The sequence below is a fragment of the Pan troglodytes genome, chromosome 3 (assembly GCF_028858775.2).
Source record: "Pan troglodytes isolate AG18354 chromosome 3, NHGRI_mPanTro3-v2.0_pri, whole genome shotgun sequence".
Taxonomy (NCBI): domain Eukaryota; kingdom Metazoa; phylum Chordata; class Mammalia; order Primates; family Hominidae; genus Pan; species Pan troglodytes.
In genome coordinates, this window is record NC_072401.2 from 38,728,168 (window position 1) to 38,800,256 (window position 72,089).

The 72,089-nt window shown below is 40.9% G+C and overlaps 1 long non-coding RNA gene across 6 annotated transcripts; it reads right to left on the reverse strand.

Annotated features, from left to right (window-relative positions):
- Positions 1-13,634: 13,634 nt before the first annotated feature.
- Positions 13,635-50,781, reverse strand: LOC104006025 (uncharacterized). Of its 6 annotated transcripts, XR_010156285.1 has the most exons (8): positions 50,678-50,769; positions 49,023-49,473; positions 48,775-48,949; positions 48,129-48,366; positions 46,727-46,791; positions 45,508-45,604; positions 26,725-26,845; positions 13,635-14,401 (listed from the first exon to the last, which is right to left on the reverse strand). It is a non-coding gene; the product is annotated as an uncharacterized LOC104006025 (long non-coding RNA). The 6 variants fall into 6 exon arrangements; XR_010156286.1 differs by lacking the exons at positions 13,635-14,401; positions 26,725-26,845 and adding an exon at positions 27,208-27,485; XR_010156284.1 differs by lacking the exons at positions 13,635-14,401; positions 26,725-26,845 and adding an exon at positions 49,564-49,602 and having other exon boundaries at positions 44,601-45,604; positions 50,678-50,781.
- Between the last annotated feature and the right edge of the window lie 21,308 nt (positions 50,782-72,089).

The following is a 72,089-nucleotide window of genomic DNA, read 5'->3' on the forward strand; positions in this document are numbered from 1 at the left end:
CAGTGTGGAAAGGCACTAAACAAGGATGTGAATATCAGGAAGTGGGGATCAGTCATTGGGGCCATCTTGTAGGCTGGCTACCACAGTCTGGAAATCATGTAGTGTAAGACATCTGACTTGGCTTTTCTTTTTCAAGATAGTTTTGGCTGCCCTACATCCCTCCCTCCCTCCCTTCCTTCTTTCCTTCCTTTTTCTTTCTCTCTTTTTCTTTCTTTCCTTCTTTCTCTCTTTTTCTCTCTTTCTTTCTTGTTTCCTTCTCTCTCTCTTTCTCTCTCTCTCCTTTTTTTCTTTCTTTCTCTCTTTTTTCTTTCTTATTTTTCTTTCTTTCTTCTTTTTTTGAAGATGGTTTGGCTCTGACACCTAGGCTGGAGTGCAGTGGTGCTATCACAGCACACTGCAGCATCAAACTCCTGGGCTCAAGCAATCTTCCTGCTTCAGCATCCCAAGTAGCTGGGACTAGAGGTGCACACCTCTATGCCTGACTGCTTTGCATTTTCCTATAAATCTTAGAATTAGCTTGTTAGTGTTTTTTTTAAAAGTCTTGCTGGAATTTTCACTGGGATGGCATGAAGTCTGCCATCAATTTGGGAAAAATTGATATCTATTTTGACAAATAGATGAACATGATGTGTCTCTTTATGTAGCTCTCCCTTAATTTCTTCCAGCAATGTTCTTTAGTTTTGAGTGTAGAGGTACTGTACATTGTTCATTAATTTATTTCTAAGTATTTTATGTTTTCTAATGCAATTTTAATGATATTTTTAAAATATTACTTTCCAAATGTTTGTTGCTAATACATACAAAAATGAAATAGATATTTTAAATACTGGTTTTATACCCTCCAACTTTTCTAAATTTATTTACGAGTTCTAATAGTTATTTTATAGATTCCTAGGACTTAAGCAAGAAAACAAATTAAAGCCAGTCTTCTTCCTTTCCAACATTTATGCCTTTCATTTCTGACATACATTTTCTGTAAAGGTCCCTATAGTAAATATTTTAGGCTTTGAGGGCCTTACAGTGTCTGTTGCAACTACTCAGTTCTGCTGTTGTACCACAAAAGCAGCCACGTGTAAATGAATGGACATGACTGTGTTCCGATAAAATTTTATTTCCAAAGATGAGTGACCAGGCTGGATTTGTCCTATTTCAAAGTTTAAATGTATTAAGGTCGTGAAAGTTAAGGAAAGACCTTGGAATCGTTCCAAATGGAAGAAGACTAAAGAGACTTGACAGTTAAATATAACATGTGATCCTGGGCTGAATTCTTTTGCTATAAAGGCCATTATTGAGACAACTGGCAAGCCCTGAGTGGGCCTGAGGATTAGACGGTAGTGACACATCAATGTTAATTTTCTGACTTTTAGACTGTGTTGTGATTATGTAGGATCATGTAGTTGGCTCTTAGAAAATCACTCTCAGACACTGAAGATGAACATGATGAGGCATTGTGTTGACTGCTCACTCAAAACTCATTTAGGAAGAAAATTCATTGTTCTATTCTTGCAAAACAAAAAAGTATTATTGGGCCATATACTGTAAAGAATAATTATAGATCCATGGCATACAAGTAGAATGAAGCTAGAAACCTGTGAGGATGCCTAAGCCCTCTAATGTGAGATTTGGGTTCTGGTGGAGGGCTAGGGCTTGCCTGTGCTTCTCACCATATAATTTATATGTATTTTACCTTTACAGCCACTCAGTAAAGTAAGATTGCTGTCCTTGCTATATATTACTAGATATCCTGAACTTTTGAGGTGAATTATGAATATTTCCAAATAAGGTCTAATAAATAGCTTCCTGAGTTGGTAGAAAATTGCTTTCATATATATCATTGTGTCCCACAATCCCTGAGAAGTTAAGAATTATTAGCGTACTTTCACAGTTAGAAACACAGGGTTATTAAAGGCAGAGAAACTGCTGCATGGACCCAAACCAGGGCTCTGATGTAAGTCCTGGGCTCTTTCCATGAACCACAATACACCCAGTTTGGGCCTAGTGTGTGTAGCCTTGGATAAGTTCCCTAAAATGATAAAATCTCCAAGAATCAAAAGTGATCTTGAAAGTCATGTGGTCCAACTTTCAATCAGAGAACCCACACCCAGCCGAAGGGCACAGGTTTTAGAGACAGGTCTTGCTGTGTTGCCCAGACTGGTCTGAAACTCCTGGTCTCAAGCAGTCCTCTCGCCTCAGCCTCCCAAAGCGCTTGGATTACAGTTGTGAGCCACTGTGCCCAGCCCTACATTGAATTTTTTGAGGAATTTCCATTCTATTTTCCACAGTGGCTGCAACATTTTACATTCCCACCGGCAATGCACAAGGTAATTGGGAAGAAATTCCCAGTTTCTTCACATCCTTGCCATTGTTTGTTATTCTCTTTTTAAAAAAATAATAGCCATCCTAATGTGGGTCTCATTTTGACTTTTTAATGCCCACTATTATGAGTTGAATTATGTTGCCTGCAAAAAGATAGTTGAAGATACACGGAAGTCCTAACCTGCAGTACCTTAGATTGTGGCCTGGATTGAAAATAGTGTTGCTGCAGATGTATTTAATTAAGATGAAGTCATACTCGAGTAGAGCAGGCCCCTAATCCAACATGACTACTGTCCTTACATGAAGATGGCATCTGAAGACCTCTGTCTACAGGGAGAACATCATGTTACGATAAGGGCAGAGATTGGAGTTATGCAGATGTAAGCCCACGAATGCCAAAGATTGCCGGCAAACTACCAGAAGCTAGCAAGAGGCAAGGAAGGATTCCCCTATAGGTTTCAGAAGGAGCGTAGCCCTGCTTGATTTTTTTATTTGTAGCCTCCAGAAGTATAAGGCAATATATTTCTGTTTTTTGAAGCCATCCAATTTGTAGCAGAGTATTTTATTATGGCAGCCCTGATAAACTAATACATCCACCTTACTTCTGAAGTCCAACTCTCATATCCTCTTCAGTTCCCGAAAAGACCTTTCCTGTTGATTCTCAGAAAGTCTGGTTCTCAGACCTCTCTGTCCTTTCCCTTCCGCCTTCTTCTCCAACTTGTGCTCAACAAATTCATTCACTGAGTATATATTGAGGTCCTACTATATGCCAGGCACTGTTCCAAGAGTTAGTGACATGGTAACATCTTTAAAGACTTTTTTTCTCTTTGTGATCATGAAAAGTTTTGGTTTCTTTTCTTACTATATCATCTAAATTTTTGATACATTTTAGAGACTATCTCATATTTCTGCCATATTTCTACCCTCTTTTCAAAACTCTAAAAGATATCTTCCTCCGGTTTTAGCCTAGGTTTAGAACGTTCTCACATAAAATGGCACTTTTAATTTTATAGTCACATTTCATCAGATGGAAATTACAGCATGTTAGAATTATGGAAATGGGATCTATTATAACTCACATCTTTTTCTCAAACATGATGTGCTATGAATTTGTGCATGCTTTGATTAGTATTCATGTGAACTGGGGTGTGAATGTTTTATAAAATAGACATTATTTCCCTTTTCATCTCTCTTGCTAGCTGCCAACTCAGGGGCAGGTAGTCCCTTGCTGCCAGGTTAAGCCTAAAGGACTGAAAGCTCACCGGCTGATTATCTGTCTCTTGGGTGAAACACAGCGAAGAAATCAAGCTTGGGAGATAGATGGGGGGTTGGGGACAAGGTATAGTAGGAATAGCTTGAGATGAACAGATCTGGGTGATCTGTTCTTCCTGCAGTTTCTCTTGCATGGTTTGAGTTCCTTCTGAAATCACAGAGAAATATTTGAGCAGAAAGATAAGATATCCCATCTGAGAATTGAACTTTCTAAGGAAACATTGAAAAGTTAAATTATTGAGAAGAAACTCTTTGGAATGATTTTGGGACTCATTAAGAACTCCACCTTAGACTGCAGGCCAAGTGGCTTTATTAAGAAATAAGTGCAGCCATGCACAGTGGCTCACGCCTGTAATCCCAGCACTTTGGGAGGCTGAGGCAGATGGATCACGAGGTCAGGAGTTTAAGACCAGCCTGGCCAAGATGGTGAAACCCCATCTCTAATAAATATACAAAAATTAGCTGCGCATGGTGGCAGGCACCTGTAATCCCAGCTACTCGGGAGGCTGAGGCAGGAGAATCGCTTGAACCTGGGAGGTGGAATTGCAGTGAGACGAGACCTCGCCACTGCACTCCAGCCTGGGTGACAGAGTGAGACTCTGTCTAAAAAAAAAACAAAAAGAAAGAAAGAAAGAAAGAAGTGCATCTAGAATTAACTTCAGCCAGAGCCCTTGTCAAAAGTTCTAACAGTACATGGTCAAATCAATAATTTAATAATAACTATTTTCAGTAGGTCAAGACAGTTCAAAGTTAAATATTCTGCAAACAATATCTAACTTTTAATAATATCTTTTTAAAAAAAGAGAGAAAGAGGAAGGATGAAAGGAAGGGAAGAAGGGAGGAAAGAAAGGAGGGAGGAAGAAAAGGAGGGAGAGAGGAAAGAGAGGAAAGATATGATGTAAATGTAAAATGTCCACACTTTAAGGGACGTAATAGGTGCAAAGCAAATAAGATTTGTTCCCTGTAACTAACAGTACTTGTCTCACCTCCATGGTTTCTGAGAAACAAAAGCATTACCAAAGTTGTATATTCTGGGACATGTTTGGATAATAGCAACTTTCCTTGAGATACAACAAAGAATTTACTCTAGAATTAAGAGATGGAGTCAGAATTGTAATATATTTTGGTCACTTTGCTAAGCAGAGTTCAATACGCAGCCACATTGCTGCAGGGTGCTCCTGTCAAAGGAAGCATGAAAGGGACTAGAAGGTTCAGGCCCAGACTGTCCCTAAAGTTCTGAGACCTGAGCTGGGCACAGGGATTCACATTAGGGTAAATCCAAATGTGAAAGAGGAATGTAGGAAGGCCTGGATCTGCTCCTTAGAAACAGTCATTCGATTCCTGTGGGGCTTTTTTTCCTCCCCTAAAAAAAAGACAGACTATAATTCCTGACTATGAGTGTCACATGTGCCTCGTACAAAGTAGGAAATTAACCTATATTCCTTTTCTTACCTCTTCCCTCCTTCACCTTCACGAAGGGGAGAACTGCTCATCCCTCCCACCTAGGAATGAGTGTACCTCTTCCTCCTCCTCAGGGCAGATTTGAGAATGGATGGCAGGAAATGTATCAATGGGTTTTGAGAGCAGACAGAGAGCCTTGACCTTGCATGACCACTTACCATTTGTGAAACCTTGAGCAAAAGATGCAACTTATCTGAGCTCAGTTTTAGCTGCCACGTGACAATTATAGCTCTTTACATTGTTGCAAAGCTTACATGAAATAATACATGAAGTAATTTTAAATGTTGGGCATGTGGTACATGCTCCATAAGGACTGGGTACCATCACGTACTTGGCTCAAAAAATGAGGGCCATTAATATTATTAATTCATTAAAAAATGAATTATTGAGATAAAACCATCTTCATCTATATGGGGTTATGGTCTCATTTTTTAAGACCCTATGTCAACCAGTAAACATGTTATTTTTATATCAGTTGGCAGGTGTCCCCAGGAATACCAATCAGAGCTGTCACTCTGACCTGGCATAGTAGTTCCCTGACAGCTGTGGGAATACTCTGGCAGGAGACTGGGGGAAAGGGTGAGTGGCGTGAACAAAACTTCTGCTTAGAGCAGGGATCTGCAATCACAGCCCATGGAAATTACTAGGCTTACTTTAGCATTCATTCGTTTGTTTAATAAATATGTATTGAGCACCTACAGGCATTGTTTGGGATTTTGAATGGAGCACAGAACAGATTCTTGCCCCCTTGAAGTTTACAATTCAGTTGGAGAAACAGACAATAAGCAAGAAGGGAGCCCAATAAACTTGTAATTACCAATTGTTATGTGTTATGATGGAAAAAAATAGCGTTTTCTGGGAGAATAATAAAAGTGGGAAAATTTAGTTCAGGGACAAGGAAGAGCTCTCTGAGAAAGCGTTCTTTGAGTCTGAAGGAAGAGGAGGATTTAGCCAAGGGCCAAGTGTCCTCCCCATCCCCACTCTGCCTTCTCCCTGCCCTTCTGCCTCCATGTTGTTCCAATGTGGCCTTTCCTCACCCTTCACTGGGCACTGTTCTTGATGCTGGGAACACAGCTGGAGAAACTGGAATTTCTTCCCTGGGGTGGGGGAGATGGGAATGACGATGAGAAGGCAGGAAACAAGTCAGCAATGTTGACAATAGAGTGTGGTGTGTGACAGCGGAGGAGCAGCAGCGGAGGGGCTAAGTTGCAAATGGCCGATGAAGGTGGATGGAGAAAACATTCTGCCAGTAGGGGATAAGGAACAGGATACAAGAGGCGATAGGGTGAGGAGAATGGACCTACAATGATTAGCAATGCCTGTTGGCCAAAACTGAACCACGGTCGTGTCAGATTTGACGGATCTGGTATTTTAAAAATTATGAAGTTCCCATAAAAATAGTGATTTCCAATTTCTCTAGAAAAATCAGAAGACCTGGCACCTCTGAGCCGGCAATCATACATGGCAACAGTGGGCTGGAGTCAAAGAGCAAAAGTTCTCTCCCAAGCTGTCCCATGGGAGAGCCAGTAGCATAGCTGGCTCTTTAAATTAAAATTAAATTTAAAATCCAGTTCCTCCATTACAGTAGCCACACTTCAAGCATTCAGTAGTTACATGTAATTAGTGTCTACCACACTGGACGGCACAGGTCTAGACTACGCCCATCATCACAGAGAGTTCAATAGGACAGCATTGCTGTCAGACCCTGTGGCCCCACTATTCATTGCTTTCTCCTCCTGCTTTCTCTACTCCTTTTTGTGACCTGTCTCATCCTTGAGGCATTTCTTGCAACTACTATAAATACTATAATAGGTTGCCTGAAAAGCTCTATGACTAAATCTTGAGAATGAAACCTGTTTCAACCACAGACTCACTATCTTGAACTTAGTACGTGTGTGTCTGTGTGTGTGTGTTGCAAAGTAAGGAGTGACATATAAAGTTATTAGAATAGAAGAAAAGTGGATTTCAGTTAGAGTCCTTCACTACAGGGAAAAGCTATAGAAAAATAAATCTTATTATTTATAGTCTACAACTATGGGTACCCCATAGGGTGAGCAGAACAGAACCAAGTGGAGCAAATCTAAACTAAAGCAACAAATAACTTTCCAGATAATATCCTGTTAGGATATATGTGGATAGGATAACTTCTAGCTCTGCCCATATATCACATTATACAAGGGAGAACTGATAGTGATTGTGTTTATTTGACCAAAGTCAGTTGAGGCAAATCAGATCTTGGAGAATCATTTGCCATGAATTGCTGGACAATTCTAAATTAATCAGATAAGCACAAATATCTGTACCATTTGTGTAGGTACAATCATTAAATAGTCATCTCTGAGCCCAGTAAAAGATAATACACACACGCACGCGCGCGTGCACACACACACACACACACACACACACACAAAACCTCTTTAACTTATAAGGTCATAACGTAGATTCCAGGAGACCTGAGAGGGAAGCTCAGTACTCTTAGGTATTGCATATTACCAGATTTGGGATCCACGTTGTATTTTAGCACATCTGAAGTGTTGTTTCTTCTAGCTTAGTTAACTTGCCTTGCCTTAAGTTCTTTTGCTGTGTGAATGCATGGAAAATATGAGAGAATCTTGAAAGAATTCTTTTGGCAGTGAAAAAATTTTGTTTTTTAACATGCATTTGTTCATTGCCATCATTATCTACATTTCTCCAGGTTCACATATGAAAATAATTATTCCTCACTTCAGGAAGTCAGCGTTTAAAAAGTCAGTTTGGCTTCAAAGGATTCAGCACCCGTAATAGGGTCAGACTAGTGCGAGAGACAGCTGGCAGGAGCCCAGGCCTGGGGATAGTCAGTGCTTTCCTGGCTGGCTACCTCTTGGAACTTGTGCTAGAGTCCCCTAGAAAGTGTGGCTGTGTCCCATCTGACAAGGGAAGTAAAAATGTCCCTAAGAGCTGGGAATAGGCTCACAAACGGAGAACCAAAGTCCCTGTGTACAACTCTATCAGTCCTTCCTGCAGTCAAGACCAAACGCTCCATGCCTTGGTGTGTTATGGGAGACGATCCGTGGGAGAAAGGGCCCAGGACAGGGGTGGGGACAGCTGCCTTCTTGCCTCAGATGTGTGACCCTAGGCAACTCTTTTAGCCTCTATGAGTTTCTGTTTACTCAGGTGGATGGAGGGCTTCCACTGGATCAGCCTCCCTTCTGACAAGTATAAAAATCTTATGTCCTTTTTACTGGAGCTACATCATGATAACTGTAAAATCAATCTTTATCTTAAAGCATCAGTTATAATCAATGTGGCCAAGCACAGTGGTGCACACCTGTAATCCCAGCACTTTGGGAGGCCAAGGCAGGAGGATTGCTTGAACCTAGTAAGACTCCATTTCTTTATTTAAAAAAAGAAGAAGAAGAAGAAGAATTAGGATCAGTGTTATGTTTCAGTGAATAAAACAGAAGACATTCACATTTGCACACATGGTAGGAGTTAATCTGCTAAAAAAAAAACAAAAAAAGCCCTGTATCAGTGGTTCCCAAATTGTAGTAGGCAAAAGGATACTATGGGAGGCTCATTTAAAATGCAGATTCCTGGGCTTCTCCTCCCAGCCCATGAAGTTGGAACCACCACCACTTCATATCTCCTAGACTCTGAGTTTTGCCTTCAGGATTCTTTGACTTTATCTCAAAAATTCACCTTCATTAACAAAAAGCGTAGAGTCATTTGTTCTTATTGCAATAGCCCCCCTCCTGGTACTCCCGAGACAACCTCCTCACTCCTACTCTCCAAGTCACCTGGAAAATTCTTCCTTAACATTTTAAAAACCTTAAGAATTGTCATTTTTGCCATGTAGTTTAAGTTCTCAGAAGGCAGAAAGAATGCCTAGAGTTGGTTCTATTTAGTAGTGTTTTTCAAGCTGTTTTTGAACATGATACACAGTAAGAAGTACATTTTACATTGCAACTTAGTATGGACATTCTGTAAACACATATCTTTAGAAAAATCTCACAAAACACTGTCTATCCTTACGCTGTGTCATACACTCTGATGTTTTTTTTTCACCTCTATTTTTTAAATTTTCCTATTTCTTTCAACAATGGTCTCAGAGTCCACTAATGAGTCCCAGTCCATAGTTTGAAAACATTGCTATAGAGAGTCCAGCCCATGTTCAACAACCAAGCAATATTGATTGACTACTCCAAATGCTTTTGGTCATTCCCTCTAATAGCCCCCAACTTCCTCCTTCCTCCCCAGTATATACACCCATTAGTAGGAGTAGATTGGACACCAACACAGTGAAATTATTCTCTAATACTCTGGTGGTCTTTGTACTCTCCACTTAAAGAACCTCATTAGACTCAGACTGTTCTTCATGGGAAATGATTTACATTAAAAAAAAAAAAAAGATCAAAAGACTATTTTCCTTGCACAGTATATTACTTCCTGCAATTCATCAAAATTCTTTTCATGGGTAAAGGTCACTTTCTATTTCTGTATGGCATCTGTGTGTGTTTTGTTGAAAAAGGTGTGGCTTTCAAAACATAAATCAGCCCTTACATGTTGATGAAAAAACTCTTGAAATGCTACCAGAGGGAGGTGATGGGAATAACTTGGTGAAAAGAGGTGCAAATGCCATCAGACTTCCCAGAACCATGAACTCAGCCCATCTGACTGCCTAAAACAGAGAAAGATCCAAATAAAATACCTGAGCAGGTTAATAGGACTCATTTCCTATGAGTTGAAGTACTGTTAATATAATACTTTTAAAAAAAACAAAAAGCAATCTGAATCTGACATGAACAGAAACAAAATCAGTGTCGGTCCTGGGAACAAGGAACTGACCCATTAAGGAAGTCTTAAAGTGGGAAATCAGTGCCCCGTTATTTTTTCTAATGTATTCATTGGATCCTGACCCTGATTGTCTAGATTTGAATCCTTGCCCCCACCCCCCAGCCCCACCTACCAGATGTGTGGCTTTGTGCTAGTTACTTACCTCTCCATGCCACCATTTCCTCATCTACAAAATATGAAGAGTTCTAACACCATCCTCAGAAGGTTGCTCTTGTGATTGAATCAGTCAATATTTGGAAATCACTGAGCACTAGTACCTGATACATGATAAGCACAATGTAAGTACTTGTTAAATAAATTGTCTAAGTAAAGATTAAAGCATATCAACACTTCTGTCCTCCAACTTCAGGGCAGGGAAAATAGAAATTAATTTTTTAAATAAGACTGAAGAAGTCACATCACTCACCATCTTGTCTGCTCATGTATACACAGATTTGATACCCTGGGTGACAGTGTTTAAGTGCCCTCCCCCATGAAAAATAGCAAGCCACTAAAAAAGAAAGAGCAAGGGAGAATATCTCCATCCCTAAACTAAGGTGGAAAAGGGAACTGTGTGAAAAACATAAAACAGAGCTGTTGGTGATACCTAAAAACCAGACATGGCTGAGAGACCACCCACTGTCAGCCCAGGAAGAGAGAACCGTGTAAGCCAAAAACCCAACCCCCTGAGCATATCAATGTACTAAACACAATTTGGGGTTAGAACAATCAAAAGCTGCATGGGGAAAAATTGTATTGAAAAAATTCTTTGGATAAAGCCTGCAGAAACAAGTGATTATATATGTAAAAGTTAACTGAAATTAAAAACCAAGAGAAGGGTTCATCTAAGAGCAGTCCTTGTTAATCATTTAGAGAGCTCAGAAATGCATCTTTTGTGAGATGTGTTCTTTAAAAAAATAAAAATGGAAACGAAGGAGGGAATCTGGGCTTATTAAAAAGCACCCTGCAATGCTCTGTTATTATTTCCTAGAAATTTGAATACAGAAGCCTTATGTGGGTATATATGCATGCACATGTGTATGTAAGTATGCCTACATAATATCTTTATATTCAACATATTCATATTCAGTGTATACATCTATATGTTTGTGTGCATATGCATTTTTAAAAATAATTTCTCCTTTTTTTGTTTTTCAAGTGCTTGAGGATGTGATATTAAGAGGGGAAAATGTCAACTGGCACCAACTGGCTATACACATTAAACCAGAAAATAACGCACACCCTAATAAACATAGAAATTATCTATAAATTTGGGCATAAGCTCTAGTCCCTAAAGATAAGTGGTTGAAACAACTGCAAAAAAGGCCTGAGACTGAGATGGGAGGGAGGGCTCTGAGTTTAGGCTGTGAGCATCATGGGTCACAGGGACCCACTTTGATGTGAGTAGCAGCTTTGTGAAAAGAAAGCAGAGAAAATGCAGCCCTTGCTGAGACAGGAACCCCTCGTTTCTCAGGCTGCATTCTGCCATTGTCCCACATGTGTCAGTCCCACTGGTCATGGCAGCAGTGCAGGGCTTGGATTGATGGCCTCAGATGGCCTCTGGACTGTAGAGTTCAGCTCTGCACCCAACGTCAGTTACGAAGAGAAAGGAAGTTTGCTTTTAGGCCCACCGTGGGTTTTGCTTTTTGTTTCTCTACTTCGCCTGCCTTTCTTGCTGGGTCGCTTCAAAATTGCAAATTGCTTACTTACTTCCAACTTCTCTTCTGTCAATGTCTCTTTTCATTTTTGTAATTTCTCTGTTTTTAAAGATTCCCCACTTTGATCTGGCACGGTGGCTCACGCCTCTAATCCCAGCACTTTGGGAGGCTGAGGCGGGTGGATCATCTGAGGTCGGGAGTTTGAGACTGCCTGACTAACATGGAGAAACCCTGTCTCTACTAAAAATACAAAATTAGCCGGGCACAGTGGCGCATGCCTGTAATCCCAGCTACTCGGAAGGATGAGGCAGGAGAAGCACTTGAACCTGGGAGGCGGAGATTGCGCCATTGCACTCCAGCCTGGGCAACAAGAGTGAAACTCTTGGTCCCAATGAAGCCCACCAGCATGCACCTGCAAATGTGGCCGAAACAGCATTAATGATAAATTTATAATAAGAGTGTGGCAGTGGGGAGCACCCACATCAGAATCACAGGACCCAGGCCCTAGTCCTAGCGCAGTCACTAGTAATTCATCTTGGACATGTTTTTATCAAGGAAACAATGGATTGATGGAAAAACTAACTGATTCACACCCTGTAGGAATGCCATAGTGGTTACCACAAGGGACTTTAAACCTGACAGAATGGGATTCACATTCTGGCTCATTCAGTCACTACCTGAGTGACCTTGTAAGTTACTTAACCTTTACAAACATCAGTTTCCTCATATAGGATAATATCTCTCTTATCTCATAGGATGATTGTGAAGAATAAGTGGAATAAGGTATACAAAGGGCTTATCACAGTGCTGGGTACATAGTAAGCACTTATTAAGTGTCTGCTATTCTTGCTGCTATTTTCATTACTTTTATTATTTCTAGTGTTAGTCTCTTCTTGCACTTCTATAAAGAAATACCTGAGACAGGGTAATTTATAAAGAAAAGAGGTGTAATTGGCTCACAGTTTTTCAGGCTGTACAGAAAGCCTGGCACCATGTCCTCTGCTTCTGGGGAGGCCTCAGGTAACAATCATGGCAGAAGGCAAAGCAGGAGCCAGCACTTCACGTGACTGGGAGCAGGAGGAAGACAGCGAGGGGGAAGGTGCTACGTACTTTCAAACAACCAGGTCTCATGAGAACTCACTCACTATACAGTACCAAGGGGGGAGGGTGCCAAACCATTCATGAGAACTCTGCCCCCATGATCCAATCACCTCCCACAGACTCCACCTCCAGCACCTGGGATTACATTTCAGCATGAGATTGGGTGAGGACATAGATCCGTATTATTGTTATTATAGTTACTATTATAATTATCAAATAATTATTATAGTTTTTAATCCATATAGTTCAAATAATTTGCATCAAGCAATTTTCAATATGAAAAACCAGAAATAAATGGGGATAAGAACTTAAAATTCTACATGTAGAAGTTGGGTCATTTGTCTCTAGTAATACTCTGGACCAAGAAAAGTAAGCCCTACCCAGCCAATGGAATGTTAGCTCTTCTCACTCTTCAGTGAGTGATGCCTGAATAAAATAATTCTATCAGACCAATTGATTGTCTAGTCCAGAAAACAAGAAATATAGCCATCTGTTTTTCAAAATACTAATTCTAGAATTTAGAGTTATGCTGTCCAACGTTAGCCACTGCTCACGTACAGCTACTTAAAGTTTGACTAATTAAAATTTAAATTTACAATACAGGTCCTCAGTCACACTAGGTACATTTCAAGTACTAAAGAGCTACATGTGGCTTGAGGCTACCATATTGAATGTGCAGATATAGAATGTTTCCATCATCACAGAAAGTTCCGTGAGACAGTGCTGGTCTATTTTAGACTATTAGTTGCCCTAAATAACCTATGTAAATACATCTGATTATTATTTAGTATGATCTAACTTGCTAATGGATAACTATACAACTTGGTAATTGGATGAATCATAGGTCTGAGAAACACCAAAAAGTTTCTACGGGCATTCATGGAGATCCACATCACGCATGTGTGAATTCCATGGATATGCATATACAACAAATACCTACCCTCTCAGGTAATTTAAAGAAAAACAAAACAAAAACAGTAAGCAAAGATGCCAAACTAAATGATTAACAAGAGGTTGGGTTATTTAAATTTTTATTAGTCTTGGCTTTCAAAAGTATTTTATTGCAACTCATAGAAAGAAACTTAGTTTATATGGTAACCCAGTACAAGCACACATAAACACAATTGAAACAAAGGTTTCACAAAATAACACTAGTCCTTACTACATGTAAATATTCTGATATTTTCTATTTCCTCCTCTTCCTCATCTTTCTTCACTTCTTCTTTCTCCTTCTTTTTCTCTTTGTAGTATTGTGTATTAGTCTGTTTTCATGCTGCTGATAAAGACATATCCGAGACTGGGCAATTTTCAAAGGATAGAAGTTTAATGGAGAACTCACAGTTCCACAAGGCTGAGGAAGCCTCACAATCATGGTGGAAGGCCAGGAGGAGCAAGTCACATCTTATGTGGATGGCAGCAGGCAAAAAGAGTGTTTATGCAGAGACACTCCTGTTTTTTAAACCATTATATCTCGTGAGACCCATTCACTGTCACTAGAACAGCACGAGAAAGACCTGCCCCCATGATTCAACCATCTCCCACCAGGTCTCTCCCACAATATTTGGGAATTATGGGAGCTACAAGATGAGATCTGGGTGAGGACACAGAGCCAAACCATATCATTCTGCCCTGGCCCCTCCCAAATCTCAACTCTTCACATTTTAAAACCAATCATGCCTTCCCAACAGTCCCCCAAAGTCTCAGCTCATTTCATCATTAACTCAAAAGTCCACAGTCCAAAGTCTCATCCAAGACAAGGCAAGTCCCTTCCATCTATGAGCCTGTAAAATCAAAAGCAAGTTAGTTACTTCCTAGATATAATGGGGGTATAGGCATTGGGTAAATACAGCCATTCCAAACGGGAGAAATTGGCCAAAACAAAGGGGCTACAGGCCCCATGCAAGTCTGAAATCCAGTGGAGCAGTCAAATCTTAAAGCTCCAAAATGATCTCCTTTGACTCCATGTCTCACATCCAGGTCATGATGATTCAAGAGGTGGGTTCTCATGGTCTTGGGCAGCTCCACCCCTGTGGCTTTGCAGGGTACAGCCTCCCTCCTAGCTGCCTTCACAGGCTGGCGTTGAGTGTCTGTGGCTTTTCCAGGTGCAGAGTACAACCTGTCAGCGGATCTACCATTCTGGGATCTGGAGGATGGTGGCCCTCTTTTCACAGCCCCACTAGGTGGTGCCCCAGTAGGGACTCTGTGTGGGGGCTGTGACCCCACATTTCCCTTCTGCACTGCCCTAGCAGAGGTTCTCCATGAGAGACCCGCCCCGTGGCAAACTTCTGGACATTTCCATACATCCTCTGAAATCTAGGTGGAGGTTCCCAAACCCCAATTCTTGACTTTTGTGCACTCCCAGGCTCAACACTACATGGAAGCTGCCAAGGCTTGGGACTTGCACCTTCTGAAGCCATGGCTGGAGCTCTACATTGGCCCCTTTCAGCCATGGCTGGAGAGGCTGGGATGCAGGGAACTAAGTCCCTAGACCACACACAGCACAAGGACCCTGGGCCCAGCCCAGGAAACCACTTTTTTCTCCTAGACCTCCAGGCCTGTGATGGGAGAGGCTGCTGTGAAGATCTCTGACATGCCCTGGAGACATTTTCCCCATTGTCTTATGGATTAACATTTGGCTCCTCATTACTTATGCAAATTTCTGCAGCCAGCTTGAATTTCTCCTCAGAAAATGGGATTTTCTTTTCTATCGCATTGTCAGGCTGCAAATTTTTTAGACTTTTAGACTCTGCTTCCCTTATAAAACTGAATGCCTTTAATGGCACCCAAGTCACCTCTTGAATGATTTGCTGCTTAGAAATTTCTTCTGCCATGTACCCTAAATCATCTCTCTCAAGTTCAAAGTTCCACAAATCTCTTGGGCAGGGACAAAATGCTGCCAGTCTCTTTGCTAAAACATAACAAGAGTCACCTTTGCTCCAGTTCCCAACACGTTTTCATCTCCACCTGAGACCACCTCAGCCTGGATTTCATTGTCTATATTATTATCAGCATTTTGGTCAAAGTCATTCAACAAGTGTCTAGGGAGTTCCAAACTTTCCTGTGTTTTCCCATCTTCTTACACGCCCTCCAAACTGTTCCAACCTCTTCCTGTTACCTTTCAAAGTTGCTTCCACATTTTTGGGTATCTTTTCAGTAGTGCCTGACTCTAGTGGTACCAATTTACTGTATTAGTTTGTTTTCATGCTGCTGATAAAGACATACCCAAGACTGGGCAATTTACAAAGGATAGACGTTTAATGGAGAGAGCTCACAGTTCCATGTGGCTGGGGAGGCCTCACAATCACGGCAGATGGCAAGGAGGAGCAAGTCACATCTTACATGGATGGCAGCGGGCAAAAAGAGGGCTTGTGCAGAGAAACTCCCACTTTTAAAATCATCAGATCTCATGAGACCCATTCACTATCACTAGAACAGCATGGGAAAGACCCACCCCCATGATTCAGCCATTTCCCACTGGGTCCCTCTCACAACACGTGGGAATTATGGGAACTATAAGATGAGATTTGGGTGGGGACAGAGAGCCAAACCATATCATACTGGTTATCCAAGACACTGATTTAATGACTCCCACAATGGGATGACCTATAGTTTGAAAAACACTGATCTAGACTGGGGGTTGTAAACTCAAATGCTGAAAGTGGCTGGATGAGTGAGCAGAGAGGGCTGTGTGGAGACTATGAGTAAACACAGAGCAAATGACCCTTTGAAAGGGCACAACAACTGTTCAGCTCCAATCAGTCTTTTCTATGTTGGAATATACTTAGAACTGTTGCTGGAACTTCTCATTGTTTAAGAGAAGTCATATATCCAGATATTTTTGTAAAACTTCCCAATTTAGAAGTGTGGCAAATAATTATTTAAAATTTCAAATACTTGCCAGCCAAACAAAACAAGTTTCTTAAATGGGATTGGTCTGATCAAAGATTAATTTTCTAGTTCCAGGGGTAAAACTGGAAGCAGGTTCTTTTTCCTCTAAATGAGAATGTGGAATCCCCCGAAATTGATATAGCACAATCCTTCTGTCCTCACATGACCCAGTGGGGAAGGAAGGAAGGATCCCCTGCTGAAGAAAGGAATTGAAAGTGACCAGTTCTCCTTGAATGAGGCTGTGTTGGGTGTCCACTGATGCCCAAGAACAGAAGGAATCAGTCATTCCATCAGCACAGAGTCCCCAGCTTATCCTTGCCTAGTCAAAGAAGAGAAAGAAGCTCCATTGCTGGTCTCAGCCCAAGCTGTCCCTCAGTAATGGCTATAGGGTCCTTTATCTTTGAAAGCTCAGTTAGTTCTTACTTGTATATATACTGGCTAGGCATCCAGGAGCTGGGCTGCCAATGTACAAAAGCCTATCAATTATCTAAAAACATCTATAAGGAAAACATACTTAAATTTCAAACATAAATCCTACTACTGTATCATTAAAAGGTTGTATCAGACAGCTTTATATTTAAATATCTGGATTTTACCTATTAGTTTAAGCCATGTAAAATCGCCAATATTCCAACATTTTTAAAATAAGTTTTTAATTTGGAATAATTTTAGATTTTTGGAATTCATAGAAAAGTTGCTAAGATTATAGAGAGAATTCCTATACATCTTTTACCTCATTTCCCCTAATGTTAGCATGTTACACAATGGTCTTAGTTCATTTCATATTGCTATAGAAGAACACATGAAGCTGGGTAATTTATAAACAACAGAAGTCTATTTTGTTCAGGGTTGTGAAGGCTGGGAAGTCTAAGAGCATGGGGCCAGCATCTGGTGAGGGCTTTCATGCAGTGTCATCACATGGCTGAAGGTAGAAGGGCAAGACAGCATGAGAGTGAAAGTGCAAGAGCAGGAGGGGGCTGAACTCACTTTTGTTGTTGTTGTTTGTTTGTTTTGAGGCAGGGTTTTTCTGTATCACCCAGGCTAGAGTGCAGTGACATGATCTCGGCTCACTGCAAGCTCTGCCTCCCGGGTTCACGCCATTCTCCTGCCTCAGCCTCCTGAGTAGCTGGGACTACAGGCGCCCACCACCACACCCGGCTAATTTTTTGTGTTTTTAGTAGAGACCGGGTTTCACCCTGTTAGCCAGGATGGTCTCAATCTCCTGACCTCATGATCCACCCACCTTGGCCTCCCAACGTGCTGGGATTACAGGCATGAGCCACTGTGCCAGGCCATACCTGGCTAATTTTTTTTTGTTCTTTGTAGAGACAGGGTCTCACTATGTTATCCAGGCTGATCTGGAACTCCTGGCCTCAAGCAATCCTCCTGCCTCAGACTCCCAAAATGCTGGGATTATAGGTGTGAAACACCATGCCTGGCCTGAACTCACTTTTCTAACAAACCTACTGTCACCAAACAAACCCACTTCCATGTAATGAAATTAATCTATTCATGATGTCAGAGCTGTCATGACCTAATCACCTATTAGGTCTCATCTCCTAACTTTGTTGCATTGGGGATTATGTTTCCAACACATGAACTTTAGAGGACACATTCAAACCATAGAAATAACCAAGATACATGTAGAAAAACTAAGAAATTCACATTGGCACATTATTATTAGCTGAACTACTTCATTTAGATTTCATCGGTTTTTTCATTAATATCTTTTTTCTGTTCCAGAATGCATTCTTATCATTTTCTGTTCCATATTGCATTTAATTCAACGTTTTGATCTACACAAAAAGGCTATTTTACATGTACCTAATGCTTTAGGAATCAAATTAGCAACTAAAGAAGAAAAGTCTTATTACAACATGGCCATTAGGTCCTAGGAAGAAGATTACCTTGGGGAACCGTCATCAACATGCATCCACTGCCAGTTTGAGAAGCTCATCTCATCTGGACTCTAGATACAGCCATAGGCTTCTGAATCTCTGTTGCTTGGCCTAGCGCAGCGTGTGGCATGAAGGAAGTGCCCAATAAACACATGCTGAATATCTACTGCTTGTCCGCAAATAAGAATTAAGTGCCTGGAAACCCAAACAGGGGCAGAAAAGCCACTTCCTGCCCGGAAATTGCTCTGTGATTAATTTCATTGTTCATCTAGAACTAACACCATCTTGAAATATCGATGTTTGCATTAGTTTGCCAGGGCTTCCATAACAAGGTACTACACAGTGGGTGCTTAAACGACAGGAGTTTCTTCTCTTATAGTTCCAGAGGCTGCAAGTCCCAACTCAAAGTGCTGCCAGGGTTGGCTTCTTCTAAGACCACTCTTTTTAGCTCGAGGATGGCCTTCTGCTCCCTGTGCCCCACATACATTTCCCTCCTTACAGGTCTGTCCAAATCTTCTCTTCTTACAAGGACACCAGAGATCAGATTAGGGCTTACCCCAGTGAACTCATTTTAACTTAATTACCTCTTTAAAGACCCTGTCTCAAAAAACAGTCACATTCTGAGATACTGGGGGTTAGGGATTCAACATACACATTTTGGGGGAATAGAACTCAGTCCGTAATAATGTTGAACACATCTGACGTTTAGGGGTCAAAAAGAAAAATCAGAAGAACTTTCCTGAATCCAGATATCATTCATCCCCAAAGGCTCGATCTGTTACCCTTTCTCCGGATTATTTTGAATGCTTTACTGCATGACTAGACCTATGTCAGTTGCTATCAGAGAGTGTTGCTTCCTTCCATGTTAATGCAAGCCCCTCAACAAGATTGGATCTCTAAAATGCCTTCAGCCAGCTTAGTACAATGCCGAAAAGCTCTAGAAGTTACTTTATGTATTTGTTTGACTGACTAGAGAAAAACACCCATCTCAGCAACTTATAAAGCAGAAGGAGAGGCATTAGGGGTAGTGTTGTCAGCAGGGCCAGGGGGCAGTGCATAAAGCCCTTTTATCAGTCAAATTCTGTGCTTCAGAGAACCTAGGTCGGTCCAAAGCACATTTTTCTAATTCATTCATGTCTGTGTGCATGTACACACGTGTGCACACCAGAAATCATTATAATATTTTTAAAGTGTGTCTACAAGGCTGTGATCTTTGGAGACTTTCAAAAATGAAAACAATCACAGGGTGCAGACATTGCCTGACAGGCAGGGGACTGAAAGCAAAATTAAATAATGAACAGGCCAAGGGCACTGGGGGCAGGAATCTGAAGTAGAAGCCTTCAGAGCAAGCACTTTGATAAAGAAAAGAAAGGCTACCGAGGGAAAAGCAATTAATGGGGAAGGGGCTGGTACTAAAATGGGCTCAGGGAAAGCTGCTGGGGACAGGAGGGAGGGCAGGGCGCACTGGAGAGTGGTGGGGTGGTGGTGGGGGAACCAACGTGCTCGCCAGGCCGTCATTAGTCCAGAATTATCAGGCACCTGAAACAACAAGGTCAAGAATGTGACCTGAACGATAGATGAAATATTTGTTTAGGAAGCCACATGCTGGGAGAAAGACTCAAAGAGTTAAACTGGGGTGCTTACCTTTTCTGATTGTAGAATTAAACAACAACAAAAATACAAGCAAAGCCTATAGATTCATTTTATTAATGTCCTGAAGAAAACTGATCAGATACTGAGTGTGGGGAGACAGCAGGCTCTGTCTGATCTGTCAGTGTAGGGACCAGAAGGGCAGGGGGAGGAACTCGGGCATAGCCTGGGCCTCAGCCCCTCCGCAGCAGGGCCAGCAGCCTCGCCAGCCGGGGCATCCGGATTCCAGGCCTCCTGGACAAAGGGCCCTTCCCCCCTTGTCAGCCTTCCTGTTCCCTGGGATTGTGTGGCCCAACCCTTTGATCAAACTAGGGTATTATGTCTACAGACAACTGCTTTAAATATCAAGGTTTCAGGGCTGGCTCTTGGGTCCCTCAGCTTCTCCATTAAAAAAAAAAAAAAAAAAAAAAAAGCATATGCCTGGGCTTTTTAGGATTTCTGTTTTCCACCTTAAAATAACCTGGTCTCTAACAGGGCTTTCCAAAGCTGTCCCAGCCCTTGGAAAATGTCAGAAGATGACCAGCTGGACGGGTCATGAACAGAAATCGGCAGCTTACTGTTTCTGCTGGTTGTGGCCTAAATGCTCTTTTACAATGGAAGGAGAATCTACTTGTGGCCAATGTGAATTTCGAAAAAGTTGTACTTGAAGTAACGGACTGGGAACCAGGATTCTAGGGTTCCAGACCTGGTTCTGCAGCACTCTCTGAGTCTTTTAGTCATTTAGTCTCTCTGGATTAGAGTTTTCCCTTTTTACACAAAAAGGGATGTTTTTGGATGTTTAAACTTGCCAAGCTCTGATGCCAGATTTAAAAATCCTACAATTCTTTCACTGCTATGTATTCCCTAAAAAGAATGTTCTGCCTGACCCTGCAATAACCTAAGTACTATGTATTTCATCAGCTTCAAGAAATAGTTAAATGGAAAGAGGAAAATGAAAAGCCCCTTCAAAAACTGTCTCGGATGGTAACACCTTCTCCATAACTCACCAATTTAATAAGGAGCTGGAGTCTAACATGGCCAGATCATAATGCCTCTGGGTAACAGTTTTCTGATTTTACTTAGAGAAAATATAATAAAAATGCTATTCTAGATGGATCCATTTCTTTTGCCTCTTGCCCCATAAATCACTTCCCTTTCTAGTCAACAGAAAACCCCTCCCTCACAGTAGTAGCAAGAAAATTGAGGCAGGTGCAAGACAAGAGAAGTAGATCAAGTTGAGATCTATTGAAAATTGCAAAAGATTTGCCATAAAATTGTATTTAACAGAGCAAGGAATTCTGAAGTATATCTGAAAGTAGCTTTGCTAAGTTATGATTGCGTTAGCCACATGTGGAAAAGTGCTGAGAATGTCTTATGATTATTATTGGTGACACATTTCCATGTCTTCTATTAACTGAACTCAATGGGATTACTCTGTACTAGGTGTACTTATTGAATTTACATAGTGTAGGAGTTCACATTCTGAGGCTTTTCTTCTGGATTGTATGGAAGACGGTTCTGGACATCAGAATCCCAAGGTTTATTTAATTCTTTTTCTGATCTTTGTTTTTACATTTTAAAACATGTTATGAGACCTTATCAATCTCTCAGCACTTCTATTGCCATAATACTTAGGATGAACTAGAGAGCTGCTTTGAGGTTTCTAAGGAGAGCCCTGTCTCTGAGTCAGTCTCGACACAAGATCCTCATTTTGGTCCACAAATCTCAGCCAGAATCAAGACTTCAGTCATTCTCCTGAGACATCCATTTATGAGGCTGAGGTCTAATCTCTGTCTGCTTCCATGCTCAATCTCTTTCTTGAGCCTACCTTATCATACGAAATTTGTTCACCTGGATGTTCTCAGGTATGCTAAATTCAAGTGCTTAAGACTAAATTTGTAATGTTTCCTCCAGAAAGCAACTTCTGTGACACCCTTCATTATATCACTGCTATGGTTTGAATGTCTGTGACCCTCCAAAATTCGAGACCCAATGCAACAGTATCAGGAAATGGGGCCTTTAGGAGGCAGGTTATAGGGGCTCTACACTCAAGGATGGAATAAGTACCTCATATACCTTCTGCTATATGAGGACACAGCATTTGTCTCCTCCAGAGGACACAGCATTTGAGGTGTCATCTTGGAAGCAAAGACCAGGCTCTCACCAGACGCCAAACATGCCAGCACCTTGATCTTGGACTTTCCAGCCTCTAGAACTCTGAGAAATACATCTCCATTGTTTATACATTACTCAATCTAAAGCATTTTGTTACAGAAGCACAAACAGACTAAGATAATCAACAACAATAGTATTTTTCTGGTCACCAGATTTAAACCTCAGCATCATCTCTATATAGTACCTCCCTCTTGCCTGCAGTTTGGTTACTGGGTTGTGTCCGTTCTTCCTGTGCAGTGTCTTTTTGATCTGTCCTTTCTGGCTGATGCTAGTTGCCATCAATCCCTGATCTTTCAGCTGCCATTTTCTGCCCAATCATCCCACAAATCACTTCCAGACGACTTTATTCACCCAACAATTATCTGATGAGTGCCTACTATGTTATTAAAAAAAAAAAACCCAGTAGCACATTGAATGATATCTACAGATCAAGATGTAAACTCCTGACCCCATCACTCAGCCCTACACTGCTGTGGCTAAGCTTGATTGCCATTCACTCTTCTTATATACACCCTCTCTTCTCCAGACAAATAGTTTCACTGAGCTTCCTCTAACTACTTATAGCATTCCTCCTTCTTTAGATTTCCTGCCTGGAAATCCTTTCTTCTTCCTTCATTTGACATTAACCATTTTTCTTATGGTCTTTATTCCATTCACTCAATTCCTATGACTCTGCCGTTCGCTCTGTTTCCTTCACATTTGGCACTTGCAAAAGTGTATTACTCTCTATATTTTCTATGTCTTGTCACCTCAAGTGAACCATGAGCACTTCAAGAGAGAGGCAGAGTGTCCACCTTTGTGTCCTATCAGTCTAATTAAATAAATTGCAGGAAGGAAGGAAAATGAACAATCATTGTCTACAGTAGATCAGAGACCTTTATACACTTTTTCCTTTCAATATCTCATTTAATGCTCTAAACCAAAAGGTAGCAAGCTATATCCCGTAGGTCAGATCCAGCCTGTCTGGTTTTGTAAATAAAATGTATTGTAATAGTGCCACACCTACTCATTTGCATGTTGTCCATGGCTGCTTTTGTGCTACAATGGCAGAGCTGAGTAGCTGTGACAGAGCCTATATAGCCAGCAAAAACCAAAATATTTACTATCTCTTCCTTTAAGAAAAAGTTGGCGAATCCCTGGTCTAAGCAACTAGAAGAGGTGAGATCTTTTTCTTCTGCTTGTATAGGTGAACAAACAGAAGTTCAGAGAGTTTGGGTAAATTGCTCCAAGTCACACAGCTAATAAGGGACCCAGCAGAAATTTGAAGCTGGGTCTATGTGATTCCAAAATCTGTAGGCTTTTCATGTGACCAAGGGATATAGTTGGCTATTGCTAATATTTGATGATAGCGAGATTGTCATCTTCACCCTATCCCTTGTATTTTTTTTTTTTTTTTACATTTTTGCAGGAAGTAATCCAGTGGCTAGGATTAACTGAGATTTTCCCAGCACATGTCAAATCCCTCTGAATGACCATGCTGCTACAATTTTAGAAGACATTCTGTGTGACGTCACTCCACAGCAGTTATGACATGCTACACTAATGACCTCCAGAAGGGCATGGCTACCTTGAGAGCAAGCGCTCTGTCTAGTATTCTCTTATACCCCTGAGCCTCCAGCATGGTCCTGGCATATAATAAACCTCCAACATATATATGTGCAGAATACTAGTTGTGGGAATGACTGTTATTTTGAGATGGAGAAATTATTTTCACGACTACCAGATTTCAGTAGGAATTAAATGGGAAAGTTCCCACTATGGAGTCACAGACCACCTGGATTAAAATGCTGGTGCCATCACTTACCAGGGATGTTATCTCAGTCAAGTTGCCTAATTTGTACACATTTTGCTGTTTTTTCCATAAAACAGGAATAATGTTGTTATTTTGATATAATGAAATAAGACAAGTAAAGCACTTACAGCAATTCCTGGTACACAGTAAACAATCAACAAACGTAAGTTACCATTGGCTTAAGTAATTGCATCAAAGCTTAGAAAGGTGAGTTCATTTTCAAGAGCCATAAAATCACATAAAGTGGGAAAGGCAGAAAAACAATCAATAAGCAAGCAGAGGAAGAAGGAGGCAAGAGAAAGAGGATGAAGAAGGCAAGAAAGTCCCTCCTTTGCTTCATCTCTGCAAAAGATTTCCAGAAAACATTCTTTATCAATAAATAAATACACTCATGTTCTCAGGAATACATCCTGCTCTACCAGTGAAAATGAGAGGAAGGAAACTTCGACCAACAACAGTTTCAGAAGACAAGCCTCAAATATTAGTAGAGAGGGGAATAAAAGAGCATGGAAAGTAGCACACTTAATCATATTAATTAATGCACATAATAGTCAGCAGAGCCAAATTTGGCCCCTCACCGAGATTCGCATCATTACCCTAAAGTAATTAAACTGCTGCCAAGATCCCACATCACGCGAATCTATTCTACCTGAAATAGCTATTAAAGTTGTAATCATGCCCCATTTGAAGTCTTGACTTCATGAATATGATTGAGAGCTTGTTGAATGAGGTAAAATTTGTCTAAGGCTTTGAGGGAGGAAAGAGAGAGACGTGCTGCTGATGGCAGGCATCAATCACTGGGTTACAAGCTCCAGTCCTTTCAGAAATCCAATACAGAATGAGTCCCTTATGGATTCCTGGACTATTTTAGAAAAGCTTGCATTAAGATGTGATTCCCATTGATTTCCTGTTCTCTTTCTGCTTTGTTTAGGTTCAACTATAGAAGTTCATACTCTATCTAAAGTGTTGTTTAAAAGATGAAAATAAAGGATTGTGGGGACAACTTCTCTGACTCTGGATTTCTTTTTCCTATAGGTTTTCTTTTTCCCCTGGAATATCAAATTATCCTTTCTGCTCATGTTTTACCCATTAGTAACTTGGTTTTATATATATTTGAAATGATTTCCAATGACTTAAAAACAGAAGTTCATGTTTTATCCAGTTTTATAAAATTCAACTCTTAGAGTTGGGAAGCTCATTTATTCTCTAAAATGGATCAGGAATATTTTGGAGAAGGCTACCAGCAAAAGGAAATGAGATTTGCCAATATGGCCACTACTCTGCTGGTATGATATGAGTCTGCACAACAGATCTCGGGGAGCCCCAGAGGGAGGGCAGAGGTGTGGTGCCTGGCTGCCCACATGCTCTTCCTCGGAAATTGCTCTCACGGGTTTCTTCTAGATAAGTCACTGTCTTTGTATAGTGAGACCCTACTTCTCTAAGCACCCCAGATTGGACCTAGTATGGGTGCTTCAGTCAAAGACAGACAGAAGCAGGTTAGACCTAAGGAAGGCTTGTGGCCCATGAGGTATCCGGCCTTAGAACTCTTATCAGTAAGGGTGTTCCATGTTGGATGTTGGATGTCGACCAATAGATGTTAGGAAGAACAAAAGCAAAAACACTAGGGCTCAGAAACATAGATTCAGAATTAACAGGCACCTTGGCATGAGCAGGGATAGCTCCCTCAGAGACAGATAGGAGTCAATGTAAAGAATGCAAGAGTCCCTGGAGTCAACAGCAATGGTTCTCATGAGATCATGTTCTTTACTATAACTATTGTTTGAAATATACTTCACAATGCCTCCTTGCTCCCTGGAGCAGTTTTCTTAGTAGTCTGTGGGGGTGTTTGATGGTAGTGGTGACAGGCTGTGCACTTTACTAAGAATTAAAGCAATTTCTATGAAAGTGCCTGGTACTTGTTCTGGTCAACTGTCCATAACCGATGGACAAAGACAAGTTCATAGAATTTGAAGGAACCACAGCACTTCCCTTTCATTTCTGATCAGCTTGGGTAGTCTCTTAGCATAATCCTGAAGAAATGGTGCCAAATTGGTGGACACTTTGAAGGGACAACCATGTTGAAAAGTCCTGTGCATCAATTTCAGTAAGGAAAAGCAGGAAACGTGGGACACAGCGGGTTTCCCAGGCAGCATGTCCTTGGAACCTGGGGGGTAAGATGATGTTATAGACTGAATGTGCTCTAACCTCATGCAGTTTAGAATGTGACTGTATTTAAAGGCAGGGCCTTTAAAGTGGTGATTAAGTTAAAATGAAGCCATTAAAGAGGGTCCTAATCCAATATGTGTCCTTATAAGGAGAGGAAATTTGGACACACAAAGAGAAACAAGGAATGCACACACACAGAGGGTATGGCAGCCACTTGCAAGCCGAGGAGAGAGGTCTCGGAAGAAACCAAACCTTGCACTTCCAACCTCCGGAATTATAAGAAATAAACTTCTGTTGTTTAAGCCACCCAGTGTGTGGTATTTTGTTACAGCAGCCCTGGCTGACTGATACAGATGGCATACAGAAAGACTCACTCTCTAAGGAGTTTGGTGTGTATAAGATCCAACTGCAGTGAACTTGTGTCATTTAGATACATGTTAGGGCATGGTGGGAGGGGAGGGTGTTTGCATTTGAGTACCTAGTGCCTGCAGGCGGTGAGGTGGACACTATATACACTCACATTCAACCCTCACAACAGGCTGGTGAAGTGACTTACCCTCCCTTTGTAGATGAAGAAACTGAGGCTTAGCAAGGAAAGAATCACGCCTGAGTTTGCCAGAGAGTGGTCAGGAGTTTCTGGCTCCAAGGCAGACACCAAGTAGTCTCTCAGGAGTCCCCTGACAGGAAGGAAGAGTCTGGTCAAAGTCAGATTCCAGATGGCTGGTGCAGAGGCCTATGCAGAATTACCAAGGCCAAGAAATATCAAAGGCTGGTTAGTGCAACAAAGCAAAATGGTTTGGTCCCTGAACTTTGGAATATAATCATGGCTCTGCCACCTGCCAGCTGGAAGACCTTGGGTGCCATATCTTATTAAGCCTCCATTCCTTTACCTGTGAAATCGTAACACCTCTTAAAGTACCATGTTCGGACTTCATAGGATTGTTGAGAAAATTAGATGCATCAATACATTTAAAATACTCTTTGCACTGTGTATTTAGTCAGTGTTCTTCACAGATACAGAACCAATAGGCTGCATATCTGTATAGAAAGATATTTATTTTAAGGAATTGGCTCATGTGCTTGTGGATGCCTGGTGAGTACAAAATCTCATAGACGAAGCCAGCAGGCTGGAGACTCGAGAAAGAGCTGTAGTCAAGTCCAGGAACAGTTTACTGCAGAACCAGGAAGAGCCGATGCTGCGGATGAAGTCTGAAGGCAGTCTGTTGGAGAATCCTTCTTGCTCAAGAAAGATCTGCTTTTTGTTCTTTTCAGGCTTTCAACTGATTGGATGAGGACACCCACATTATGGAGAATGATCTGCTTTATTCAAAATCGAAAGATTTAAGTGTAAATTTCATCCAAGAGCCCCCTCAAAAAAACATCCAGAATAATGTTTGACCATATATTTGTGGACAGTGGCCCAGCCAAAGTAACACATAAAATTAACCATCACACAATGTGTGGCACTTAGTAAGATCTCAGTAAATGCTCACTTCATCATTTCTATCAAAGTATCAAATGATTACATTATCATTCTTTTTTTTTTTTTTTTTTTACTTTAAGTTCTGGGATACATGTGCAGAACGTGTAGGTTTGTTACATAGGTATACATGTGCCATGGTTTGCTGCACCGATCAACCCATCATTTAGGTTTTAAGCCCTGCATGCATTAGGTGTTTGTCCTAATACTCTCCCTCCCCTTACCCGTCAACCCCTGATAGGCTCCAGTGTATGATGTTGCCCTCTCCGTGCCCATGTGTTCTCATTGTTCAGCTCCTACTTATGAGTGAGAAACGTGTGGTGTTTGGTTTTCAGCTCCCGTGTTAGTTTGCTGAGAACGATGGCATCCTGCTTCATCCATGTCCCTCCAGAGGACATGAACTCATTCTTTTTTATGGCTGCATAGTATTCCATGGTGTATAGTTACCACATTTTCTTTATCCAGTCTATCATTGATGGGCATTTGAGTTGGTTCCAAGTCTTTCCTATTGTAAATAGTGCTGCAATAAATATATGTGTGCATGTGTCTTCATAGTGGAATGATTTATAATCCTTTCGGTATATACCCAGTAATAGGATTACTGGGTCAAATGGTATTTCTGGTTCTAGATCCTGGAGGAATCACCACACTGTCTTCCACAATGGTTGAACTAATTTATACTCCCACCAACAATGTAAAAGAGTTCCTATTTCTCCACATCCTTGCCAGCATCTGCTGTTTCCTGACTTTTTAATGATTACCATTCTAACTGTTGTGAGATGGTATCTCATTGTGGTTTTGATTTGCATTTCTCTAATGACCAGTGATGATGAGCTTTTTTCATGTGTTTGTTGTCCTCATGAATGTCTTCTTTAGAGAAGTGTCTGTTCATATCCTTTGCCCACTTTTTGATGGGGTTGTTTTTTTCTTGTAAATTTGTTTAAGTTCCTTGTAGATGCTGGATATTAGATCTTTGTCGGATAGGTAGATTGCAAAAATTTTCTCCCATTCTGTAGGTTGCCTGTTCACTCTGACAGTTTCTTTTGCTGTGCAGAAGCTATTTAGCTTGATTAGATCCCATTTGTCAATTTTGGCCTTTGTTGCAATTGCTTTTTGTGTTTTAGTCATGAAGTCTTTGCCCATGCCTATGTCCTGAGAGGTATTGCCTAGGTTTTCTTCTAGGGTTTTTATGGTTTTGGGTTTTACATGTAAGTCTTTAATCCATCTTGAGTTAATTTTTGTATAAGGTGTAAGGAAGGGGTCAAGTTTCTGTTTTCTGCATATGGCTAGCCAGTTTTCCCAGCACCATTTATTAAATAGGGAATCCTTTCCTTATTGCTTGTTTTTGTCAGTTTTGTCGAAGATTAGATGGTTGTAGATGTGTGGTGTTATTTCTGAGGCCTTTATTCTGTTCCATTGGTCTATATATCTGTTTTGGTACCAGTACCATGCTGTTTTGGTTACTATAGCCTTGTAGTATAGTTTGAAGTCAGGTAGCATGATGCCTCCAGCTTTGTTCTGTTTGCTTAGTATTGTCTTGGATATTTGGGCTCATTTTTGGTTCCAAATGAAATTTAAAGTAGTTTTTTTTTCTAATTCTGCAAAGAAAGTCAATGGTAGCTTGATGGGGATAGCCTTGAATCTATAAATTACTTTGGGCAGTATGGCCATTTTCATGATATTGATTCTTCCTATCCATGAGCATGGAATTTTTTTCCATTTGTTTGTGTCCTCTCTTATTTCCTTGAGCAGTGGTTTGTAGTTATCCTTGAAGGGGTCCTTCACGTTCCTTGCAAGTTGTATTTCTAGGTATTTTATTCTCTTTGTAGCAAGTGTGAATGGGAGCTCACTCATGATTTGGCTCTATGCTTGTCTATTGTTGGTGTATAGGAACGTTTGTGATTTTTGCACATTGATTTTGTATCCCGAGGTTTTGCTGAAGTTGATTATCAGCTTAAGGAATTTTTGGGCTGAGATGATGGGGTTTTCTAAATATACAATCATGTCATCTGCAAACAGAGACAATTTGACTTCTTCTCTTCCTATTTGAATATACTTTATTTTTTCCTCTTGCCTGATTGCCCTGGCCAGAACTTCCAATCCAATGTTGAACAGGAGTGGTGAGAAAGGCATCCTTGTCATATGCCGGTTTTCAAAGGGAATGCTTCCAGCTTTTGCCCATTCAGTATGATATTGGCTATGGGTTTGTCATAAATAGCTCTTATTATTCTGAGATATGTTCCATCAATACCTAGTTTATTGAGAGTTTTTAGCATGAAGGGATGTTGAATTTTATTGAAGGCCTTTTCTGCATCTATTGAGATAATCAGGTGGTTTTTGTCATTGGTTCTGTTTATGTGATGGATTATGTTTATTGATTTGTGTATGTTGAACCAGCCTTGCATCCCAGTGATGAAACCAACTGGATCAGGGTGGATAAGCTATTTGATGTGCTACTGGATTCAGTTTGCCAGTATTTTATTGAGGATTTTTGCATTGATGTTCATGAAGGATATTGGCCTGAAATTTTCTTTCTTTGTTGTGCCTCTGCCAGGCTTTGGTATCAGGAGGAAGCTGGCCTCATAAAATGAGTTAGGGAGGATTCCTTCTTTTTCTATTGTTTGGAATAGTTTCAGAAGGAATGGTACCAGCTCCAATTTGTACCTCTGGTAGAATTCGGCTGTGAATCCATCTGGTCCTGGGCTTTTTTTGGTTGGTAGGCTATTAATTACTGCCTCAATGTCAGAACTTGTTACTGGTCTATTTGGGTATTCAACTTCTTCCTGGTTTAGTCTTGGAAGGGTGTATGTGTCCAGGAATTTATCCATTTCTTCTAGATTTTCTAGTTTATTTGTGTAGAGGTGTTTATAGTATTATCTGGTGGTAGTTTGTATTTCTGTGGCATCAGTGGTGATATCCCCTTTATCATTTTTTACTGTGTCTATTTGATTCTTCTCTCTTTTCTTCTTTATTAGTCTAGCTAGCGGTCTACCTATTTTGTTGATCTTTTCAAAAAACCAGCTCCTGGATTCATTGAGTTTTTGAAGGTTTTTCATGCCTCTGTCTCCTTCAGTTCTGCTCTGATCTTAGTTATTTCTTGTCTTCTGCTAGCTTTTGATTGAATTTGTTTGCTCTTGCTTCTCTAGTTATTTTAATTGTGATGTTAGGGTGTTGATTTTAGATCTTTCCAGCTTTCTGATGTGGGCATTTAGTGCTATAAATTTCCCTCTGCACACTGATTTAGCTGTGTCCCAGAGATTCTGGTACATCATCTCTTTGTTCTCATTGGTTTCAAAGAACTTCTTTATTTCTGCCTTAATTTCATTATTTACCCAGTAGTCACTCAGGAGCAGGTTGTTCAATTTCCATGTAGTTGTGCAGTTTTGAGTAAGTTTCTTAATCCTGAGCTCTAATTTGATTGCACTGTGGTCTGAGAGACTGTTTGTTATGATTTCTGTTCTTTTGCATTTGCTGAGGAGTGTTTTACTTCCAATTATGTGGTTGATTTTAGAATGATTGCTATGTGGCACTGAGAAGAATGTACATTCTCTTGATTTGGGATGGAGAGTTCTGTAGATGTCTATTAGGTCCACTTGGTCCAGAGCTGAGTTCAAGTCCTGAATACCCTTGTTAATATTCTGTCTCATTAATCTGTCTAACATTGACAGTGAGGTGTTAAAGTCTCCCACTATTATTGAGTGGGAGTCTAAGTGTCTTTGTAGGTCTATAATAACTTGTTTTATGAATCTGGGTGCTCTGTATTGGGCACATATATATTTAGGAGAGTTAGCTCTTCTTGTTGCGTGGATCCCTTTACCATTATGTAATGCCCTTCTTTTGTTTTTGATCTTTGTTGGTTTAAAGTCTGTCTTATCAGAGACTAGGATTGCAATCCCTGATTATTTTTCTTTCCATTTGCTTGATAAATATTCCTCCATCCCTTTATTTTGAGGCTATGTGTGTCTTTGCACGTGAGATGGGTCTCCTGAAAACAGCACACGAATGGGTCTTGACTCTTTATCCAATTTGTGAGTCTGTGTTCTTTAATTGGGGCATTTAACCCATTTACATTTAAGGTTAATATTATTATGTGTGAATTTGATCCTGTCATCATGATGCTAGCTGATTATTTTGCACATTAGTTGATGCAGTTTCTTCACAGTGTCATTGGTCTTTATATTTTGGTGTGTTTTTGCAGTGGCTGGTACCAGTTTTTCCTTTCCATATTTAGTATTTCCTTCAGGAGCTCTTGTAAGGCAGATCTGGTGGTGACAAAATCCCTCAATATTTGCTTATCTGTAAAGAATTTTATTTCTTCTTCACTTATGAAGCTTAGTTTGGCTGGATATGAAATTCTGGGTTGAAAATTCTTTTCTTTAAGAATGTTGAATATTGGCACCTCACTCTCTTTTGGCTTGTAGTGTTTCTGCAGAGAGATCCACTGTTAGTCTGATGGGTTTCCCTTTGTAGGTAACCTGACCTTTCTCTCTGGCTGCCCTTAACATTTTTTCCTTCATTTCAACCTTGGAGAATCTGATGATTATGTGTCTTGGAGTTGCTTTTCTCGAGGAGTATCTTAGTGGTGTTCTCTGTATTTCCTGAATTTGAATATTGGCCTGTCTTGCTAGGTTGAAGAAGTTCTCCTGGATAATATCCTGAAGCGTGTTTTCCAACTTGGTTCCATTCTCCCTGTCACTTTCAGGCACACCAATCAATCATAGGTTTGGTCTTTTTACATAGTCCCATATTTCTTGAAGGCTTTGTTCATTCCTTTTCATTCTTTTTTCTCTAATCTTGTCTTCATGGCTTATTTCAGTAAGTTGATCTTCAATCTCTGATAACCTTTCTTCCACTTGATCAATTCAGCTATTGATACTTGTATATGCTTCATGAAGTTCTCATGCTGTGTTTTTCAGCTCTATCAGGTCATTGATGTTCTTCTCTAAACTGGTTATTCTAGTTAGCAGTTCCTGTAACCTTTTATCAGGGTTCTTAGCTTCCTTGCTTTAGGTTAGAACATGCTCCTTTAGTTCAGAGGAGTTTATTATTACCCACCTTCTGAAGTCTACTTCTGTCAATTAATCAATCTCATTCTCTGTCCAGTTTTGTGTCCTTGCTGGAGAGGAGTGGCGATCATTTGGAGGAGAAGAGGCATTCCAGGTTTTGAAATTTTCAGCATTTTTGCACTGGTTTTTCCTCATCTTCGTGGATTTATCTATCTTTGACATTTGAGGCTGATGACTTTTGGATGGGGTTTTTGTAGGGGGGTCCTTTATGTTGATGTTGATGTTGTTGCTTTCTGTTTGTTAGTTTTTCTTCTAATGGTGAGACCCCTCTTCTGCATGTCTGCTGCAATTTTCTGGAGGTCCACTCCAGATACTGTTCACTTGGTTATCACTGTGGAGGCAGTAGAAGAGCAAAAATTGCACCTTCTTCTTCCTCTGGAAGCTTCATCCCAGAGGGCCACTGGCCTGATGTCAGCCAGAGCTCTCCTACATGAGGTGTCTGTCAACCCCTGTTGGGAGGTTTCCCCCAGTCAAGAGGCACAGGGGTCAGGGACCCACTTGAGGAGGCAGGCTGTCCATTAGCAGAGCTGCTGTGCTGTGCTGGGAGAATCCCTCTTGTCAGGATCAGCTGCTCCCTTCAGAGCCAGCAGGCAGGAAGGATGAAATCCTCTGAAGCTACACCCACAGCCACCCTTTCCCCCAGGTGCTCTGTCCCAGGGAGATGGGAGTTTTGTCTGTAATCCCCTGACAGGAGCTGTTACCTTTCCTTCAGAGATGCCCTGCCCAGTGAGGAGGAATCTAGAGAAGCAGTCTGGCCACAGCAGCTTTGCTACGCTGTGGTGGGTTCTACCCAGTCCAGACCTTCTGGCCTCCTTAGCACTGTCAGGAGAAAACCACCTACTAAAGCCTCAGTAGTGGTGGACACCCCTCCCCCCACCAAGCTTGATCATCCCAGGTTGACTTCAGACTGTTGTGCTAGTAGCAGGAATTTCAAGCCAGTGGTTCTTAGCTTGCTGGGCTCCATGGGAGTGGGATGCGCTGGGCGAGACAACTTGGCTCCCTGGCTTCAGCCCCCTTTCCAGGGGAGTGAATGGTTCTGTCTTGCTGGAGTTCCAGGTGCCACTGTGGTATGAAAAAAAACTCCTGCAGCTAGCTCAATGACTGCCCAAACAGCTGCCCAGTTTTATGCTTGAAACCCAGGTCCCTGGTGGTGTAGGCACATGAGGGAATCTCCCGATCTGCAGATTGCAAACACCGTGGAAAAAGTGTAGTAACCTGCTGAGTAGCACAGTCCCTCATGGCTTCCCTTGGCTGAGGGAGGGAGGTCCTTGGGCTCCTTGCACTTTCTGAGTGAAGTGATGCCCCACCCTGCTTCTGCTTGCCCTCCATTGGTCAGACTCACTTCCTAACCAGTCTTAATGAGATGAACTGGGTATCTCAGTTGGAAATGCAGAAATCACCTGCCTTCTGCATTGGTCTCACTGGGAGCTGCAGACTGGAGCTGTTCCTATTCAGCCATCTTGGCCCCTCCTCTGATTGAAATGTTTCTATCATTCTTATGTATATGAAAAAAACCTAGGCATTACCATTCAGGACATAGGCATGGGCAAAGACTTCATGTCTAAAACACCAAAAGCAATGGCAACAAAAGACAAAATTGACAAATGGGATCTAATTAAACTAAAGAGCTTCTGCACAACAAAAGAAACTACCATCAGAGTGAACAGGCAACCTACAAAATGGGAGAAAATTTTCGCAACCTACTCATCTGACAAAGGGCTAATATCCAGAATCTACAATGAACTCAAACAAATTTACAAGAAAAAAACCAAAAACCCCATAAAAAAGTGGGCGAAGGACATGAACAGACACTTCTCAAAAGAAGACATTTATGCAGCCAAAAAACACATGAAAAAATGCTCATCATCACTGGCCATCAGAGAAATGCAAATCAAAACCACAATGAGATACCATCTCACACCAGTTAGAATGGCAATCATTAAAAAGTCAGGAAACAACAGGTGCTGGAGAGGATGTGGAGAAATAGGAACACTTTTACACTGTTGGTAGGACTGTAAACTAGTTCAACCATTGTGGAAGTCAGTGTGGTGATTCCTCAGGGATCTAGAACTGGAAATACCATTTGACCCAGCCATCCCATTACTGGGTATATACCCAAAGGACTATAAATCATGCTGCTATAAAGACACATGCACGCATATGTTTATTGCGGCATTATTCACGATAGCAAAGACTTGGAACCAAGCCAAATGTCCAACAATGATAGACTGGATTAAGAAAATGTGGCACATATACACCATGGAATACTATGCAGCCATAAAAAATGATGAGTTCATGTCCTTTGTAGGGACATGGAAGAAATTGGAAATCATCATTCTCAGTAAACTATCGCAAGAACAAAAAACCAAACACCGCATATTCTTACTCATAGGTGGGAATTGAACAATGAGATCACATGGACACAGGAAGGGGAATATCACACTCTGGGGACTGTTGTGGGGTGGGGGGAGGGGGGAGGGATAGCATTGGGAGATATACCTAACGCTAGATGACGAGTTAGTGGGTGCAGCATACCAGTATGGCACATGTATACATATGTAACTAACCTGCACAATGTGCACATGTACCCTAAAACTTAAAGTATAATAATAATTAAAAAAAAAAAAAAGAAAAAAACAGCATGGCTTCTCCTGTTGTCTCAAGTGTGGTCAAACACAGTTAGGATGCTAAGGGTTAAAGGGAGGGAAAAAAATACTTGGAGACAGAAAGACCAAATTGTTATTAAACCAACCCATTATTTAAAACCCTTTCTTTCTCAGAAAGTGAAAAGGAAAATGGGCTGGTATGTTTGTATAAATAGTAGCTGTGTTATACTCCATCTGGGAAAAAGATTATCAATGTTATAATTACATATTTCAGTTGAAAAGAACCTAACTGCCCTTTTTATTGCAAATGCGTCCACTTTTTCTCAGATGACTAAGATGTGGTCAAACCTTCACCTCAGCTGCTGGCTCTAATGGGATCATTTGGGCAAAAACTTCCTATTCATAACCCTCAATTACTCCCACTGCAACTAAAAGTTTATAGAATTTCAGAGTTGGAACAAGTAAGAGTCATCTACCCAAGAAAATGTGGGTGGGAACACGACAGTAGGTCTAAGATGGGGCCAAGTACTTAGGATCTGAGCCCCAACTTTTTTCAAACAAGGAACTGCCTCATTTTTTCTTCTCTATGTATTTGTCTTCCACCTAAGATTTCATTCATTTGTAGAAAGAGTTTTATGGGTTAAAAAAGACAAAAGCAAATAAACAAGTTTGAAAGCCACTGATTTGGCCCAACATCTCATCCAATGCTACTGTATCCCTGCCAAGCATTCATTTAGTCTATGCTGCAGGATCCCTGGGAAGGAGACCTCCCTATCTTATGAAACAGATTATTCTATTGAATCTTTAGAGAACAGAAACTGTCAGAAAGCCCTTTCTTCTATTGAGGCCAGGGGCATCTTATACACTCTCATACCTGGTGGTACCAAACTATTATCACCTATTCTTAGAGAAAATAGAGGAGGATAAAAAAGAAGGAGGTGCAAGAAAAAGAGAATAAGAAAGAAGGATAGGAAAATTATAAGAAATAGAACAATTTCATGATGTGTTTGCAAAATTTAGTCATTCCACCCTCATAATTTTTGCCATATTAAGCTATATTCATATTTTCTTAACAGCTTCATTGGGGTATAATTGATATTCAGTAAGCTGAACATGTTTAAAGTATACAGGTTGATGAGTTTTGACATGCATATACACTCATTACCACAATCAAAATGCTGAACATATTAACCAATCCAAAAAATTTCTTTGTAACACCCTGTAGTCTCTCCCACACACTTCTCTCTGACTTTCATCTACAGACAATAACGGATCTTCTTTCTATCATTACAGATTAGTTTGCATTTTCCAGATTTTTATATTAATGGACACATTCAATATACACTCCATTTTCATCTTTTTTTATTCTTCTGGTTTCATTCACTCAGTATGATTATTTTGAAATCCATAAATGTTGTTGTGTGTATCAGTAATGTATTTCCTTTTGTGACTGAGAAGTTTGCCATTGTATGGGTGTATCACGATTTGTTTATCCATTTGCCTTGATGGACATTTGAGTTGTTTTCAACATTTGGCTATTATACATAAAGCTTATATGAATATCTGTACCAGTCTTTATATGAACACATGCTTTCATTTCTCCTGTATATCTAACAGTGAAAGGGCTGAATCATTGCATAGTTGTATATTTAACTTTTTAGGAAACTGGAAAACTGTTTTTCAAATGGACTTACCATAGTTTGTTCCTACACGCAATGTATGAGAGTTCCAGTTGCTCCATACACTTGTCAACACTTGCTATGGTCAGTCTTTTTAATTTTAGCCATTCTAATAGGTGTTTAGTGGTATCTCATTAGGGTTTCAATATCATTTGTCTAATAACTAATGGTGTTGAGCATATTTTCATAAGTTTATTTACTAACCACAAATATTTTTTGCTAAAATGTCTCCTCAAATCTTTTGTCCAGTATTGAGTTGTTGGTTTTCTTAGTGCTGAGTTTTTTATTTATTGTGAAGACAAGTCATTTAGCAGATAAGAGATTTTCAAGTATTTTACCCAGTTTGTGACTTTAAAAAAAATTCTTCTAAGAGCATCTTTCTAAGAGCAAAAGTTCTTTTGATAAAGCTCAATTTATTTTTTATCTTTTATAAGTTTTGCGTTTTGTGTTGTGTCTAAAAAGTCTTTGTCTAACCCAGAGCTACAAAGGAGAATCACTTGAACGTAGGTTTTCTTCTAGAAATGTTACAGTTTTATGTTTTACATTTAGGTCTTTGATCCATTTTGAATGAACTTTTGTATCTAGGATGAGATCTAGATCAAAGGTTTTGTATGTTTGTGCTCACAGATAGTAGAGTTTCCAGCACCATTTGTTGAAAAAAAAAACAAAAACCATAGTTTCCAGGGCGTGTTCCTTCTAATCTTTTCAGCTGCTCCTTTCTCAGCCTGTGATCATTTCCTCCCATGCATCACTGGTCAGGCTCCTCTATACACAGTCAGTTATCTGGAACACGGTCTGTGTGGGTCTTTTCTCTCTTAGTCTGCCCTGTGAACTCCAGCTATCTTGGCTTCCCTGGGCTCCCAAATGTGGATCTGGAATCAGGAAAACCACCACTCAGCTCTGCCTGCATTCTCCAACACTGCATCATGATCTAGAAATGTTCTCCAGGTAATAAGAGCTCAGGGGGTTACAGGGTCCACATCATTTGCTTCTCTTCAATTAGGGATCCTTATTCTTCATTGCCTGGTACCCATAATCTTGAGTACTGTTGCTTCATAAGTATATTCACATTTTTGACTCTTTCAGGTAGGAGGCTAAATTTGGACCAGGTTACTCCAAAGGGGACTGGAAGTGGAAATCCCCTATAGTCATTTAAACTAACATAACCGTTTTTAAAAGACTAACGTTTCCTTTACTCACCCTAAGCATTTATAATAATGTTACAATAATAATCACACATTTGAGACATTGGTATTAAATTTTTATTCTTTTTTTCTCTTACAATTGCATATTTATTCACACATTATTTATTTATTTATTTATTTATTATACGTTAAGTTTTAGGGTACATGTGCACAACATGCAGGTTTGATACATATGTATACATGTGCCATGTTGGTGTGCTGCATCCATTAACTCTTCATTTAACATTAGGTATATCTCCTAATGCTATCCCTTCCCCCTCCCCCCACCCCACAACAGGCCCCAGTGTGTGATGTTCCCCTTCCTGTGTCCATGTGTTCTCATTGTTCAATTCCCACCTATGAGTGAGAAGATGCAGTGTTTGGTTTTTTTGTCCTTGCGATAGTTTGCCGAGAATGATTGTTTCCAGCTTCATCCATGTCCCTACAAAGGACATGAACTCATCATTTTTTATGGCTGCATAGTATTCCATGGTGTATATGTGCCACATTTTCTTAATGCAGTCTATCTTTGTTGGACATTTGGGTTGGTTCCAAGTCTTTGCTATTGTGAATAGTGCCACAATAAACATACATGTGCATGTGTCTTTATAGCAGCATGTTTTATAATCCTTTGGGTATATACCCAATAATGGGATGGCTGGGTCAAATGGTGTTTCTAGTTCTAGATCCCTGAGGAATTGCCACACTGACTTCCACAATGCTTGAACTAGTTTACAGTCCCACCAACACTGTAAAAGTGTTCCTATTTCTCCACATCCTCTCCAGCACCTGTTGTTTCCTGACATTTTAATGATTTCCATTCTAATTGGTGTGAGATGGTATCTCATTGTGGTTTTGATTTGCATTTCTCTGATGGCCAGTGATGATAAGCATTTTTTCCTGTGTCTGTTGGCTGCATAAATGTCTTCTTTTGAGAAGTGTCTGTTCATATCCTTCACCCACTTTTTGATGTGGTTGCTTGTTTTTTTCTTGTAAATTTGTTTGAGTTCATTGTAGATTCTCGATATTAGCCCTTTGTCAGATGAGTAGATTGCAAATAGTTTCTCCCATTTTGTAGGTTGCCTGTTCACTCTGATGGTAGTTTCTTTGCTGTGCAGAAGCTCTTTAGTTTAATTAGATCCCATTTGTCAATTTTGGCCTTTGTTGCCATTGCTTTTGGTGTTTTAGACATGAAGTCCTTGCCCATGCCTATGTCCTGAATGGTATTGCCTAGGTTTTCTTCTAGGGTTTTTATGGTTTTAGGTCTAACATTTAAGTCTTTAAGTCTTTAATCCATCTTGAATTAATTTTTGTATAAGGTGTAAGGAAGGGATCCAGTTTCAGCTTTCTACATATGGCTAGCCAGTTCTCCCAGCAACATTTATTAAATAAGGAATCCTTTCCACATTTCTTGTTTTTGTCAGGTTTGTCAAAGATCAGATAGTTGTAGATATGCGGCATTATTTCTGAGGGCTCTGCTCTGTTCCATTGGTCTATATCTCTGTTTTGGTACCAGTACCATGCTATTTTGGTTACTGTAGACTTGTAGCATAGTTTGAAGTCAGGTAGCGTGATGCTTCCAGCTTTGTTCTTTTGGCTTAGGACTGACTTGGCAATGCAGGCTCTTTTTTGGTTCCATATGAACTTTAAAGTAGTTTTTTCCAATCCTGTGAAGAAAGTCATTGGTAGCTTGATGGGGATGGCATTGAATCTATAAATTACCTTGGGCAGTATGGCCATTTTCATGATATTGATTCTTCCTATCCATGAGCATGGAATGTTCTTTCATTTGTTTGTATCCTCTTTTATTTCCTTGAGCAGTGGTTTGTAGTTCTCCTTGAAGAGGTCCTTCACATCCCTTGTAAGTTGGATTCCTAGGTATTTTATTCTCTTTGAAGCAATTGTGAATGGGAGTTCACTCATGATTTGGCTCTCTGTTTGTCTGTTATTGGTGTATAAGAATGCTTGTGATTTTTGCACATTGATTTTGTATCCTGAGATTTTGCTGAAGTTGCTTATCAGCTTAAGGCGATTTTGGGCTGAGACGATGGGGTTTTCTAGATATACAATCATGTCATCTGCAAACAGAGACAATTTGACTTCCTCTTTTCCTAATTGAATACCCTTTATTTCCATCTCCTGCCTGATTGCCCTGGCCGGAACTTCCAACAATATGTTGAATAGGAGTGGTGAGAGAGGGCATCCCTGTCTTGTGCCAGTTTTCAAAGGGGATGCTTCCAGTTTTTGTCCATTCAGTATGATATTGGCTGTGGATTTGTCATAGATAGCTCTTATTATTTTGAGATATGTCCCATCAATACCTAGTTTATTGAGAGTCTTTAGCATGAAGGGCTGCTGAATTTTGTCAAAGGCCTCTTCTGCATCTATTGATATAATCATGTGGTTTTTGTCGTTGGTTCTGTTTATATGCTGGATTACATTTATTGATTTGCGTATGTTGAACCAGCCTTGCATCCCAGGGATGAAGCCCCCTTGATCATGGTGGAGAAGCTTTTTGATGTGCTGCTGGATTCAGTTTGCCAGTATTTTATTGAGGATTTTTGCATTGATGTTCATCAGGGATATTGGTCTAAAATTCTCTTTTTTTGTTGTGTCTCTGCCAGGCTTTGGTATCAGGATGATGTTGGCCTCATAAAATGAGTTAGGGAGGATTCCCTCCTTCTCTTTTGATTGGAATAGTTTCAGAAGGAATGGTACCAGCTCCTCCTTGTACCTCTGGTAGAATTCAGCTGTGAATCCATCTGATCCTGGATTTTTTTTTGGTTGGTAAGCTATTAATTATTGCCTCAATTTCAGAGCCTGTTATTGGTCTATTCAGAGATTCAACTTCTTCCTGGTTTAGTCTTGGGAGGGTGCATGTGTCCAGGAATTTATCCATTTCTTCTAGATTTTCTAGTTTATTTGCGTAGAGGTGTTTATAGTATTCTCTGATGGTAGTTTGTATTTCTGTGGGATCGGTGGTGATATTCCCTTTATCGTTTTTTATTGTTTCTATTTGATTCTTCTCTCTTTTCTTCTTTATTAGCCTTGCTAGTGGTCTATCAATTTTGTTGATCTTTTCAAAAAACCAGCTCCTGGACTCATTGATTTTTTGAAGGGTTTTTTGTGCCTCTATTTCCTTCAGTTCTGCTCTGATCTTAGTTATTTCTTGCCTTCTGCTAGCTTTTGAATGTGTTTGCTCTTACTTCTCTAGTTCTTTTAATTGTGATGTTAGAGTGTCAATTTTAGATCTTCCCTGCTTTCTCTTGTGGGCATTTAGTGCTATAAATTTCCCTGTACACACTGTTTTGAATGTGTCCCAGAGATTCTGGTATGTTGTGTCTTTGTTCTCATTGGTTTCAAAGAACATCTTTATTTCTGCCTTCATTTCGTTATATACCCAGTAGTCATTCAGGAGCAGGTTGTTCAGTTTCCATGTAGTTGAGCGGTTTTGAGTGAGTTTCTTAATCCTGAGTTCTAGTTTGATTGCACTGTGGTCTGAGAGACAGTTTGTTATAATTTCTGTTCTTTTATGTTTGCTGAGGAGTGCTTTACTTCCAACTATGTGGTCAATTTTGGAATAGGTGTGGTGTGGTGCTGAAAAGAATGTATATTCTGTTGATTTGTGGTGGAGAGTTCTGTAGACGTCTATTAGGTCCGCTTGGTGCAGAGCTGAGTTCAATTCCTGGATATCCTTGTTAACTTTCTGTCTTGTTGATCTGTCTAATGTTGACAGTGGGTTGTTGAAGTCTCCCATTATTATTGTGTGGGAGTCTAAGTCTCTTTGTAGGTCTCTAAGGACTTGCTTTATGAATCTGGGTGCTCCTGTATTGGGTGCATATATATTTAGGATAGTTAGTTCTTCTTGTTGAATTGATCCCTTTACCATTATGTAATTGCCTTCTTTGTCTCTTTTGATCTTTGTTGGTTTAAAGTCAGTTTTATCAGAGACTAGGATTGCAACCCCTGCCTTTTTTTGTTTTCCATTTGCTTGGTAGACCTTCCTCCATCCCTTTATTTTGAGCCTATATGTGTCTCTGCACGTGAGATGGGTTTCCTGAATACAGCACACTGATGGCTCCTGACTCTTTATCCAATTTGCCAGTCTGTGTCTTTTAATTGGAGCATTTAGCCCATTTACATTTAAGGTTAATATTGTCATGTGTGAATTTGATCCTGTCATGATGATGCTAGCTGGTTATTTTGCTCATTAGTTGATGCAGTTTCTTCCTAGCCTCGATGGTCTTTACAATTTGGCATGTTTTTGCAGTGGCTGGTACTGGTGTTCCTTCCCATGTTTAGTGCTTCCTTCAGGAGCTCTTGTAGGGCAGGCCTGGTGGTGGCAAAATCTCTCAGCATTTGCTTGTCTATAAAGCATTTTATTTCTCCTTCACTTATGAAGCTTAGTTTGGCTGGATATGAAATTCTGGGTTGAAAATTCTTTTCTTTAAGAATGTTGAATATTGGCCCCCACTCTCTTCTGGCTTGTAGATTTTCTGCCGAGAGATCAGCTGTTAGTCTGATGGGCTTCTTTTTGTGGGTAACCCGACCTTTCTCTTTGGCTGCCCTTAACACTTTTTCCTTCATTTCAACTTTGGTGAATCTGACAGTTACGTGTGTTGGAGTTGCTCTTCTCAAGGAGTATCTTTGTGGCATTCTCTGTATTTCCTGAATTTGAAAATTGGCCTGCCTTGCTAGATTGGGGAAGTTCTCCTGGATAATATCCTCCAGAGTGTTTTCCAGCTTGGTTCCATTCTTCCCATCACTTTCAGGTACACCAATCAGACGTAGATTTGGTCTTTTCACATAGTCCCATATTTCCTGGAGGCTTTGTTTGTTTCTTTTTATACTTTTTTCTCTAAACTTCTCTTCTCACTTCATTACAATCATTTGATCTTCCATCACTGATACCCTTTCTTCCAGTTGATTGAATCGGCTACTGAGGCTTGTGCATTCATCACGTAGTTCTTGTGCGGTGGTTTTCAGCTCCATCAGGTTCTTTAAGGACTTCTCTGCATTGATCATTCCAGTTAGCCATTCTTCTAATGTTTTTTCAAGGTTTTTAACTTCTTTGCCATGGGTTCGAACTTCCTCCTTTAGCTCAGAGTAGTTTGATCGTCTGAAGCCTTCTTCTCTCAACTCGTCAAAATCTTTCTCCATCCACCTTTGTTCCATTGCTGGTGAGGAACTGCGTTCCTTTGGAGGAGGAGAGGCACTCTGATTTTTAGAGTTTCCAGTTTTTCTGCTCTGTTTTTTCCCCATCTTTGTGGTTTTATCTACCTTTGGTCTTTAATGATGGTGACGTACAGATGGGTTTTTGGTGTGGATGTCCTTTCTGTTTGTTAGTTTTCCTTCTAACAGTCAGGACTCTCAGCTGCAGGTCTGTTGGAGTTTGCTGGAGGTCCACTGCAGGTCTGTTGGAGTTTGCTGGAGGTCCACTGCAGACCCTGTTTGCCTGGGTATCAGCAGCAGAGGCTGCAGAACAGCGGATATTGGTGAATAGCAAATGTTGCTGCCTGATTGTTCCTCTGGAAGTTTTGTCTCAGAGGAGTACCTGGCCGTGTGAGGTGTCAGTCTGCCCCTAGTGGGGGATGCCTCCCAGTTAGGCTACTCGGGGGTCAGGAACCCACTTGAGGAGGCAGTCTTTCCGTTCTCAGGTCTCCAGCTGCGTGCTGGGAGAAACACTACTCTCTTCAAAGCTGTCAGACAGGGATATTTAAGTCTGCAGAGTTTTCTGCTGCCTTTTGTTTGGCTATGCCCTGCTCCCAGAAATGGAGTCTACAGAGGCAGGCAAGCCTCCTTGAGCTGCGGTGGGCTCCACCCAGTTTGAGCTTCCTGGCTGCTTTGTTTACCTACTCAAGCCTCAGCAATGGCGGGCACCCCTCCCCAAGCCTGGCTGCCACCTTGCAGTTTGATCCCAGACTGCTGTGCTAGCAATGAGTGAGGCTCCATGGGCGTAGGACCCTCTGAGCCAGGCACGCGATATAATCTCCTGGTGTGCCATTTGCTAAGACCATTGGAAAAGCACAGTATTAGGGTGGGAGTGACCCGATTTTCCAGGTGCCGTTTGTCACCCCTTTCTTTGACTAAGAAAGGGAATTCCCTGACCCCTTGCACTTCCCGAATGAGGCAATGCCTCGCCCTGCTTCAGCTCATGCTCGGTGCACTGCACCCACTGTCTGACACTCCCCAGTGAGATGAACCTGGTACCTCAGTTGGAAATGCAGAAATCACCCATCTTCTGCATCACTCACGCTGGGAGCTGTAGACTGGAGCTGTTCCTATTTGACCATCTTGGCTCCACCCCCCTTAAATTTTTACTCTAATGCACATTAATGTAAATATCACACTATTTTTTTATGTCTATTTATATTCACCTATTTTGGCATGAAAGGTAAAATTACATTGAAAAATATCTTTTTTTTTCTCTTTTAGTATTAAACTTTTATTTTAAGTTCAGGGGTACATGTGCAGGTTTGTTTAGATAAACTTGTGTCATGAGGGTTTGTTGTACAGTTTTTTTTTTTTTTTTTTTTTGGAGATGGAGTCTCACTCTGTCACCCAGGCTGGAGTGCAGTGGTGTGATCTCGGCTCACTGCAACCTCCACCTCCCAGGTTCATGCAATTCTCTCCTGCCTCAGCCTCCTAAGTAGCTGGGATTACAGGCACATGCCACCACGCCTGGCTAATTTTTGTATTTTTACTAGAGACGGGGTTTTGCCATGTTGGCCAGGCTGGTCTCGAACTCCTGACTTCAAGTGATCTGCCTGCCTCAGTCTCCCAAAGTCCTGGGATTCCAGGCATGAGCCACCATGCCTGGCCTGTTGTACAGATTATTTTGTCACCCAGATGTTAAGCCTAGTGTACATTAATTATGTTTCCCAATCCTCTCCCTCCTCGACCCTCCACCCTCTGCTGGGCCCCAGTGTCTGTTGTTCCCCTCTATGTTTCCATGTGTAAACATCACACTATTAACATTTGTAAATGTATATCTGTGTATCACCCCCAAATTATCATGCTTACCCTATGAGTACCCGTACCACAGATTGGGCAAAACCAGCTTTAAGTACTCAGCTCGGCTGCCCTGCCTCAGTCACCTCCCTCCACCAGTGCATACCATGAGCATAAAATAGTTTCTGGGAGGTCAGTGATTCACTTGGTATTTACTTGTTTTCCAGACTTTAGGAAAAAGGAAATCTTTCTATATGAAAATCATGCACACATCTACAGAAAACCTCATCTTTGTTGTGTTCCAGAGCTTTAAAAGCAAGCAGCACATCTGCTGCAACATCCTCTCATGCCTGCATCAGAGCCTGGAGCCCACCTTGACTGGCGCCCACACCTGGCGGGAAAGATGAAGGTCCTGTGCTTGCTCCTCCTCTGCTCTGCTGGTCACCAGCTGGTGGGTGAGTCACCTGGACCTGCACAACATTGAGGAGGCTGGTGGTGACCACTGCAGCTCTGCATAGTTGAGGATTTGGGGATGTGGAAGGAAATTGTTTAACTCTCTGGTGGAATCAAACCAATCAATATCGCTATTTGGGCTTTCAATTAAAAACAGAACAATAAATCCTATCCTCCTTTTTCGCAAAGCTTCACTTATGTCCTACATTTGTGTTACTGACAGGAAGTTGGGGGCTGCAGAGAGTAAATTTTGGTATGCTAGGTATATGCCCCTACAAGGAAGATCAGTGCTCAATAATAATGGGAAGACTTCCTGGCTTTTCCTGCCAACTCCCAGGAAGGGTTTACTGCCTTGCAAAGAGTTCTAACTTCTTCAAAACAAACTCTCAGGAAAGGGCCGGAGAGTAGCTCTTTGTTAATCATTGATTTTACTGCAGTGATTCCAGGGATCGCAGGTGCAAACAGCCTGTAGGACCAGCTTTAGAAAAAGCCATGTCACAAAGACACGTGGCATTTGACGTGCACATCAGCATTAGAGATCAAAAGGGACTCTGTGTCTGTAGGACTGGAGAAGGTATGACCTGTCTAAGGAAGACCCCCTAGTGCCAGTTGTTGGTTTGTTTGTGTGTGTGTGTGTGTGTGTGTGTGTGTTTGTTTGTTTTGAGATGGAGTCTGGCTCTGTTACCCAGGCTGGAGTGCAGTGGCACGATTGCAGCTCACTGAAACCTTGGCCTCCAGGGTTCAAGTGATTCTCCTGCCTCAGCCTCCTGCGTAGCTGGGACTACAGGCATGCGCCACCAAGCCCAGCTAATTTTTGTATTTTTAGCAACAGGGTTTCGCCATGTTGACCAGGCTGGTCTCGAATTCCTGACCTCAGGTGATCCACCCACCTTGGCCTCCCAAAGTGCTGGTATTACAGGCATGAGCCACTGTGCTGGCCCGCCAGCTGGTTTTGATATACATGTTCTAGTCTTCCGATTTGTAAAATAATCCGAAGATACAGATTTTTTTTTCCCATGAGAAATTTCCTGGTAGTTTGTAACTTTAGAAACAGATAAAAGAAGGACACTGAAGAATCTAAAAACCCAAAATGAGTGGACTGAACCATAAGTCACCACTGGACAAACTTTTGGCATTACCTTTTATCACAGGACTCCATATTGTAGAACTTCTCTGCCATTGTTGTATAAAGAAGTTGATTCCTCTTTATCAGTTGGATAGGGTTATGGAGAAGTCAAGAGAGTGAGAGATGGAATAAACAGATTAGATTGTGTTAAAGTTCTGCTTTTTTAGTAAACATAAAACTGGTTCAATATCTGCAGTTTCAAAAAGTTTAACCTAGGTTCCTCAAAAAATTAAAAATAGAATTGCCATATGATCCAGCAATTCTACTTCTGAGTATACAACAAAAAGAATGGAAAACAGGATCTCAAATAAATATTTGTACATCCATGTTTATGGCAGCATAGTTCATTGTATTAGGCTGTTGTTGCATTGTTACAAAGAAATACCTAAGACTCAGTAATTTGTAAGAAAAGAGGTTTAATCGGCCCATGGTTCTGTAGGCTGTGCAGGAAGCATAGCAGCATCTGCTTCCAGGGAGGTCTCAAGAAGCTTCCAGTCGTGGTGGAAGGCAAACTGGAAGCAGCCACATTTCATGGCAAAAAAAATAGGAGCAAGGAGCGGGGGAGGTGCCAAACACTTTTAAATGATCAGATCTCACAAAAACATACTATCACTAGGACAGTACAAAGGGGGATGGTGATAAATCATCCATGAAAAATCCACCCCCATGATCCAATCACCTCCCTCCAAGCCCCACTTCCAATATTGAGGATTACATTTCCATATGAGATTTGGGTGGGGACACACACCCAAACTCTATCATTCATAATAGCTAACATGTAGGAGCAACCCAAGTGTCCACTGATGAATGAATGGATAAACAAAATGTGGTACACACATATAATAGAATATTATTCAGCTGCAAAAAGGAAGGAAATTCTGACACATGGATGAAACTTGAGGACAGTATGCTAAGTGAAATAAGCCAACAACAAAAAAAGACAAATAGTGCATGACTCCACTTATATGAGGTACTTAGAATAATCAAAACCATAGAAACAGAAAGTACAGCGGTGGTTGCCAGAGGCTTGTGTGGAGGAGGGAATGGAGTTACTGTTTAATGGGCACAGAGTTTCAGTTTTACAAGATGAAAAGAGTTCTGGAGGTAGATGGTGGTGATGAACATACAGCACTACAAATGTACTTAATACCACTGAACTGTATACTTAACATGGGTAAGATGGTAAATTTTATGTTATGTGTATTTTACCACAATTTTAAATAACTGAGGAATAAAAAGTTTAGCCTGTTAGAGTTGTTGACAAATATAATGACTATTCACATAGTCCTGTGATCTAAAGTTACAATTCTTGCTATTTAGTAGCAGGGGATAAAGAGCATTAAGTAAGGAAAGCTAACTGCTGTTACATGTAAAATGGCTCAAGCATAGTAAGAGTTTATGTCTCACTCACTTACACAGTCCAGGGCAGTTCCAGATTACCACGGGATCTGCTCAACATGTTGTTCAGGGACCAAGGCTGAAAGACAGCTTCTGCCATCTTCAATACTCAGCTTTCAAAGTCATCCCCTGTGTCAATATCCAGCAGCAGAAGAAGAAAGAATATGGGAGGTTTCTATGGGCCGGTCTGGGAGTGGCTGGCATCATTTTTGCTCACATTTCACTTCAAGGGAAGCTAGAAAATGCATTTTCATGCTGTGCCAAGAAGGAAAGAAAATGGTTCGGTGACCAGCTGGCAATCTCTGACACATAAAGGAGGGCCCAAAGTAAACTGGCTATGAGGTTAAAATTTGGGAGAGTATGCACACCAATTTCAGGAAATGTTGCTGGCTCAGATACTTCAGAATTCAAGGAAAGATTTAGGAAACACAATTTTCTAGGGGACTCATCAAATTCAGATTTGGGAGAAATGTTCAGGCCATTTTGTAAATTAGCTTTACCAGTGGTCAGTAGAAAGAACCTGGACCCTGCTACTAACTGGGTCTGTGATCCTGGAGAAGTTTTAACTGGTCTAAGATTAATATTTCCTTTCTATCAAATGGAAATTAAAATATATAATTATCAGCATTGTTCTAAGAATTTGAGGCAATTTATGTAACATACCTGTATGATACACAGTTGTTACAAATCCAGCCAAATGATTATCCAGGCTCTGTGAAAAATATCTCCATGAGCAGAGAACTCAGTGCCTCCAATGTCTATGCAGACCTGACAGCCAGAAATCTTTCTCTTCAGCAAAATCAGTTTTCCCGTTGAACCATACTTCTATCTACTGAAACTACACAGAACAAAGTGAATCATTCTTTCACAGGCCAGTTCCTCAGACATTTGAAAGTGGCACTCCTACTTACTCTAAATCTGCTCTTCCAGTTTCTTCAACTTTGAATTTCTCACCAATCATGTTGCTGTTATCTGAACACTTCTACTTTGTCTTTAGGCCCCTTGAAATGTGATTCACAGATGAGAATACTGCACCCCAAGTAAGACTGGACCAGCACAGAGTACGATAGTAGCATTCCTCCTTTAGTTTAAAAATGTATTTGTCAGGGTTAGGGTATCAGTTATGCTGCTGTAACAAAAAGACTTGAAAATGCAATTGTTCAAATAAGAGAGAAATCTCTTTTTCTCTCATGTAACAGTTCAACGATAGGCAGGTGGTCCAGGACAAATGTGTGGTTTATTCAAACACCAAAGTTTCTTTTACTTTCAAGCTTTTCTGTCCTGTAGGATATTGTTGTCTGTATGGTGACATCTGGTCTGCCAATGCAGACCTGCCAATGCACATCCAAGTTCCAGCCTACCCTACAGGGAGGAAGAAGGAGATGAAGTGGAATGACATTCTTTTATGGCAGTGAACACAAGCTATGCCCATCACTCCTCAATTCTGCTCACCTTCCATTAGTGAGAGCTTAGTCACACGGTCATAGCCAGCTGCAAGGGAGACAAGGGGGTGTCAATTCTATTTCGGAGGCTAGGAGGACAGTGGAACAATGTATTTTGCTAAAACTGGCAGTGGGTTCCGTTACTAGGGACAAGTGGAAAATGGACACAGGACAATTGATTAAGCATCTCTGCCATGAGAAACTAGGCAAAACAAAGGAGAGAAGTCCCCCCAATTAAAAGGCATTAGGAATAACTAGCAAGAATAGGAAAAACTGCTAAGATGAAGTGAGGGAAAAGAATAAGTAGGATATCTATAGCTCGGCTACATAGCAAGCTAGAAGGTAACATGACACATGATTAAACCAATTCAATTGCTACAGTTATTGCCCAGAAAATAAATGACTAAACTTGGTGGATGCTTTAACAAGAAATTGGAGTTACAAGTGGTAATTGTTTAAAGTACTATGTATTACAATGATGAACATTGGTTCATCATCATAGTGGAAATAGCCTTTCCTAGAAAAAAAAAAAAGTGAGAAACCTCTGTGAAATGAGAAGTATTACTCTCTTTCCTGTTCTGTGAGGAACAGTGGGATTGACTGAACTAAACAGGACTTTCCAAGCTCTAGGTTCAGTTATCCTATCCTCAGAGGAACAGGCAATTTAATCTGGAAGTTCTCAAAATGCCAATAAATGAAAAAGCAAATAAATCGGGGAAAACAAACATTTTCAACATGGAGTGGGGTAGAAATAATTACCGTGAAATACGCTAAATGCCTAGCTTGGTTTCTGATGGTTTCTTGGGGTTTTAAGATTTCATTTTCATGATTCATTGGCCACAAATCATTGAAAATACCAAGAAGTAAAATATGCCTTTGACTAAATGCATACATGCCCCTCAGCTTTTAGTAGGACTCAAATATTGACATTTGGAAGGAGGAATTTTTTTTCCCACATGCTAACAACAATCATCCCCAACATCACTGCTGAAAAACACAACTGTACGCCCTGCAGAATATTAGTCAATTAGGCAGCACTGTCATTTCATTAAAAAGAATACTATGCTCACTTATTTCATTGCTATTATAGAAGAGAAATCAATGCTAAAGTGACCGCATTTTACCTTCTCCATTGTGAAATGATAGTTGATGGTTAGTACACCCTCAAGAAGCGATGTCTGAGAATGTGGAGTGTGCTAGGCTGAAAGACAGAACTAAAATGGGTTCTACCCAGCAGCCTAACATGCTGCTAAAATTTCCCTGGGTCAACTTTCTGTTAGAATCACTTTCAGAAAAGAATAGAGGTTTTTCGAATGTGAAATCATACTGTGGAATGGGAAAGTCCCCATTCTTGAGCAAGAAGATCTCAAGAAAAAGATTTTGAAATTTTAAAATGAATGCAAAGGCAACCGCTCAAGGAGAGTTTAGTTTGCTTCTCTCGGCATCTGTTCTGTGGGATTCCTTTCTGTCTTCCCCAGAGGTAATTCTCAGTAACCTCCTTCTAGAACGAGGCTTTGAAGTCCTCTGCACACCTGTGTAGATTATAAAGCAGAGAGGCTGGTCTTCCACACCCAAACTCTAAATTCACAATGCAACATGACAGTTAAAACATGCCCTCTAGCATCTTGTTTAAAAGTTAAACCCAAGCTTGATATAATCTCCTGAAGTGGTTAACCCTTGCCCAGATTGAGCACATACTTCCCGTGCTGAAGAAAGAGAATAGACTCTCTTTATGTATAACTCTTTCTTCAGAAGTGTACACATGATCTGGGTAAATAGGCTGATGTCTCAGAACACTAGAGGGATTTTTTTGGCTGTCCCTAGCTCAGGGGCTAAGAGTGACAAAATCTGTACCTCTGATAGCTTCCTCCACCTCTTTGGCTTCTTAGGTTTTGAATTAACATGTTATTGACACTACTAGGGAATGAATGAAGGGGTGACTTCTTTTTCTAACATTGCCTGAGTCATGGCCTTAATGCCATTCTCTTCCTTCAGCACTGGAGTCTGGCCATGTTTCCTGACATGGGGATGGGACTGCAGGGTTACAGGGAGAGTGCAAGAGGCTGGCACTGGAGAAGTCAAGACAAAATGTGAGGGCCTGGACTGGGTTGGGGTCAGGAGTATGAGAAGCAGGTGGTCCAAGAGATGGCCATACTGGCCAGGCACAGACATGAGAAGAATAGCAAAGAGAACTTGATTCTGAGCCACATGTTTGCCCATGGGCAGGAAGCTCCTGCTTGCTTCCAAGTGGGGTGGGACCAAACTCTGAGCCCCACCAGCCCAGGCTGTGCAGGTGCAGGCAGGGAAGTGGCTGCACCTGGCTCAGGTGGGTGTGTAGGTGGAAACTACAGGCAGGCACCTGGTTTCTGGCTACAGATTTGGGTTCTGATCCAATGCCACTCCCTGACCTCATGAATGATGAACTCCCTGGCTCCCTCCTTGGAGTCCAAGGATCCTTCTTCCCAGCCCACTTTTCAGTCTGACCTTGACCTTGTGGCTTCAGCTTGGCCATGGTTCCTAGACTGGTTCTAACTTCACCCTATGTCTAAGATCAATCCTCCTGGTCCTGATAGGGCTGGTAAGGACCCTATCCCCTTCTTGGCTACAGAAGAAGTAGAGTTCTTTCCTCTTTGGGACCCAGTCCTGCTATTTTCAACCTCTAGTTAAAATGAATCTCTAGGCAACCAATATTAAGTTGTTACTAAGAATTTTATTTTATTTTTTAAAAATCTTTCTTACAGTCCATTTTTTCAATCTCTGGTTCTGGCCTTGACGCATAGGAAGAAATCATGATATGCAGGAGATTTGGCCAGGATCCTCAATCTTGGAATCTCCAATTAACTCAGACCACAAAAGATCCCCAGGGGACGCCTTTCTCTTTGTCCCTTGTACTTCTCTGGCCTCCTCCCTGTGAGTTGGATTGGACACAGATGAGCCTGCTGACCCTCACATGGAGGCAGCCTAAGAGGCTTCTCAAAGTTTCCTTCTTCCTGATCCACAGGTTGAAGGAGCAAATCCCCTCCCCTACACTAGGCTGCCCACCAAGTGGGAGGTTGCTGCCAGCCTGTCTCACTGCATCTGCCCCAAGACATGGACTCAAACAAGAACTAGTGAAGAGACAACCAAATTATGTCACATACTATTTTTGCTTATAAATTCTATTCCCTCTTACCATTATATGTTTTTTCCCTAAATACTAAAATCTTAGAGAATCCATTCTTTCTCATGCTCATTTCAGAGCTTCCCAACTTTGTGAGCACAATTTCTCTTCCCAGAAAAAAAAGTGCATATACACAAACAACTTGCAAACAGTTTCAGGATGCTCATGGAGCTCTGAAGCCCCTCCATGAACTCCACCCTGCCCCTGAGGTTAGTATGTGCCTTCTGACTTTGAGGAATTGACTTTCAGACACTTCCACCAGGCCTTTTTGGATCATCTATTTTGATTCAAAACAATTTTCCAACACGTTCTCTTGGCTGTGTGCAGCTCCTCTTTCCGTTCTCTCTCCATCCAGTCACACCTACGTTATCATCATCGAGATTATCCTCATTATTAACATCAACCCTCCTCAGCTCCATCTTCTACTCTAGACTTTTCCTAGGAGACACATTAGTAAGGGAAATCCCAGTTTTATTGTGTGAAAATATCTTACAAGTACTAATACTATATATATAGTATTAGTTCATTCTCAAACTGCTGTCAAGATACTGCCCAAGACTGGGTAATTTATAAAGGAAAGAGTTTTAATTGACTCACAGTTCCACATGGCTGGGGAGGCCTCAGGAAACTTAAATCACGGCAGAAGGCAAAGGGGAAACAAGGACCTTCTTCACTTGGTGGCAAGAGAGAAAAGTGCAAGCAGAGGATATGCCAGATGCTTATAAAACCATCAGATCTTGTGAGAACTCACTCACTATCACGAGAACAGCATGGGGGAACCACCCCCATGATCTAATCACCTCCCTCCCTCAACATGTGGAGATTACTGGTCCCTCCTTCAACGTGTGGGGATTACAATTCAAGATGAAATTTGGGTGGGGACACAGAACCAAACCATATCATACATATATGATCAAATATCCCTGGAGGACCCCTACCACAGCCTTGGAAAGACCTACATAAGTGAGGGGCCCAAAGCTCCGGCTTCATTCACTCCACGACAAGCCCATCTCTGTATGTGAGCCTGGAAGAGGTAATCCCAACTGGCCCACCAGAAGGATTTCCTGCTCAGAGATTCACCATCTATTTAGATATATTTTTGCACACAGCTCAGAGCTCCTGTAGCTTCTTTATCTCAGAAAACCTGCACCTTACTGGTGAGTACAACAGCAAAAGCTTATTATGATTAATTAGATTTTTAATTAATGCCTCACCACATAATTAAGAAGAAGCCCTTGGAGTAAAACCCTAACTAAATATTCTTCCTTTCATTAATTCTCTCTGCCTAATAGCAGAGGAAAAGATGAAACAAGGAGTGTGGTATGTGTTAGTTTTTATTCTCCCAAGAGGTTATAAAGTAAATGTCAGAATGGCAGAATTGGTTAAAGTGTCTCCCTATAAAAAGTTCTCTTTTTGGTTCCCTTTCTCTGGGATTCTTTCTCATTTTTATTATTCAATTCATTTTAATCCAGCAACATTTACTGAGCAGCTACTATATGCTGGGCACCGTTATAGGCACTCTGGAGACTCAAAGAGGGTAACTACCTGTTTCTGCCCTCCAGGGAATCCAAATCTTAGAGGGGCAGCAAGGTGCAAAGATAATTGGTACAAAAAGAGATAATGGAGGATAATAAAGAAATGACCATCAGTGCAGCTTGAAATGGACTCTGGTGACAGTTCCCCAGTAAGGATCCCAAAGCTGATTTGAATACTCACATGTCATCAGGGACCAGGCATGGTGGTAGAGATGTTACATTATCTTTAATTCTCACAATTTAGGGTAGAGGTCAATGAAGAGATGAGGACCTTGTCCATGATGCCTCCATCTAGCTAAATCCCCTCACAACATCCTTTTATAGCACCCATTATTTGCCTGTCATTATATGCATCCTCTGCATAATAATTGTCCAATGCCTTCCCCAGGGTAGGCTTCATCAGAAAAGGGATTGTGTGTCTGCCTTGTTCACCACTGTATCACAGCACTTAGCACAGACTAGTATGAAGTAGAAATTCACTATTTGGTGAATGAATGGAGGGAGGAGAGAGGGAGAAAGGGAGGGAGCAAAAAGGAGAAGGAAGGAAGCAAGGGAAGGAGGGAAGGATTAACACATCAAAGCCACGATTCTACCCTAGGTCTGACTCCCTTAAAAGTCCATAAGCTTTCTCCTCTACCACACTAACCTTCAGGATATTAGAGTGTGTGCACAAGCCTCAAGATGACTTCTGGGAAGGAAAATGCTCACCCATGTGTGATCTGTTTGGGAATGTTGAAAACCATTCTTCTTCCATGATTGTTACCCCTTGTATATGCCAGTGGGAGCAAGCTGTCCAGGCCAGACAGAGCAGCACTCATAGCCTCTAGGGTTCCCACACTATCCATCCAGGCACTCCGATCTCCCAGTGCTAGGGATGATTCAGTGCCCGTCTTCCCCTGCACGTGGCCTCCAGAGAGACACTGAGGCCCTGTATACCCAGCTGAATGTGGAAAAAATCCTTGTCCTTTTTGTCTGGCCAAATCAAGATTGGCAATCCTCTGAAGAAACTTTTACTAATCAAACTAAGAAACAAAAAAACAGTTTCCCAGGAGACTAAATGTTGATGAGCTCACTGAGAATATATGTTGCTAAGCCATACTTACCTGAACTGAGATTAATAGCACAGCTTACAAGGTAAACTCCCAAATTTTCTCCCTTTACCCTGCCTATCTGGGATGGATGCTAAGGTAAAATATTCAGTTTTTTTTCCTCCAAAGTAGATGTGGCTTGATACATCTTTCCTATCCGGTGAGAGACCAAGTCTCTCTCAGAACCACTCCCTGGTCCCCCTGCTTACCCTAAACTCTCTTCTCTGGCCCTGAGCTAAGTCCCCCCATTTGCAACCAGGGCCAGCTTCATGGGCATTTGACCAGTGCAGTTGCAGAGAGCCCCATGCTCAGAAGGGCCTGGAGCTTGGGGTTTAATGCTCTACAGTCACTATATTAAAATTCTTAAAAATGTTATCTTTGAATTTGTATTATGAAACTTAAGTTTAATGGGACAATGAAGAATACAAGAAAGAGGGTGGCTCAGAGGATTTGTTCACAAACCATCCAGCTTCCCAATGCCCCACCGCCTCCCAGAGATGGGTGCCCAGCCACCTACTTCTTCCTCTGGTACCCTGGGTCCCACCTAGACCAGAAGAGCAACAGCTGAATCTGGCCTCCCTGTGGCTGCACCCACTCAGCGACCACTGTTGTCTTCTGGCCCAGCAGGAGTCTGGCCATTGATGTGGGAATGGTTGGGGGTCTGCATATGTGCCCTGCGAAGTCTTGGGGCTGAGCATTGCAGCAGCCATCCCTGCCCCAGGTTGGCAGCATTACAATACATGCACTGGGCAGGTGATTCTGCAGGATGAGCCTCTCACCTAGCCCTGATCCACATTCCTACCATACATCTCATGTGGAGGTTGCAATACCCTTGGGGATCAGCCTATCCACCATGGGTGGAGGTGGCAGATCTGTGGGAAGGGGAGATGTCTGCCTCGACCTGCCTGTTTCTGGCCAGGGATGATGTATTAGTCTGGTGGTGGCTGGGAGGGAGAACCTGGGAACAGGTGGGCCAAGTGTTGCGAGTCAGGGGACAGGTAACTGACAGTCAGTAACTGCCCTAATAAAAGTGTCCCTGTGCACAACACAATATTAAATGACAAAAAACAGAAACAAAAACATTATGACAGGTTGACAGAGCGACCTTGAAAGAAAAATGTCTTGTATTTTAATACCTTTAACACATCTTTCATCCTGCTCTTTGAACAAGGGCATTTTTAGTTTACACTGGATCCTACAAATTATGTAGCCGGTCCTGCCTGTAACACCCTTCCTGTCATGATACTTGATCCTTGGGATGAAAAAACACTGCCCTATCTTGTCCCCAAGAAGTCTTCCCTACTGAGCTCCAGGCCAGTGTTCAGTGACCACGTGGCAGCCTCCGTGACCCATCACACCTTGTGGGCTCTATGATGCTAAATTAACTCTAGGCATTGACCTTGTCCATGACAAGTCCCCGGCTTGTTTTTCTCTTGTCTGTTGGATTTGCCAGAACAAATGTCCTGGCCTGAAATGGTTATTAATCTAATTTCTACTCTTCAGAGGGAGGTAGCTTTTTCCCATATTCTTCTAAGCTGGAATCTTGGTTTGGTCATTCACGTGGCAGCACAGGCTTGTTTTGACTGACATCTATGTTCCAGAACCTGATTGCAATACATCGTCCCCTCTGTCTGCCAGAGGACTTTCCACCTCTTCATTTTTAAAGTCTCCTCTCCAGGATCTGCTCCCTGTCTTTTCTGAAAGGAGCCTCTAATGAGCTGCTCATTGGCAGAGCAGACATGATTGGCATTCCTTCAACCAATGAATGGCCAAGGCCCTCCTGTCTGGGTTAGCAGCTCCACCCCCTTCTCCAGCATCCTTTCCATCACTTCTTATCCTGGATTCCCTTCTCAGATCCCATCACCATAGGATTTAATAGTAAAGACACAGCTGGGCACGGTGGCTCACGCCTGTAACCCCAGCACTTTGGGAGGCCAAGGCAAGTGGATCACCTGAGGTCAGGAGTTCGAGACCAGCCTGGTCAACATGGGGAAACCCTGTCTCTACTAAAAATACAAAAATTAGCTGAGTGTGGTGGAGGGTGCCTGTAATCCCAGCTAGTTGGGAGGCTGAGGCAGGAGAATTGCTTGAACATGGGAAGCGAGGTTGCAGTGAGCCGAGATCGCGCCACTGCACCAGCCTGGGCCACAGAGCAAGACTCCGTCTCAAAAAAAAAAAAAAAAAAACCAATAGTAAAGACACTTCAATATGTGTTAACTATTATAGTTCTAATTTTCACGAAGAATAAGGAAATAACATCACAACTAAATTAGAAGTAAAATTTAACTTCTTATACTGTTCTACAAATTATATGCATGTATATATTATACATATATAAATGTTATATACACATACATATAAAACATTTCTTATGCTATTATTATACCATGTATATACTGATTTAATCATTATAACAATTCTATGAAGTAGGTAGTATAATTCCGATTTTTCATATGAGAAAAGTGGAGGCACAGAGCAATAAAATCACTTGTTCGAGGTCATAGAACTGGTAAATGGTAGAGCTAGGATTCAAACCCAGATCTAGTCATGCCCTTAATCGATACACTTTGAGGTAGAAGAGTTCAGAGGAGAAACAACAGACCTAGCACAGGCAGGGAAGATGTACTGGAAGGGGAGTGACCCAAACAAGACACGGTAATAGATAGGCTTTAGAAAGAAGAGAGGGAGAATGCACGAGCTGCTGAATCAAAAACTCTGGAGGTGGCCCAGCCATCTGTGTTTTAACAAGCCTCGATTCTGATGCATACTCAAGTTTGAGAGCCACTGAATTATTTGATGCACATCAAATGCTTAGAGAACTGTGCCTGGCACATACTAACTGCTCTATCAGTGTTAAATATTATTATTAGCTGTAGGGCCTACAGATCTGCATCTGTGATCTGACCCCACCCAGGTCCTGCCCTGCTCTCCTGAGACCCTTAGGGGTCTCCACCCTGACAATGTGGACTGTCTGCTCTGAAGCACGTCTCTGCAGGCCTTCTGCAATCTCCCCTGACCAGTTTGCCCTGCACAGGGAGATTCTGACCCAGCTGCCTGCTAGGCCCAAAGTCTGCCCTGAAGCATCGCCTACTGGGTGGGGCCCACACCCTTCCCGGGTCTTGTCTTGGCAGAAGACGCCCTTCCTTGGAAGGAAGCTGGTGCTTGCCTAACTCTTTGCATGTGAAAATGCCTCTGTGTGCCTTAAACCATCCTCCCAGCCCTACAGAAGAATTCAGAGCCAGGACCACTGCCCCCAAAACTGTTCCTTCTTTATGCACCCAAAGAGGTTTTGCATAAACTAAATATAATAAGTGGATGTGTATTTTATTCTTTTAGCTATAGTAATCTCTCCTTATCTTTGGGGGATATGTTCCAAGATTTCCAGTGGTTGCCTGAAACCACAGATAATACTGAACTCTATATATATATATATATACTGTTTTTTTTCCTATACATACATACATATAATAAAGTTTAATTTATAAATTAGGCACAGAAAGAGATTAACAACAATAGCTGATAATAAAATAGAACAATTACAACATGTCAGCATCACTACTCTTGTGCTTTGGGGCCATTGTTAAGTTAAATAAGGGTTACTTGAACACAGGCCCTCTGACACCAGGGTAGTTGATCTGATAACTGAGATGGCTGCTAATTGACTAACAGGTGGGTAGCATAGACAGCATGGATACGCTGGACAAAGCAATGACTCATTTCCCAGGCAGGAGGGATAAGGATGGAGAGATATTTCAACGTGCTACTCAGAGCAGTGTGCAATTTAAAACTGAAGATCTGTTTATTTCCGGAATTTTCTATTTAATATTTTTGGACTGTGGTTGGTTGCAGGTAAATGGCCAACTTAATGTCTCCCCAAATACAGTAGCCACCCCCCACATCTTCGGAAAACGAAACCGCAAAGAAAGGAGGACTACTGTATTGGGGAAGAGATTAAGTTGGGCCATTTTATCTACAGAGTCCATTGAATTAGATATTGCTGACTACTTGAAACGAAAACTTTATTAACTGTTTCCGTTTAAAATGTGTGCAGCATCACTTTTCTGCAGGCGTGATTATGGCAACATTTTCTGGGCCTCATTTTTTGGGCCACAGGCAACTAGGACCAATAGGAACTTGGCAATATCTATAGACCCACTTCCTGGACCCTCCTGCTTGAGGGCGGGGGGGGCATCCCAAATGGAGTTTATTTAGAGTGTTCCAGAGACAAAATGCTGGAAGAACATACTAACCAACTTCAATCAGGGCTAGATGCAAGACCACCTTCACAGTCACCATTTTGAAATGTTTAATCATTTTTGAACAAGGAGTGCTGCATTGTTAGCTCACAGGGCTCCACGAATTACTTTGCTAAGATGGTCCTGCTAAAATGTCTGAGTTGGAGGTGGGGGAACAAAAGAATAAAGAAGCGGAAATCAGAGTTGCTAGTCAAGATCTCCATCAGTTTCTTCTAGGTCCTGAATTCTCAACTTTAACTTCAATGACCTTCCCTGGAGAGCACAGCCTTAATAGACCGTGCTGCCATCTTGTAGTAGTTAAGAGTGCAAACTCAGGCTGGTTCGGTTCAAAAAGACTGACTGATCTGGTTCAAAACCTAAGTCTACAATGGATCAGCCCTGGCGACTCTGTCTAAGTTCCCTAATTGCTTTATGCCTCTATTTGCTCATCTATAAAGTGGCAAAACCAATCACGGGCACCTCTTCCCAAGCCCCAGAGGGATACTGTGAAACTTAATGAGGAAATGAGAACGGAGTGCACAGCAGAGTGCACTCATGTAGTGAGTGCTTGTGAATGTCAGCTTTAAACGTAAGGTTACATGTTTTGCCATAAGGCATTTGAATAGAGAGACTATGACAAGAGCAGAAAACTTGCGTCACATTGTGAAAAAAGGCAGATGCTGATGACTTTCACTTTTTCAACCCAGAGAAGGACCTATGAGGAGTGACCTACTTCTTCTGACCTCCTATTGTTGCTGCTGATTTAAATGTTTTGTTGTTGTTGCTGTTTTTTATTATAAATCTGTAGTAATAGGTGCCTGAGTTTTTTTATCTTACATTCAAAGGAAGCAGAATTTATACAAAAGAGGATGAGGATGGGTGGGGCTGTGGGGACAAGTTTTATAAAGGGAGCCAGAGGAGCCAGGCCCTGTCCAGACTTAGCCGTGCTTGTAAACAGGATCCGGTTCTTGCAAATGTGTGAATCTTGATAGTTTACTTTTTTTTTTTTTTTTTTTTTTTTTTCTGTTCTAGAGAGTTGGAGAGAGGTTGGAGTGTTTATCTTTGTTTGCATCTCACATTTTCCAGGGGATAAGGATTTGCCTTCCCTGGACCAAGATGGCTGAGAGATCAGAGGGAGCAGAGCAGTTAGGGAAAATGGTGGGAGATTCTCATCTTCTCTCTCTACCACCACCAACCACCACCACCTCCTCCTCTGCGGCTGAAAGGAGAGGGAGATAGGCAGCCAGAAACACACCTGAGGTCTTCTCTCTAGGGAGAAATTTCCTTAGCCCATTAAAGAAATATATATATTCATGGCCAGGCACGGTGGCTCATGCCTATAATCCCAGCACTTTGGGAGGCCAAGGCAGGCAGATCACCTGAGGTCAGGAGTTCAAGACCAGTCTGGCCAACATGGTGAAACCCCACCTTTACTAAAAATACAAAATTAGCCAGGTGTGGTGTCACATGCTTGTAATCCCAGCTACCCAGGAGGCTTAGGCAGGAGAATTGCTGGGCCCAGGAGGTGGAGGCTGCAGTGAGCCAAGATCATGCCACTGCACTACAGCATGGGCTACAGAGGGAGACTCTGTCTCAAAAAAAAAAAAAGAAAGAAAGAAAGAGAGAGAGAGAGAGAGAGAAAGAAAGAAAGAAGGCAAGAAAGAAAGAAAGAGAGAGAGAGAGAGAAAGAAAGAAAGAAGGCAAGAAAGAAAGAAAGAAAGAAAGAAAAAGAAAGAAAGAAAAAGAAAGAAATAAAGAAATTCTAAATAAAATTTTAAAATCCTTTAACTATAGGTGGGAGGGAGGGATGAATTAGCAGATCACAGAGGACATTTAGGGCAGTGGAACTTTCTGTATGATACTATAATCGTGGGTACATGCTATTACACATTAATCAAAACCCATAGAAGGTACTCCACCAAGAGTGGACCCCTGAAGAAAACTATGAACTTTGGGTGATGATGTGCCAATCTGGACTGATCAAGTGTAACAAATGTACCACTGTGATATGAGATGTCTGTATTTGGGGAGGTGGTTTACATGTGGGAACAATGGTCTCTGAGAAATCTCTGTCGTTTTTGCTCTATTTTACTGTGAATCTAAAATTGCTCTAAAAAAAGAAATTTTATTAATTAAAAAAATAATAATCTTTCCACTTTCCCCCATAGTAGGTCCTACTATTGGCAGAAAAAATACTTGGACCAAGACAGAGGCCATCTGGAAGGGTGTTGATGCTGCTCCCTCCCAGGAAGTCACCTAAAGAGTCAGGCTGATGAAGCTCCCAATGGGCTGGGCGGCCACACATTATGCTCCTTAATCACGTTATTCACGGTGAGACTCCAAGGATATTCATGGGGATGACATACTTAGTGCTGATACAATCTTGAGTGTTTTGGTGAGAACATTTTAAAAGGCACTGTAAAACTTTTTAGACATAAATATAGCCAGTTTCTTACGGCACCTAAACTGCTAAGTAGTACCTTGATAGTAGAGATTTCAAAAGTATTCACATTAAAACATCCAGGTGAACATTAATTGGTGCTAAAGGGAAAACAACCAGCTAACACCCTGATGCTGACAGCTAGAAATGTTGGTGATGTAGCTTCCTAGTCCCCAGGCATGCTAGGTGCTATCTATAGAAGATAAGTGACTCAGCACCTGCCCGGCCAAATCCTGATTCATGACCCTCCTTCTCCAACTCCACCCTGTGGCCCCTAAAAGAAAAAAACTCAGAATTTCCCTGAGCAGTCCAACCAAGTAGGCCAACCCTTGGGGAAAAAAACATATCAATACTGTCTCTAGCTGCCATAGCTGAACTTCCACTTCCTGAGGCAACCGGCCCCACTGGAGCTAATGGGTCTCCCCCATGAACCTAGACAGTTCCCTGAGACTGTGTGAAAGAAGGACCCAGTGAACACAAAGTCAGTTGAAGACATCTGAGCCAAGTAGGAGAAAAAAATGCATACAGGACCACACACGCTCAGTTCCATGTTGAGAGTTGCATCTCTCATCAGCTTCCTTGATCCTCAATCCAAATCAGTGAACCTTACCAGGTTCATATTTTTTTCCTTATTTCATATTTTAATAACCACCATTGTATGAATACAGCACATACTTTATATATATGTCACAAACTTTATTTTCCATTTCTCAGCAATTAAAATCTCTGGCCTATGGCATTATATTGAGTGATGGACTTGGTAGCTTAAATGGCCATGGTCTATGACAGACCTGAGTTCAAAACGTGGCTCTGCCATTTACCACCTATAATGACATTGGACAAACTCTTTATTTCTCTAACCTAAATTTGTACATCTTCCAATAACCAATGCCTCATATTGATTTTGTGGAAATTACATGAGGAAATGAATAAAAAGTGATGAACACACTTAATATAGAGCATCAAAATACACAAAGCAAGAACTGATAGAACTGAAAGATAAAATAGACAAACCTGCTATTAGAGTTGGAGACTTCAACACTCCTCTGTCAGTAATTGACGATCCAGCCAGCAGAAAATCAGTAAGGACAGAGTTGACCTGAACAGTACTATCAATCAACTTGATCTAATTAACATTTACAGAATATTCTGTCCAACAGCAGCAGGATACATATTCTTCTCAAGCTTACATGGAGCATGCAGTAAGATAGACCACATTCTAGGCCATAAAGAGATGAACATGATGCCCATCACATAGTAAGTGCTTGAAAACTTTTGGCTGAAAACATACTCACTCAAATTAGAAATGATACTAACCATTTCTCAAAATCCATTGAGACTGTTCTTGGCACTTGACTTGCATTAGCTCTGATCAATGCTTACAAGGTAAATATTATTGTACCCATTTTCCCAAATTCAATGTTAATAAGTTAGCAATATCTGTAAAGTAGTAGACTGTGGCACTGTTTCAATAAGCTCTATTTGGTAATGATAATATTAATAAGATTATTATTAAAATAAATACCGAAGACTTATTTACCATTTATCATGTGCCAGCCACTATTTTAAAGATACACAAATTTGTCATTTAATCTTCACAATAACTTTATAAATTTGGTGCTATTTTTATCCCTGATCTTACCAATGAGGAAACTGAGGCTCAGAGGGATTAATTAGCTAGTAATTGGTAGTGCTGGATTCCATTCCAGGCAATCTGGCTCCGGAGTCTGTGCACTTAATCTGACTAGAGGAAAACCAGAAGCATTATTTTGTTTCCTTTCATCACAGTACTGCTTTACTGGATGAAGATTTTATTCACAGGTTGGGGAAGAACAGATCTTTCCCTGACCTTTTTGCTTCTGAAAGCCAAGATTCCTCAAGGACAGTTTCTCTTTATTTATTCTCAGATAGCTTTCTAACGTTTTCATTATTGCTTTTGAGCCAGTCTGTGTGTGTGTGTGTGTGTGTGTGTACTGCTATAGTGTGTGTGTGTGTACTCCTATAGAAAAAGTGGAAACTTAGAAAAATATAAAGAATAAACCTATTACTTTATATCCCACTCATAATCACCTAATACTTTGGTGTGTCTCCTCCTTCTATGCATGTTTTTTTTTTCCAAAAGCTGGGGTCACGTACAGTATCACGTACTTTTAAAGCCAGACCTGCAATCCTGTGCCCATTCCTGATGTATGTCCGTATTCACAGCATTTTGCTTACAGACACTTGCTCAGTTGGCATGGAGAACATTAGGAGTGGGTGAGGTTCCATTAGACCAACCCAAATTTTCCTACTCATCTCCCTCCCTTTTCAACTGAGAGTGATTTCTATTTTTGCTCACTGTTAGCAGTGACATGTCTAATGGGAGCTGAATGACTACGTCGTACAATCCAGAGGCAGAGCAAGCAGAATCCATCTAGAAAGAAACATCAAAAAGGAAATCTGTTTAAGTCCAACCTCCCAACACTCATGGTAGCCTCCTCCCCACCGCCTCTCCTTCAGAGCTTGGCACACATTGTGAACCTGTTTGCTAAAATCTCACACTCCATTTCCCCTGATTTCCTACTTTGCCCCAGGTCCTTGGCTACATTAGAGCAAAGTTTACATTTACCAAGAGACAGGTTATAAAATGAAGAGCTCTTATATTTCATTTTGGGCATTTGTTTGGCATGGGATTACCTCCAAACCTTGTTTTTCCACTAACACCTAATGGAGTCACTAATTAACTACCCCACTGGAGCAAGAACAGTGTAAGAAAGATGTATTTAGATTCAGCAGATAATCAAATCAGATCAGATTAATTTTGCTTAGATTTCTTTTCATATAGCACTTAAGAGTCTAATTCTGGCCGCAAAGCAAGCCATAAAATAGGTCACTTCAACAAAGCTGAAAAAAACAACTAGGCTGTTACACACTACTTGTGTGACATGATGTGAGTAGTAAAACACTGATCCAATTTCAAGCAGATTAGGGTCACGATTTTCAGCAAAATCAAACATTTCAGCACTTGGTCTACCATGGAAGGGCTTTGGCCACCATTCACTGCTGGCGGTGATGGTGGGCAGGTAGTCGCCTTCGTAGAAAATGCTAACTGATGGCCCTAAGACCCAGTCTTGTAAAATGGCAGCTAATTGCCAGGCATCCTGTTTGTGGTTCCCAGACTGTTTCACTTTGCTTAAAGTCGAGTCACCTAGCCAGAGTAATTGCATGGGGTACAGCCTAGCCAATGGAAAGGCTTGCATTTAAGAGACTGCCACCACTCAGGCCAGCCCCAGCCCAGCCCCAGCCCTAGGACAGGGTTGGCCCCAGCCCCACCTGATGAAGCTACCGATTGTCTTCAGGGAGGGATCCACAGAATGCTATGCTAAAGTGTCCTGTTAGGGCTTGTCACACCTGGGACTAAGCTGGCCACTGCTGGGGCTTGTCTCTTGAGGCTATAAGGGTGAAATTAATTGCAACAGCTGTGGCCTAATGTGTCCCTAAGCACCTTTTTGATCTGATGGTAAAGACAACAACGGAGAAAATAATATTAATATATCTAAAATGCTCAAGGATGTTTCCCCAAGGTTCAGCTGGGTGTGGTTTTGACCTAAACATGCCAGGATCACATGAAAACCATGCTGGTTAACTTTTAAACATTAACAATGACAGTTGATGGGCACATAATGACTGTCAAGAATTATATGTGTTTCTGAGCATTTATTTACTTAATCTTGTAAAAATTAAGCTATGACTTCTGCAACTCCTGGTCAAAGCAGGTAACTCCTTAAACAAAAGTTACCTGCTTTGACCTTAACGTAGTACATTGAAGTGTTTCTATGAGTTGTATGTGTTTCTGGGGTTTTATTTAATGAATCCAATAATTTCATTTTTTTAAATGTTTGGTCACTTATTGCAAAGTTTAAGAGTTTTACGTTACATAAAAATAGCTGTAAGAACTCTATGAAACACAGAAAAAAAAATCCACTGAGGCATTGGAGGAGAGATTGAATGCATTCTGACTGAAATGCAAGTCTGCAAAATAGAAGGCAGAGAATTTTGAAAAAGGAATGGAATAACCAGAAATAATAAGAGCAAAAATGAGAGGATTCTGAATAAACAGAAATATGAAATATTAATAATTTCCAAGATGTAATCAGTGAGAAAGAATATAGCATAAGCAAAGTCTTTTATAAACAGGAACCAGCTATCACATAGGTGCCAAACAAAAACATTAAAATTTGACATAATGAAAATGTTTCACTTGTTAAGTTTAACCTAAAGTGGCCTCTTTGTAAATTTGGCCTAAAGATGTCTCTGTACATAGTGAACTATAACCTAACTGGATGTGTAGACAGATTGTAACCTACTCTTATGCCAAACACTGAATTTCAGCCAATCAAATGTGGCCAACTGTTCAAATTGTGTTCAAATAAGGCAAATGCCGACCTGTAACCAATCTGGCTGTTTCTGTACCTCACCTCCATTTTCTGTACATCACTGTCCTTTTTCTGCTCATAAATCTTCAACCACAAGGTAGCACTGGAATCTCTATGAACCTATTCTGGTTTGGGGGCTGCCCAATTCATGAATCATTTTTTGCTCAATTAAATTCTTTAAATTTGATTTGTCTGAGGTTTTTCTTTTAACACACTCAATCCATTGTGTGTAAGAGACAAGCCAGGCACCCACCAATCCATTTTCCTCTTCCTCCTGGACACACAACTAGACTACATTTCCCAGACTTCCCTGCAGTTAGCTTTAGCCCTGTGCCTAAGTTCTGGTAATGGGATGTGAGTCAGAAGCCATGTTCAAACTCCACGCTTGGCCAGGTGCCTCTCATGCAATCCACCATGACTTTTCTCTCTTTTCTCATCTACTAGCTAAATGCTGAGAATCCAGCAGAGGACTTCGAGGCTTAAGAGTATAGTGGAGGCCAGGTGCGGTGGCTCACACCTGTTCATCCCAGCACTTAGGGAGGCTGAGGCGGGCTGATCACCTGAGAGGTCAGGAGTTTAAAACCAGCCTGGCCAACATGGTGAAAACCTGTCTCTACTAAAAATACAAAAATTTAGCCGACCATGTTGGTGGGTCCCTGTAATCCCAGCTACTCAGGAGGCTGAGGTGGGAGAATTGCCTGAACCCGGGAGGCAGAGGTTGCAGTGAGCTGAGATTGCTCCCAATCCGGCCTGGGCAACAAGAGCAAAACTCTGTCTCAAAAAAGTGGAGCTGCTAGGTAAAGGAGAAGACCCTCTGCCATGTTGGGCTGCAAGGTGAACAAGAGATAACTACTGGGCCAAGCCACTGAGATATGGGGCTAACACACACTGAGGCATGATCTCTTAGATTGCAAGTACAAGACACATCCAAAGCAAATTGATAGGCTATGTACACCAGGGCAGAACTCTGTTACCATTGATGGTACAAGATTGCTTCACCTCTTATATTTATTCAGGGACAAATTTAAGTTGTTCTTTCAAAGATTTCATTATTAGACCCTTTAACATGTTGGACTTGAAAAGTAAAAGAGTCTTTATGATGTTTAGAATAAACTATTATAATCAAACATGTCATCATATTATGAATAACAGTTACGTATAGTAAACACAGTTATAGTGCTGTTAAAGTCCAAAGAAAACATTTTATCTAACATCATGTAAGACAAAAGCACTAAATTTTATTTTACATCATCTTCTCTCAAACCTCTACACTTTCTCCTATGGGAATTTTCTGACTATCCATGACTTCAGTTACAATCTATGTGTTGGTGACACTCAGATCTACATCTGCAGTCCAGATATGTATCTCTAACCCAGATTTTTCTCAAGATTTGAACCATGTATCCAGTTGCTTCCTGGGAATTTTCACTTGGGTGCCCAACATAACAGGAATCCAAATGCATAAGTCATTGAGCTACAAAGGACTAGTAGAAATTACCTTTATTGGATACTGTAGGTTATCTCCTTAGTATTAATTTCCCTTCACTTTTCCATTTTCTTCCTTCCAAAGAGAACACAGATTTGGTTCATGTATGTGTGCCTCTCCACCCAACAATGTCCCTAGGGGAAGCTGACGCCACTCTCAACTCCAGGGGTGATCTGTTTAGGCTAAGGATAGTCTATTTGGTTCAGGACTGAACCAAATGTGCCAATGACAGTTGTAGAGGTGTCTGCTGGAAGGGCTCTGGGAAAACTTTCCTTACTCCTTAGAAAGAACTACAAGAAAAGACAGGAAAGTGGGGCAGGTGAAAGTGGGGAGGGGAAGCAACAAGGAAAAGCAGGCATAGAGTAGAGCCTAGAGATTCAGTGCACGTGTTCTTATGCTAGATTGCCTGGGTTTGAATCTACCACTTACAAATTATGTACCTTCAGTAAATTACTTAGTCTTTCAATGCCTCAGCTTTTTTCATTTGTAAAATGAGTTTTGAGGGAGAAAACAAATGAGTTAATGTATGCAATGTATATAAACTCGCATAGTAAGCACCATATGACTCTTGCTAATTATTATGTTGCTCTGAATGTTGTTTGCTTACAACTGCTAGCATCATCTTGCTATAAGCCTGAGGATTACATAAACTCCAAGGATGCAAGGAAATTTGAAGCAACGTTCTTAAAAAATCCACTGAAGCAAAAAAAAAAAGACAAAAAGAAAAGAAAGAACCTAAGTCTTCAGTGATGTGGCTGTCGGGATCATTCAACCCTCTACCCTGCTATGCAGCCTGTCGTATAGGATTAGAAACTCCATTACTGTTCAAGTCTTATTGTTTGGATTAAGTTTTCTGTTACTTGCAGCCAAATGCATCAACTTGACACATTAAAACTAGTATAGGGCTGTCAAAACTTTCTGAAACCATGGAATCTTTTTTTAAAAATTATTAATAACATGAGTAAAAAACTGAATTTTTCCTATTAAAGAATGAAAACATTTTAGATAAGGTTAAAATCCTTTCTGATTAACCATCTCCAATTCTCATCCACTTCTTTCCCCATCCCCAGAGGTAACCACAGTGTACATCTTTTGTATGTGTTCTTTTATGATTTTTAATTTACTTATATAGATATCTGTATCCAAGGAAAATATATAGCATTGTTTGTATGTGTGTTAATGTAAGTGGTTTTATATTGTTGTCAAGTTGCTTCTTCAGTCAACAATGCATTTTAGAGAGGTAGTTATATTAGTATATAGATCAACTTTGTTTTTTGTAAGTGTTACAAAGTATTTCGAAATGTTAATATTCAACAGCTTATTTAGCCAACCACCAACTGATGGGCTATTATGTTTTTTTCAGTTTTATCTTACCTTTTTCGTTTGTTTGTTTTTGTTTTGTTTTGTTTTTTTGAGATGGAGTCTCACTCTGCTGCCCAGGCTGGAGTGCAATAGCACAATCTCAGCTCACTGCAACCACTGCCTCCCAGATTCAAGCAATTTTCCTGTCTCAGCCTCCTGAGTAGCTGGGACTACAGGTGTGCACCACCATGCCTGGCCAATTTTTTGTATTTTTGGTAGGGACAAAGTTTCACCATATTGGCCAGACTCATCTTGAACTTCTGACCTCAAGTGATCCTCCCCACTTGGCCTCCCAAAGTGCTGGGATTATAGGTATGAGCCACCATGCTCAGCCATATCTTTATGTTTTTTAATCTAATCTGACTGTATCTGATTTTCAATGCAGTTGTGTATCTTTTTAAAATATATTTTCTCCCAATTATATGGCCTTGGTATGAAAAGAGGAGAGATACAGCAGGCACTCAATTCAACATCTTGAAACCAGAAGTTGTGTCAACCATGAAATCTTTGTATATTTACATGTTTTAAGTTGTAATAATATGTGTGCGTATTAAAGTGGTGCTAGAATACTCCAAAGTAAATGAATTATTCATGAAGCTATCCAGATAAGAACATCGGGGTGATAGCCTTGGAGGTTATAATAAGCTTTTTTCTTTTTTACAAAGATTTAATTTAAGGGTTAATAAAGCAAACTGCTAATTTCATTGACCATTAATGAAATTAAACCACTAATGAAGTAAAACTATTCATCTAATTTACTAAACTTCATTCAAGTAAACTTACTAAAGTTGAAAAAAGTTTATTAAATTCAAACTGATGAGATTAGGTTATTTCTGAACTCAGGTTCTATTTTCTTGTGTACTGTCAAATAGCATTCTTATATTCATTTGTTACTAAGTATACCCAAGTATAAGAAAAGCAATGATTAACATTTGTTTATCTTTTGGTAAATTCATTTATCTAATTTACTATTTATTAGTAAATGATGAATAGTAAATTATTCATCTAATTTACTAAACTTCATTCAAGTTTAGTAAATTACTTCAATTTAGTAAATTCAGTAAATTCATCTAATTTACTAAACTTTATTCAAGTTTAGTAAATTTACTTGAATGAAATTTAGTAAATTAGATGAATAGTTTACTATTCATCATTTACTATTGAATAGTAAATTAGATAAATGAATCTACCAAAAGATAAATAAATGTTAATCATTGCTTTTCCTATACTTGGATAGACTTAGTAACAAATGTACTACTAACGAATATAAGACTGCTATTTGACAATTCACAAGAAAATAGAACCTAAGTTCAGAAATAACCTAATCTCATCAATTTGATCCATGAAAAGAATTCAGCAATTTTACAAAATTTTCAAGGCCTAGACGTAATTTGGTAAAAACCTCCAAGCACCCACAGCTGTTGTACAAAACAGTTAGGAAACTCACTCTCGGTTTTAATGATTTTCAAACTATTTTTAGCAGGGTCTCTGTGGCTCCTACAGTGACTTTGGAGCCACTTGTCAAGATAAGGAATGGAAAAGAGAAGAAATGTGGCTTCAGCCGTGCCCTCACCTCAACAAAACAACATCACTTTTCATGAGTTCTATATAAGGTTTCACTTGAAAAACTAATTCAGCTACCAAAAAAAAAAAAGAGATGATCTGTTCCACCATTTCTATCTCCAGCAAAGCTAATCTTAAATCCTTCACAGGCACATAACATGTATCCTCTTTGAAATGGCTTCAGAAAAGGGAATTTCTTTCACATCTCAGAGATGCCCATATCTTGATTAGGAAATTCTTCAGTGTTTCCAGCCCAGTTCCTTTAAGCTCAGCTTTCTCCGGTCATGCATCAATTTCATAGCAACCCTCATGTATTCGAAGATGATTATTTGGCTGCCCCTCAGCCTTCCCTGCTTCAGGCCAAATCGATCCTACTTCTTTTAATCCCTCTGTACAGATCCTACTTCCCAACATTTTTTGATCATCTCTGTGGGGTCCTTTTCTCTCTGAAACTTCTCCAAATTTCTTATATCTCTCTCCAATTACTGAAGCAAAAACCACATACCATAAAGTTGAGCACAATGGAAAAGAAAAGCCATCCTTCCACATAGCTCCTTTGGGCTTTAATTTGGTTCTTCTCCTGCCCTTCAAGATCTCTTTGATGACAGTGGTGAATTCAAGATGGCAACAAACTCTTTGACACTTCTCATCAAGAGGTATGGTTAATTTCATCTGCTCTTGAATCATGGCTGGCCTGTGACCAACACAGAATGGCAGAAGTAATACTATGCAAGGTTTGGCCTTCACCTTTAACAGGACCGGCAACTTCCACCTTGGCTTCTTAGAACACTTGCTCTGGCAGAGGCCAGCCAGCATGTAAAAAATCAGACCACCCTGAGATCTCCATGCTGTAAGAAAGCCCTAGCTAGCCATGTGGAGAGGCCACTATGAAGAGTGATGATCCACCAGCCCTCAGGTCTTCCAGCCATGTCAATCTTCAGAATCATGGGAGAATACTGAATGCTGTGTTATACCACTATGTTTTCAGGTGCTTTATTATACAAAATAACCAGAATGATGGGCCTTTTTGTTTTTCAGCTTTATGATTTGTTTCCTTTCCCCCTTCCAGAGATCTTCCTGGACATTGGCCTTAAGGGCCCTAAAACTAAATGGGCGCAGCCTAAGGGTTCTACCATGAATTAACCCTATCTTATCTACCAACAAAAGTGATGATTTCCCCTGCTTCCTCTCTAGTTTTTTTGCTTTGTGTCTTTTAAAAAATCATTTTACAAGAATATCTCAACAAATAGTT